The sequence below is a fragment of the Vulpes lagopus genome, chromosome 21, assembly GCF_018345385.1.
Source record: "Vulpes lagopus strain Blue_001 chromosome 21, ASM1834538v1, whole genome shotgun sequence".
Taxonomy (NCBI): domain Eukaryota; kingdom Metazoa; phylum Chordata; class Mammalia; order Carnivora; family Canidae; genus Vulpes; species Vulpes lagopus.
Genome location: NC_054844.1, coordinates 39,470,606 through 39,542,694, shown reverse-complemented (window position 1 = coordinate 39,542,694; position 72,089 = coordinate 39,470,606). Strand labels below are relative to the sequence as shown.

At 37.0% G+C, this 72,089-nt stretch overlaps 1 protein-coding gene across 1 annotated transcript; it reads left to right on the top strand.

Annotated features, from left to right (window-relative positions):
* The first annotated feature begins 32,957 nt into the window (after positions 1–32,957).
* LOC121479637 (olfactory receptor 8S1-like) lies at positions 32,958–33,875 on the top strand. The gene has a single exon (XM_041735329.1). It carries the CDS (start codon positions 32,958–32,960, stop codon positions 33,873–33,875), a length of 918 nt encoding a protein of 305 aa, XP_041591263.1.
* Positions 33,876–72,089: the final 38,214 nt, after the last annotated feature.

The following is a 72,089-nucleotide window of genomic DNA, read 5'->3' as shown; positions in this document are numbered from 1 at the left end:
AATCCACCTTTAACGTTGAATTTCAAAAGAGGGTCCAAAAAATTGGCTTTCAATTTCTTAAAAATTCAAAAAAAAATCTAGTATACTTAAAATACACTGATTTATATTAGTTTCAGGTGTACAGTATAGTGATTGAACAATTCTGTATATTATTCAGTGCTTATCAAGATAAACTCTTGATAAGCAAGAGAAAAGATAAGTGAAGAAGATTAAGTACTCTTAATCTTCACTTATTTTATCCTTCCCTCTGCCATTTCCCCTCAGGCAACCACTAGTTGTTCTCTGTGTTTAAGGTTTCACTCATACATGAAATATAAGAAATAGTGAAAGGGATTATAAGGGAAAGGAGGAGAGCTGAGTGGGAAAAATTAGAGAGGGAGATAAACCGTGAGAGACTCCTAACTCTGGGAAGCAAACAAAGGGTTGTAGAAGAGGAGTTAAGTGGGGAGATGGGGTAACTGGGTGATGGACACTGAGGAAGGCACTTGATGGGATAAACACTGGGTGTTATACTATATGTTGGCAAATTGAATTTAAATTTAAAAAATCTAAATAAAACGTGGGGTTTTTTTGTTTTTTTTTCTTGTTCATTTGTTTTATTTCTTAAATTACACATATGAGTGAAATCATATGGTGGTTGTCTTTCTCTGACTTATTTTGCATAGCATAATAACCTCTGGTTCCATCCAAATGGTTGTAAATGGCAAGATTTCATTCTTCTTTATGATTGAGTAATATTCCATTGTATATATGTATACACACCACCTCTTCTTTATCAATTTATATATCATTGGACATTTTTTAATAATAAATTTATTTTTATTGGTGTTCAACTTGCCAACATACAGAATAACACCCAGTGCTCATCCTGTCAAGTGCCCCCCCCCAGTGCCCGTCACCCATTCACCCCCATCCCCTGCCCTCCTCCCCTTCCACCCCCCCTAGTTCTTTCCCAGAGTTAGGAGAATTATATTTGCTGTGGGTTTTTCGTAGATGGCTTTTAAGATGTCGAGGAATGTTCCCTCTATCCCTACACTCTGAAGAGTTTTAAGCAGGAATGGATGCTGTATTTTGTCAAATGCTTTCTCTGCATCTATTGAGAGGATCATATGGTTCTTGGTTTTTCTCTTGCTGATATGATGGATCACATTGATTGTTTTACAAGTGTTCAACCAGCCTTGTGTCCCGGGAATAAATCCTACTTGGTCATGGTGAATAATTTTCTTAATGTATTGTTGGATCCTATTGGCTAGTATCTTGTGAGAATTTTTGCATCCATGTTCATCAGGGATATTGGTCTATAATTCTCCTTTTTGGTGGGGTCTTTGTCTGGTTTTGGAATTAAGGTGATGCTGGCCTCATAGAACGAATTTGGAAGTACTCCATCTCTTTCTATCTTTCCAAACAGTTTTAGTAGAATAGGTATGGTTTCTTTTTAAACGTTTGATAGAATTCCCCTGGGAAGCCATCTGGCCCTGGACTCTTGTGTCTTGGGAGGTTTTTGATGACTGATTCAATTTCCTCCCTGGTTATTGGCCTGTTCAGGTTTTCTATTTCTTTCTGTTCCAGTTTTGGTAGTTTGTGGATTTCCAGAAATGCGTCCATTTCTTCTAGATTGCCTAATTTATTGGCATATAGCTGTTCATAATATGTTTTTAAAATCGTTTGTATTTCCTTGGTGTTGGTAGTGATCTCTCCTTTCTCATTCATGATTTTATTAATTTGAGTCTTCTCTCTCTTCTTTTTAATAAGGCTGGCTAATGGTTTATCTATCTTATTAATTCTTTCAAAGAACCAACTCCTGGTTTTGTTGATCTGTTCCACAGTTCTTCTGGTCTCGATTTCATTGAGTTCTGCTCGAATCTTTATTAACTCTCTTCTTCTGCTGGGTGTAGGATCTCTTTGCTGTTTTTTCTCTAGCTCCTTTAGGTATAAGGTTAGCTTTTGTATTTGAATTCTTTCCAGTTTTTTGAGGGATGCTTGTATTGCGATGTATTTCCCCCTTAGGACTGCTTTTGCTGCATCCCAAAGATTTTGAACAGTTGTATCTTCATTTTCATTAGTTTCCATGAATCTTTTTAATTCTTCCTTAATTTGACCCTTTCATCTTTTAGCAGGATGGTCCTTAACTTCCACGTGTTTGAAGTCCTTACAAACTTCTTGTTGTGATTTAGTTCTAATTTCAAGGCATTATGGTCTGAGAATATGCAGGGGATGATCCCAATCTTTTGGTATCGGTTCAGACCCGACTTGTGACCCAGTATGTGGTCTATTCTGGAGAAAGTTCCATGTGCACTTGAGAAGAATGTGTATTCAGTTGAGTTTGGATGTAAAGTTCTGTAGGTATCTGTGAAATCCATCTGGTCCAGTGTATCATTTAAAGCTCTCGTTTCTTTGGAGGTGTTGTGTTTAGAAGACCTATCGAGTGTAGAAAGTGCTAGATTGAAGTCACCAAGTATAAGGGTATTATTATTTAAGTATGTCTTAACTTTGGTTATTAATTGATTGATATATTTGGCAGCTCCCACATTCGGGGCATATATATTGAGGATTGTTAAGTCCTCTTGTTGGATAGATCCTTTACGTATGATATAGTGTCCCTCTTCATCTCTCACTACAGTCTTCAGGGTAAATTTTAGTTTATCTGATATAAGGATGGCTACCCCTGCTTTCTTTTGAGGACCATTTGAATGGTCCCCTGCCCTCCTCCCAATATGTTTTAAAACTGTAACAACAGAGGCAACCAAAGACCTACTTCCTTCCTATAATTGAAACCCTAGAAGCAGCAGCCTCAGAGAAGATGCTGTGCCAATGTAGGGAGGTTATGGAAATCGTGTATGGTGTATTTAAGCAGATATGACCTAAGATGGTAATTTCCAGTTCCCTACAACCTGTCCAGGTGATTGTGGGAAAGATCAAAATTATCTGTATGATTCCTCATACAGAAATGTAGAGCAAAGAGGGAAAGTTCTGAACTCTGAAGAGGACTCACAGCATATTCACCTGTGGCAAAAGAACATGATAGGTGCGTAGATAAGCGTATGGACATTTGCTTACCTCTTCACCTGTCTTCAGCAGGGTTTAAGGGAAGACATACTACCCATCTCTGGTTTTGAAGGGAGATTTTAGAGTTCTGGGTGCTGCCAGTGAATCTACTATGGTCCCTTCCTGAACACTACCTCTGTTATGAACTCCTTAGATCAGTCACCATAGGAGGCTGTGTTTAGAGCTTCCCCAGGGCCAGTCCCATCATGACCTACCTCCCTATTTGCTTTAGTTCAACAAAAAGTCTAAACTCTTCCCTCCCCATCATCCCTAATCACATTTTTATCCCCCCCCCACACTTTTTTTTTTTGAGAGAGAGAGAGCACACTGGGGTTGGGGGAGAGAGCAGAGGGAGAGAGAAAATCTCAAGCAGGCTCTGCATCCAGCCTAGAGACCACACAGGGCTTCAGCCCTGGGATCATGACCTGAGCTGAAATTAAGAGTCAGTCACTTAAGTTACTGAGCCATCCAGATGCCCATTTTCATCCTTTTATGGCCAGATACATCCCATAATCCAACTTTAGTTCTGCCTCTCTCTAACCACCCTAATCTTTCACTATCCAAAATTAACTTCTTGATTCTACCCATCTTGAAAGTCTCTTCTTCTCCATCACATTAAATGGTGGCACCAGGTATCCACTTGCCTAGGTCAGAAAACTTGGAAACAATAAGTCTCTCTTTTTCTTAAAAAATCCTACTGGCTATACATATATTTTTAAAAAGATTTTTATTTATTTATTCATGAGAGAGAGAGAGGCAGAGACTCCGGCAGAGGGAGAAGCAGGCTCCATGCAGGAAGCCCGATGTGGGACTTGATCCAAGAATTCCAGGATCATGCCCTAGGCTGAAGGCAGCCACCAAACCGCTGAGCCACCCAGGGATCCCTGGCTACACCTGTACCTTGAATCTGATCATTTTTCATTCAGGCCAGTCCATATCATTTATCTCCTGGACTGTTGCCAAAACCTAATTGTTCCATTCTCATCTTCATGCAGTAGCCAAAGTGATCATTGAAAAATGCATATGGATTACATCACTTTTCTGTACCCTGTGTTCCCTTCGCTTCGTGCTTAGAACAAAGTACATAGTCTTTCCACGTCCAAGTGTATCCCTCAGACATTGTTCTCTATCCAGCTCCATCCTGATCATTCTGCTCTAGTTGCACTGTCTTTCTTGCCTTTTCCGAAGTGTGCCAAACATGCTTTTGTCCCAGGGTACTCTTCTAAACATTATTTGGCAACCTCAGCCACTTCCTGACTTCGTTCAAATAACATTTCCTAAGAGAAGTCTTTCTGTGTCACCTAAACCGAGGGCTGCCATCACTCTTATTAGCCCTTTATTTTGATTTATGTTTCTTTTAATCACCACTGGCCATTTTAATATAAATACCTGTTAGTTTTGTTTGTCTGTTTCATCTTACAGAATGTAAACTCCATGAGAGCTTTTGTCTTTATTCACTATACATTGTATTTACAGTGCCAAGAATTACGTCTGGAATATAGAAGGAACTCAGATGTACATTGAATGAGTAAGCCCATCAACAGTACAGATAATTCCCCCAAAGGCTTGGGTGGGAAGCCATTGTATTATTAGGCCAGGACAGTGATGAGGATATAAAGGACTTCTGGTATAGCAGAGGCACACCTACACTGCCATGATATCACTCCCCTACTGCAAAAAAGTCCCTTAGAGGGAGGAGAGAAAAATCTGTTGTCACACTAAGACTAAATTCATATGACAGTTTTTAAAATTTTATTGAGATCGTGTTTGGTAAGTTTGAGCATTTGTATACACCCATAAAATCATACATCAATGACACAAGATAACATATCTGTGACTCAAAATGTTTTCTTGTGAATTTTTATAAATTTTTATCTTGTTTTTCTCTGCCTATGTCACCTCCATCCTCAAGCAACCACATATGCTTTTAGTTATTATGGTATACATTTTCTAGAATTTCACATAAATGATATATACTTTTTTACATGAACTCTTGCTCAGAATCTTATTTTGAGATTAATTTATATTATTGTGTATTTCAACACTTCCTTCTTACTCAGTTGTAACAAGGGAATCCTGCCATTTGTGACAACATGCATGATCCTTGAGGGCATTATGCCACATGAAGTAAGTTAGAAAAAGAAATATATTGTATGATTTCACTTACATGTGGAATATAAAAAAGCCAAACTCATAGAAACACTAAAATGGTGGTTGCCGGGGGTGGGGTGGTGGTGGTGGTGGTGGTGGTGGTGGTGGTGGTGGTGGTGGTGGAAGGGGAGATGTTAGTCAGAGGGTGCAAAATTCAAGTTAGAAGATGAATAAGTTCTGGGGATCTAGTGTACAGCATAGTGGCTATAGTTAACAATACTGTATTGTATACTTGAAAATTGCTAAGAGTAGGTTTTGAATGTTAACTATGTGAGGTATATATACACAAAAAGTTAACTATGTGAGGCAAAGGTATGTTAACCTTATTGTGGTCTTCATCATTTCATAATATATATGTCTATCAAATCATCATGTCATACACCTTCAGCTTACACGATGTTTTCATTCAATGTTCTCAATGATGGAAAAAAATTGTTCATTTTTATTGCTGAGTAGTATTCCATCACGTGGTATATTAGTTTCTTAGGACTGCCCTAACAACTTACCACAAACTTTTAAAAAGATTTTATTTATTTATTCATGAGAGACACACAGAGAGAGGCAGAGACATAGACAGAGGGAGAAGCAGGCTCCCTGTAGGGAACCCGATGCGGGACTTAATCACAGGAACCTGGGATCACAACCTGGGATGATGGCAGATGCTCAACCGCTGAGCCACCGAGGTGTGCCAAATTACCACAGACTTAATGGCTTAAAACAACAGAATGTATTCTCTCACAGTTCTGGAGGCCAGAAGCCTGAAATCAGATCCGCCCTGGGGGCTCTAAGGGAGAATCAGTTTCATGCCTCTCTCAGCTTTTGGTGGCTTCCAGCAGTCCTTGGAGTTCCTGGGCTTATAGATGTATTACTTCAGTCTGCCTCCACCTTCACATCACTTTTCTCCTCTGATGTGTCTGTCTCTCCCTTTCTTTTCTCTTACAAGAATACTCGTCATTAGATTCAGGGCCCACCCCAATCTAGGATGATCTCATCCCAGGATCCTTAACCTAATTAATTACATCTGTAAAGACCATTTTCTTAACACGTTTATGGGTTCTGAGTGGACATATCTTTTGGAGGGCCACCATACAATCCACTAATACGGATATACCACAGATTGTCTATACAGTTTACTGGTTGGTGAACATTTGAGTTATTTTCAGTTTGGTTTTATTAATTTCCCTTTGTTTTCTGTTTCCATGATGACCACTATAATCTTTATTATTTCTTTCTCCTACTTACTTTCGATTTTCTTTGCTCTTTTTTATGTAGCTTCTTAAGCTGGAAGCTGATATCATTAATTTTAGGCCTTTTTCTTTTTTTTTCAAAAAAGATTTTATTTATTTATTCACGACAAACACAGAGAGTGAGAGGCAGAGACATAGGCAGAGGAGGCCCTCCACAAGGAGCCTGATGCGGGACTCAGTACCAGACCCTAGGATCATGTCCTGAGCCAAAGGCAGACACTCAACCGCTGAGCCACCCAGGTGTCCCTTTATTCTTATATAGACATTTAATGCTTTACATTTCCTTTTAATTACTGATTTAATTGTATCCCACAAATTTTGAAATATTGTTTCCATTTTCATGTAGTTAAAAAAAACTTTCTAATTTCTCTTTTCTTTTTTGACTTTTGTCAAAATGTGTGTTAGTTTGTCAGGTCTTTACAAATTTTGGAGCTGTTTCAGATATCTTTTTTTATTATTTATTTAGACACACACACATAAATATGTATATATATATTTTATTGAAGTTTGATTTGCCAACATATAGTATAATACCCAGTGCTCATCCTGTCAAGTGCCCTTCTTACTGCTTGTCACCCAGTCACTCCATCCCCCCTGCCCGCCTTCCCTTCCACTACCCCTTGTTTGTTTCCCAGAGTTAGGAGTCTCTCATGGTTTGTCACCCTCTCTAATTTTTCCCACTCATTTTCCTTCCTTTCTCTTATAATCCCTTTCACTATTTCTTATATTCCCTGTATGAGTGAAACCATATAATGATTGTCCTTCTGCAACTGACTTACTTCACTCAGCATAATACCCTCCAGTTCCATCCACGTCGAAGCAAATGGTAGGTATTCATTCTTTCAATGGCTGAGTAATATTCCATTGTCAGACTATCTTTTTTTTTGTCAGATTATCTTTTTGTCATTGATTTTTAATTTAATTCCATTATAGTCAGAAAATGCTTTTTCTTTTTTGAAGATTTTATTTATTTATTCATGAGAGACACACAGAGAGAGTTAAAGACATAGGCTGAGGGAGAAGCAGGCTTCCCAGAGGGAGCCTGATGCAGTACTTGATCTCAGTACCCCAGAACCACGACCTGAGCTGAAGGCAGATGCTCAACCGCTGAGCCACCCAGGTGCCCCAGAAAAATGCTTTTATGACTTAAACTTTTTGTTATATTTTTGTTTTTTTTCCAGTTTCATTGAAATATAATAGAAATACAATACTGTTTGAGTCTAAGGTTTACAGCATAAGGTTTACAATGATTTACATATATTGTGAAATGATTACCACTATGAGGTTAGTATCTATCACCTTATATAGATAAAATAAAAAAGAAAGCAAAAAAAAAGGAAAAATAATTTTTCCTTGGGATGAGAACTCCTAGGATTTACTTTAAAAAATATTTTCATATATATTATACAGCAGAGTTAACTATAGTAATCATGCTGTATATCACATCCATAGTATTTATTTATCTTATAACTGAGTGTTTGTACCTTTTACCACCTTTTCCCCATTCCCTTTTCCTCTCCCACCTTCCCATCTCTGGTAAACACAGATCTTTCATATGAGTTTGTCTTAGATTGCACATATCTTACATTATTTGTCTTTGACTTACTTTACTTAACATGATGTCCTCACAGTCCATCCATGTTGTTGCAAATGGCAGGATTTCCTCACATTTATGACTAAATAAGATTCCATTGGGTATATATACCACATTCTTTATCCATTCACCCACTGTTGGGCATGTATATTGTTTTCATGTCTTGGCTATTGTAAATAATATAAGTAATGTAGGTAAGCGATATTGTATTAGAACATGGGGATGCAGATATCTTTTTGAGTTAGTATTTTTATTTTCTTTGACTATATTCCTAGAAGTGGAATTTCTGAATCATATGATAGTTCTATTTTAATTATTTGAGGATCTTCCACACTGTTTTCCATAGTGGCTGTATCAGTTTACACTCCCACCAACAGTGCACAATAGTGCACAATAGTTCCCTTTTCTCCACATCATCACCAGCTTTGTTATCTCTTGTCTTTTTGATGGTGGCCATTCCACTAGGCATGCAGTGAGACCTCATTGGGTTTTATTTTGCATTTCCCTGATGATTAGTGATTTTGAGCATATTTCCATGTACCTGCTGGTCTTTTATTTGTTATCTTTGAGAAATGTCTATTCAAATCTTTTGCCCATTTTTAATTGGTTTATTTGGGTTTTTTTTTTTTTTTGGTTTTTTTGTTTTTGTTTTGTTTTTTTGCTTTTTTTAAGTCTGTTATAACGAATTTTATTTTTTATTTTTTGTTTCAACTTTTTATTTAAATTCTAGTTAGTTAACATATAGGGTAATATTGGTTTCAGATGTAGAGTGATTCATCACTTAATATAACACTCAGTGCTCATCACAAGTGCCCTCCCTAATCTCCATCTCCCAGTTAGCACATCCCCTGCTGCCTCCCTTCCAGCAATTCTCAGTTTATTCTCTATAGTTAAGAATCATTTGTGGTTTATTTCCCTCTCTTTTTTCCCCCCTTCCCTTATGTTCATCTGTTTTGTTTCTTAAATTCCACATGTGAGTGAAATCATATATTTCATATATTTGTGTTTCTCTGACTGATTTCACTTAGCATAGTATAGCCTAGCTCCATCCACGTCATAGAAAAATGGCCAGATTTTGTTCTTTCTGATGGCTGAGTAGTATTCCATTATATATACACCACATCTTTATTCATCAGTCGATGGACATTTGGTTTCTTTCCATAATTTGGCTATTGTTGATAATGCTGCTATAATAACATCAGGGTGCATGTGCTACTTTGAATCAGTGTTTTTGTGTCCATTGGGTAAATACCTAGTAGTGCAATTGCTGGATCAGAGGATAGTTCTATTTTTAATGTTTTGAGGAACCTCCATGCTGTGTTCCAGAGTGGCTGCACCAGTTTGTAATGCCACCAACAGTGTAAGAGGGTTCCCCTTTCTCCACATCCTTACCAATACCTGTTGTGTCTTGTCTTGGTAACTTTAGCCATTCTGGCAGGTGTGAGATACTATCTCATCATAATTTTGATTGTATTTACCTAATGATGAGTGATGTTGAGCATCTTTTCATGTGTCTGTTAGCCATTTGTATATCTTCTTTGGAGAAATGTCTGTTCATGTCTTCTGCCCATTTCTTTTTTTTTTTTTAATTTTTATTTATTTATGATAGTCACAGAGAGAGAGAGAGAGAGGCAGAGACACAGGCAGAGGGAGAAGCAGGCTCCATGCACCGGAAGCCCGACGTGGGATTCGATCCCGGGTCTCCAGGATCGCGCCCTGGGCCAAAGGCAGGCGCCAAACCGCTGCGCCACCCAGAGATCCCTCTTCTGCCCATTTCTTAACTGGATTATTTATCTTTTTCTTTTTTGGATTATTTATCTTTGAAATGTTGAGTTTGGTAAGTTTCTAACCCTTTATCAGATATGTAATTTGCAGGTATTATCTCCCATTGTAAAGGTTGCCTTGTAGTTTTGATTGTTCCCTTCACTGTGCAGAAACTTTTATCTTGATGAAGTCCCAAAGGTTCCATTTTTGCCTTTATTTCCCTTGCCTCCATAGATGCGTCTAGTAAGCAGTTGCTACAGCTGATGTCAAAGAGGTTGCTGCTTGTATTGTTCTCTAGGAGTTGTTTTGTTTTGTTTTTGGTGTTTTTCTTGCTGTTGAATTGTAGAAGTTCTTTATTATTTTCAATATTAACTCCTTATCAGATACCTTGTTTATAAATATTTTTTTCACATTTTATAAGTTGTCTTACCATTTTGTTGATTTCTTTTGCTGTGCAAAGGCTTTTTAATTTGATGTACCTCCACTTGTTTCTTTTTGATTTTGTGCATGTACTTTAGGTGTCATATCCCAAAAATCTTTACCATACAGGACTTGAATTTAAAAAAAAAATGTATTGAGACATGGCTTATAGCCCAGAGCGTAGACTCTTTTGGAAGAGGTTCCATGTGCACTTGAAAAGAATATGTATATTATACCATTACTGGGGCAGTGTATATAAATTAGTTGGGTCATGTTGAGTCATAGCATATTTCAAATCTTCTACATACTTACTGATTTTTAGTCTTCTTGTTCTACCAGTATTAAAAGAGGGTAAAGGGTATTTAAATCTCCAACTATAATTATAAATTTGTCTATTTCTCTGTAGTACTGTTTTTGTCATGTTATTTTGTAACATGCTCAGATATTTTATTTATGAATTAACCCGTTTATCATTATTAAATAACTTTCTTTAGCCCTAGTAATATTTTTTCTAGTAATATTCTTTTTTCCAAAATCTACTTTGTTTAATGTTAAAATGGATACTCCAAATTTTTTAAAAAAATTTTTATTGAAGTTTGATTTGCCAAATACAGTATAACACCCAGTGTTAACATCAAGTGCCCTTCTCAGTACCCATCACCCAGATACTCCATCTCCCTGCCCGCCTGCCCTTCTACTACCCTTTGTTCGTTTCCCAGAATTAGAAGGCTCTCATGTTTTGTTACCCTCTCTAATTTTCCCACTCATTTTCCCTCCTTTCCCTTATAATTCCTTTCAGTATTTCTTGTATTCCCCATATGATTGAAACCATATGATGATTGTCCTTCTCCGATGACTTACTTCACTCAGCACAATACCCTCCAGTTCCATCCATGTCAAAGCAAATGGTGGGTATTTGTCCTTTCTAATGGCTGAGTAGTATTCCATTATATATATAGACCACATCTTTATCCATTCATTTGTCGATAGATATCAAGGCTCCCTCCACAGTTTGGCTATTGTGGACATTGCTGCTATTAACATTGGGGTACAGGTGTCTTGGTTTCTCACTGCATCTGTATCTTTGGGGTAAATCCCCAGCAGTGCAATTGCTGGGTCATAGAGTAGCTCTATTTTTAACTTTTTGGGGAACCTCCACACAGTTTTCCAGAGTGGCTGTACCATCTGGAAACAGTGCAAGAGGGTTCCCTTTTCTCCACATCCTCTCTAACACTTGTTGTTTCCTGTCTTGTTAATTTTTGCCGTGTGAGGTTGTATCTCATTGTGGTTTTGATTTGTATTTCCCTGATGGCAAGTGATGTGGAGCATTTTCTCGTGCTTGTTGGCCATGTGTATGTCTTTGGTGAAATTTCTGTTCATGTCTTTTGCCCATTTCATGATTGGATTGTTTGTTTCTTTGCTGTTGAGTTTAATAACTTCTTTCTAGATCTTGGATACTAGCTCTTTCTCTGATATGTCATTTGCAAATATCTTCTCCCATTGTTGGTTGTAGGTTGTCTTTTAGTTTTGTTGACTATTTCTTTTGCTGTGCAGAAGCTTTTTATCCTGATTAAGTCCAGTAGTTCATTTTTGCTGTTGTTTCCTTTGCCTTCATAGCTGTATCTTATAAGAAGTTAACTGTGGCCAAGTTCAAAAACTATTGCTTATATTCTTCTCTAGGATTTTGATTGATTCTTGTCTGACATTTAGATCTTTCATCCTAAAACAGCTAACTCCAAATTGATTTTGACTCGTGCTAACATGGCACAGCACTTCCTTCACTTTTCTTTTTATATAGTTGTGTTTTTATATTTACAGTGGGATTCCAGGAGGCACGTAGTCAGATCTTGCTTTGTTCTTTAACTAAATTTGGTTATTTCTGCTGTTTAATTGAGAAATTTATTTTACAGTTGATGTGATTCTTTTGTTCATTTTTTAAAAAAGGTTTTATTTATTTATCATGGGAGAGGCAGAGAGATAGGCAGAGGGAGAAGCAGGCTCCCTGTAAGGAGCCCAATGCAGGACTTAATCCCAGGACCCTGGGATCATGACCTGAGCTAAAGGCAGACGCTCAATCATTGAGCCACCCAGGTACCCCTGTTTTGTTTTTTAAATTGACATATCATGTAGTATTAGTTTCAGGTGTACAATATAATGATTCAATACTCGTACAACACCTGGTGCTCATTATAACAAGTGTGCTCTTTAATCTCCACCACCTATTTATCCATTGCCCCACCTACCTCCCTTCTGGTAACCATCAATTTGTTCTCTGTAGTTAAGAGTCTGTTTCTTGGTGTGTCTCTCTCTTTTGTTTTTCACTTTGCTTGCTTATTTTGTTTTGCAAATTCCACATATGAATGAGATAATATGGTATTTACCTTTCTCTGATTTATTTTGCTTAGCATAATACTCTAGCTACATCCATGTTATTGTAAATGGCAAGATTTCATTCCTTTTTATGGCTGAGTCATTTTCCATTGTGTGTGGAATTTGTATATACATACCTACATATATATGTATATACATACCTGTACATATACATTACATATACATTATGTATATACATACCTACATATATATGTATAGATATACCACCTCTTCTTTATCCATTCATCAATTGATGGACACTTGGGGCTGTTTCCATAATTTGGCTATTGTTGATAATGCTGCTATAAATATCAGGGTGTGTGTTACCCTTTGAATTAGTTTTTTTGTTTTCTTTTAGTAAATACCTAGCAGTGTAATTCCTGGATCATATTTTTAACTTTTTGATGAACCTCCTTACTGCTTTCTAGAGTGGCTGTACCAGTTTGCATTCCCACCAACAGTGCAAGAGGGTTCCCCTTTTTCCACATCCTTGCCAACACCTGGTGTTTCTTGGGTTAAGGATTTTAGCTTTTCTGACAGGTGTGAGGTGATAGCACATTGTAATTTTGATTTACATTTCCCTGATGATGAGTGATAATGAACATTTTTTCATGTGTCTGTTAGACATCTGTATGTCTTCTTTGCAGAAGTGTCTGTTCATGTCTTCTGTCCATTTTTAAATTGTATTCATTTTTTGGGTGTTGAATGTTATGAGTTTTTTTTATATATATATATTTTGAATACTAACCCTTCATCAGGTATTCCATTTGCAGTTATCTTCTTCCATTCTGTAGGTTGCCATTTTGCCTTGTTTTCTTTGCTATGCAGAAGCTTTTAATCTTGATGAAGTCCCAATAGTTCATTTTTGCTTTTGTTTTCTTTGCCTCCAGGATGTGTCTAGTAAGAAGTTCCTACAGCTGAGATCAAAGAGATTGCTGCTTGTGTTCTCCTCTGGGATTTTTATAGTTTCAGGTTTCACATTTAGTTTCTTAATTCATTTTGAGTTTATTTTTGTATATTGTATAAGAAAATGGTCCAGTTTTATTCTTCTGCATCTTGCTGTCCTGTTTTCCATTTGATTTGATTTTTGATACATTTGATGTAAGTTTACCATCTTGTTCTTTGTTTCTATTTGTTCTAGCTATTCTTTGTTCCTTTGTTCCTCTTTTTCTGTGTCTTTGTGAATTGAGTATTTTAATGATTTTCTTTGATCTCCTTTGAATTATTAGCGATAGCTCTTTTTTTTCTAGTTTAGAAGCTGCTTTATAATTTATAGTTTATATCTTTAACAAATTAGTGTCTACTCTCAAGTGATATGATATCACTTTATGTAAAGAATCTTATAACAATATATGTTCATTTATCCCCTGATGCTTTTGTGCTATTGTCTTATGTTATAAATCTCCAAGTACATTATTTATTTTTTACTTTAAATAGTCAATTATTGTTAAAGTAGATGTAAAAAGAATAAACCATCTTTTAGAATTACCCATGTGAGTATCTAATTTCTTTATGTAGATGCAGATTATGTAGATACATATAATATCATTTCCTTCTCCCTGAAGGACTTTAAATTTCTTGCAGTGCAGATCTCCTGACAATGAATTCTTTAACTTTTGTACGTCTCAAAGTATTATTTCCAAGGTTTTATTTTACTAAGTATAAATGTTTAAATTATTCTACCTTTCTGTACAGCTCTGTTTGGACGTTTGTTCATTTTTTAGTGTAGCCAGTGTTTCAAAAGTGGAAATATTTGGATAATCAATAGAGGTGGTATGACCTGGCACATTAACTCCCTGGGCAAGAAAGAGTTAATTTGGCAGGCCTGGGTTTCTCACACCCTACATATTCCAAAGAAAGGCCTGTCTTTAGTACTCCTCTGTCTGGCTTCTGGGAGATTACCTCTGAACTCTTGGAATATTGTTCTTGACAAGAGTATTTTTGTAGCTTGAGGCTTTGAGCCATGTAGTATTAGTTTGACCAATAAGTTTATATTTATGGTAAATTGCCTATTTGTGATCTGAGGGGATTTGAGTCTGAGTAGCTGAGGCCGGGCACTGCATGTTACTGATCCCCAATAAAAACCCTGGATCTCATGGCTCAGGTGGGCTTTCCTGCTTGGCAACACTTTCCATGTATTGTCACATTTCATTACTGGAAATGTGCCCTCATGCAAATCCACTGGGAGGCAACAGCTGGAAGCTTGTGCTTGGTTTCTCCTGGATTTTGCCACATGTGCTTTTTCCCATTGCTGATTTTGATTTGTATCCTAACCCTATAGTAAACTGTAACCATAATTAGGACAGCTTCTGAGTCCTGTGCATCTTTCTGGTGAATCATTAAGCCTGAGGGTACTCTTGGGACTTCCAACATAACTCCCTAAATCTTAGCAGCTTAAAATTGGAAACTTGTCCTTTTTGGGGGGGCAGTGCTTAGGGGAAGGGCTCAGATCTGTATCATCCTCACTCAGGTAATCAAGCTGAGAGGGTTTCTTCATGTCTCAGCAATTTCTGATGTAGGTAAACAGAAACATTATGAATCATGCCTATTTTAAAAACACGTTCCTTAAACTGACACATAACTTTCACTCATATTTCATTAGCCCAAACAAGACATACAAGCACTCTTAGCTTTGAGATGGTTCAGGATTTTCTTCCCATGATGGGGTCAGACAGAGAACTGGAGTATTGGTGAATGGCATTGCTAATTACCTCAGTGTCTACAAGCTTTGAAAGTCCTGACTTGAGATACCTACCATTTAGAACAGGAACTATTATGCAGAGAAAAAAATTATAAGCAATATAAGGAGGGAGAAAGTACAGTTTCATAACATTCAAGGGACTATGGAAATCAAAGACAGGAGATAGTTAAGATTTGCCAAGAATAAGATTTTGGTGCACAAACTGTGAAATTCCTGAAGAGGACGACAGATGGAAGCCAGTTTACAGGGAAAGTGGAGTTTAAGAAAAGAATTAATGGATAGAAAGTAATGTCAGTATACCTGGACCTGGTGTTGAAAAGCACAGCAGCAGAAATAAGAGAAAAGATTTGGTAAGTTCTCCTAAACTAAAATCTATGTTTGAAAACTTAAGTAAAACTTTACATATTTTGGTGAAGACTAAAAATATAGTAGTCTGTTTATCCATGCTGAAACATCTCAATCTTCTTTCTAAAATCAAAAGAGAGGTATCATAGATCTTGGAAACTAGCCCTTTATCTGATACATCATTTGCAAATATCTTCTCCCATTCTGTAGGTTGTCTTTGAGTTTTGTTGACTAACCTTTGCTGTGCAAAAGCTTCTTATCTTGATGAAGTCCCAATAGTTCACTTTTGCTTTCCTTCCTGGATGTATCTTGCAAGAAGTTACTGTGGCCGAGTTCAAAAAGGATGTTGCCTGTGTTCTCCTCTAGGATTTTTTTAAATTTTTATTTATTTATGATAGTCACAGAGAGAGAGAGAGAGAGAGAGAGAGAGAGAGAGAGGCAAAGACACAGGCAGAGGGAGAAGCAGGCTCCATGCACCGGGAGCCGGACGTGGGATTTGATCCCGGGTCTCCAGGATCGCGCCCTGGGCCAAAGGCAGGCGCTAAACCGCTGCACCACCCAGGGATCCCCTCTCCTCTAGGATTTTGATGGAATCCTGTCTCACATTTAGATCTCTCATCCATTTTGAGTTTATCTTTGTGTATGGTGAAAGAGAGTGGTCTAGTTTCCTTCTTCTGCATGTGGATGTCCAGTTTTCCCAGCACCATTTATTGAAGAGACTGTCTTTCTTCCAATGGATAGTCTTTCCTCCTTTATCGAATATTAGTTGACCATAAAGTTGAGGGTCCACTTCTGGATTCTCTATTCTGTTCCATTGATCTATGTGTCTGTTTTTGTGCCAGTACCACACTGTTTTGATGACCACAGCTTTGTAGTACAACCTGAAATCTGGCATTATGATGCCCTCAGCTATGGTTTTCTTTTTAAAAATTCCCCACTTATTAAACTCAACACAAAAGAAACAAACAATCCAATCATGAAATGGGCAAAAGACATGAACAGAAATCTCACAGAGGAAGACATAGACATGGCCAACACACACATGAGAAAATGCTCTGCATCACTTGCCATCAGGGAAATACGAATCAAAACCACAATGAGATACCACCTCACACCAGTGAGAATGGGGAAAATTAGCAAGACAGGAAACCACAAATGTTGGAGAGGATGTGGAGAAAAGGGAACCCTCTTACACTGTTTGTGGGAATGTGAAATGGTGCAGCCACTCTGGAAGACTGTGTGGAGGTTCCTCAAAGAGTTAGAAATAGACCTGCCCTACGACCCAGCAATTGCACTGCTGGAGATTTACCCCAAAGATACAAATGCAGTGAAATGCGGGGACACCTGCACCCCAATGTTTCTAGCAGCAATGTCCACAATAGCCAAAGTGTGGAAGGAGCCTCAGTGTCCATTGAAAGGTGAATGGATAAGGAATATGTGGTTTATGTATACAATGGAATATTACTCAGCCACTAGAAATGACAAATGCCCACCATTTGCTTCAACGTGGATGGAACTGGAGGGTATTATGCTGAGTGAAGTAAGTCAGTCGGAGAAGGACAAACAGTGTATGTTCTCATTCATTTGGGGAATATAAATAGCAGTGAAAGGGAATAGAAGGGAAGGGAGAACAAATGGGCAGGAAATATCAGAAAGGGAGACAGAACATGAAGACTCCTAACTCTGGGAAATGAACTAGAGGGGGTGGAAGGGGAGGAGGGCGGGGGGTGGGGGTGAATGGGTGACGGACACTGAGGGGGGCACTTGACGGGATGAGCACTGGGTGTTATTCTGTATGTTGGCAAATTGAACACCAATAAAAAATAAATTTATTATTAAAAAAAAAGAGAGAGGTATCATCAGGATAGGGGTTTTGTAAAACAAACAAACAAACAAACAAACAATGAGGTATCCTCATGGAAAGGGTATTTCACGGATGTAATGAAGAGAGATCAGGAATTTGATGTTAACATTATTTTGTGAATGTTTATTAAGCACCTGCTGTGTCCTGAGAACTGGGATGGAAACGAAGTGAAATAGCTGGATGAGATGGTCCCAGTCTTTAAGTGGCCCTTTTGTAGTTAAGCAGTCATGTTTGGGTGGGGTCTGCAGTAATTGACGATGTTAATCAGGGAGGAGGTCAACAGAGGTCGCTCTTACAGTAACAAAGCAGTAGAAAAGATACCTGAATAATTATGGAAAAGGAGGAGTCTGTTCTGCCCAAACATCCCAATAATAAAATGCCATGAATGTTTAATTATTTGAGTTATGTGTTTTAAATGTGTGTAGTTCAGGATTTTAACTGGTGTCATCGTTCTCCTGTGGCAGTCAACAAATATTTTCTAAATCCAGCTAGCTTTTGAACAATCCCAGTAAGCGAGACTGAAGACAGTTTATGCTTGCAATAGGCTATAGCAGGTCAGGCTGGAGCTCACTAGGAAAGCCTCAAGAGTATCCCCTCTCTTTTTTGCATTCCTGTTACTTTTGCTAAGAAGCTGAAGACAAAGTGGGCGCCTGGCTAATTTCTTCGGAAGTCTTTAGATGAGGGAGACTAAAGTCCTTGCTCAAGCAGTTTTTCCTGAGGTTGGACACTGGGGACCTTCTTCCACAAATTTTCCTCAACTAAGCTTCCTGTGATCTGTCAGAGGAGGCAGAAGAAGCTGCTTGAGCCTAAAGAGACCAGTGTAGTTTGCAGTAACAAGACCCCAAGATACCTTGCAGAATCTCACTTCCCATTTATTTCACCCTGTGGCTAATAATGCTCAATGGGATGACAGTTGCTTTTCCCCAGGATAATATTTTAATGTCATTGTGGATGTAGATAATGCCAAACAAAAAGAAGAGCCAAAATCAGAGAAGGCAGCTTACTGGAGAGGCTCACAGGCTTCTGGGCATTGAGGCCAACTTACCCAACCCACTTAAGAAAAAGTCAGATGAGTCAAGGGCCCTTCAGAATAATTGTCCCTGCCTGAGGCTCTGGAGGCTCAATTTCCTCAACCTTTAGTCATTCTCAAAGTGTAGCCTTCAGACCAGATGTATCAGTACTGGCCTACAAAATTTAACAAGTGCTTGGGCTCCACCCCTGAACCTACTGAATCAGAAGCTTTTGGGGGCCAGGCAGCAATCAGGGTTTAAAAACGATTCACATGCACTCTAAATAAAGTTTGGTAACCACTGATATAGTTGGGTTCTTTGTTTTGATTTTTTTTTTTTTTTTGGTGAGATTACCAAGCACATAATGGGAGGAGGTAAGCTATCATCTATCAGCTATTAGATTCAGGCAAAAACTGCGTGTTTTTGCATTTATTTTGTACTGCTCTTATGGCTTATGCCTTTGAGTTCTAGAATGAGATCCTGATGATCACCTCTCACAGGATGGTCAGGTTCCATTTAATTCTGTATTCTTTGGAATGTCCACTCTTTGCTGAGGACATGTTAGAGACCATATGAGACAGAAAGTTAACATTAACATAATTTGCAGTTTAAGAACTACAAACAAAATACCTAGAAGTCACCAAGAAGGGAAGGGTTTTAACAATAGGCTCACATCTGAACATTGAAGATAGTATTAAAGATTCTTTGCAGGTCGATTGTCATAATTATGATAATGTATCTTCCTTGATTGAAAGATGCATATTTTTCATATTTTAGTGTTCCTGGAATTCAAATACATCTTTAACATGATTTATCTACTTGACAAAAATATTAGCAATTAATAAGTGGTTTACCTTTTTCAGCAAATGACAACTTAGAGGCCAATATATTAATAACTTGGCACTGTTGGGCTAGAGAGTGTGCTAAATGTTATGTGCACATCTCATTTAATTCTCACAACCAAGCTATGAGAGCACACAATTGTCAAATCCATTTTTTAAGCAAGGAAACAGGAGAAAGAAATATCCTGCCCAGAGTCACAAGTAGCTGGGATTTGAGTTCATCTGTGTTATTCCTCCTTCTTGACTGAGGTATAGAGAAAGCTTTTACAGACTTCTAAAATATTAAAATATCATTTATGAGGACACATTGCTGACACAGTATTAGCTAAGAGATTTACATACTTTATAAATGTCTTGAGAAGAGATAAGATAAAGTAAAGCATTTAAAATAGCCTGTGGCATGTGGTGAAGACTCAATCATTTTTTTTATTACCATTTTTTAAAAATTTTTATTTATTTATGATAGTCACACACAGAGAGAGGCAGAGACACAGGCAGAGGGAGAAGCAGGCTCCATGTACCGGGAGCCCAACGTGGGATTCGATCCTGGGTCTCCAGCATCTCGCCCTGGGCCAAAGGCAGGCGCTAAACCGCTGCACCACCCAGGGATCCCTGTTATTACCATTTTTAACTGCAAAACTCTTAAACTGAGTTACAGAATCTCGCTGGAATAGTTAACTGTGATTGTCACTATAGATAAGTAAACTAATAGAGGATTAAGTAACTTATTCACAGACAAATATACAATAAATGACATATTTTGAACCTGAGTCTTTCTGTATTTATAAAGAAAGACCCAAGTTTTATATATGTATATGTCTTTTCATAATTTTACATAACACATAAAAGAGCAATGCCTGTACTGTAGACTTGATTTCAGTGTCTGTTTTTCTGTACAATCGTGCTCTGGCTGCATGCTATTCTGGAGCTGCTCAACTCCAGGTTTTCTTATTACTCAAGTCTTTTTTAATGTCTCTACTCTCCTGGGAGATCTGAAAGAAAAACAAAGATAACTTTCTCTGGTTATGTCTCTGTTCAGAATTGTTATCCTTCTCATGTCTCTTTGGGACCTTTAACAACTCTATCTCTACTCCAAGCCATGGCTTCTGTGACATTCATTGACTGTCAAAGCTGATTTGAAAACAAACAAAAACTTCCAATAATCATAACTTATCATCCTGGAATTTTGCCACAAGGAGGCAGTGATGTGTTATTAGGTCTGAACTAGCTGACTTATTTACTCATGCCTCCACAGATTTATAAGCTGAGCTTTGCATATGTCATTTACAAAAAAATGTAAATCTATTGCAATAGACACCATTTAAAAATATATTTGGAATCAATGCTAAAAAGGAATAATTTAGATGTTAAAAAGGAAAATTTTGAACTTTTAACTCAGCTTATTCTAGTTAACTTTAATTTTAGGTTTTATTAAAAGAAGAATGAAAGAGGAAAAAGGGTAGGAAGAGAAAAAGTAGTTCACAGGCTTTATTCTCAGCCATCAGACTTGCTCAGCAAAACTCCACATCTCCTACACCTTCCTAACGTGCCTACAGTTTGTGATCATCTCTGTCTTGTTTTGATCTCAGGTAAAAATGGCTATGCCACCTGTAGGGTCTGATTAATTTAATTAAAGGAATTGTCTTAATTTTGTTTCCTATAACTTGGAACCCCTGCTTTATTTCTCAGCAATAACAGGAGTTGTCTGACCTGAGGAATGGAGAAATTAACTGAAGCCATTATGCTTCAGGGTTACAGGAGCTTCTAATTCCAATTTACCTAAATCAAAATAAGGGATTTCTCTTTTTCAGTTTGGTGGAGGAGTGAAATATCACCTTCCCTTTTTTCCCCCCAAGGACAGAGCAAATGAGCTACAAATGATATGTGTGTGTGTGTGTGTGTGTGTGTGTGTGTGTGTGTGTGTGTAGATACAAAGATAGATGAGAGAAAGATGGATAGAGAGGTATATGATATTTATATATTTCATATATAATGGTGTGTGTGTTTGAAACAGGCAACATGAAACGTATTTTAGATTTAAATAAACTTTAATCCTTGTTTTCACTACCTTTAAATGTCTAATTGCAAGGTTTGGGCAAATTAATTTATTTGAATCTTGGAATATAAATATATTTAGAAGGAATTGTTTCTTCTCCATTCCTCTAACTTTAAAGTGGTTGGATTTATACCATAAATGGAAAATTTTCTGATTCAAGCTTTAAAAAATATTTTATTTAAATTCACTAAGTGAAATTTAAAATGAAAAAATAGCGCTATTTCCACAGATGCAAAAAGACATTCAATCTCTTTGTGTCTTCCCCAATTTCTCTCGTAAGTGTTCTGTAGTTTTTTTTTGTTTATTTGTTTGTTTTTTTTATTTATGATAGTTGCACAGAGAGAGAGAGAGAGAGGCAGAGACACAGGCAGAGGGAGAAGCAGGCTCCATGCACCGGGAGCCTGACGTGGGATTCGATCCTGGGTCTCCAGGATCGCGCCCTGGGCCAAAGGCAGGCGCTAAACCGCTGCGCCACCCAGGGATCCCTATTCTGTAGTTTTTAAAGTACAGATCCTTTATCTCTTTGGTTGGATTTATGCCTAGAATAGGCATAGAAAATGCCTAGAAAATCTTATGTTTTTTTTGTGCAATTGTAAACAGGACCTTCTCTTCTATTTTACTGTTACTGTATAGAAACGCAACTGATTTCTGTGCATTGATTTTTGTATCCTGCCACATTGCTGAGTTGCTATGTGAATTTTAGCAATTTTTGGTTGGAGTGTTTTGGATTTTCCATATACAGCATCATATCATCTGTGAAGAGTGAGAGTTTGACTACTTCTTTGCCAATCTGAATGCCTTTTATTGCTGAGGTAGGACTTCTAGTACCATGTTGAACAACAGTGGTTAAGTGTGAGTATGTATCCCTGTCATGTTCCTGACCTCGGGGGAAAAGCTCTCAGTTTTTCCTCATTGAGGATGATATTCACTGTGGGCTCTTTGTAGGTGGTTTTTATGTTATTGAGGTATGTTCCCTCTATCCCTGCACTTTGAAGACTTTTAATCAAATAAAGAATGTTATATTTTGTCAAATGTTTTTTTCTGTGTTGAGAGGATCATATGGTTCTTGTCTTTTATTAATGTGATCTGTCACGTTGATGGATTTGTGAATGTTGAATCACTCTTGCATTCCAGGAATAAATCTCACTTGGTGGTGTGAATAATACTTAAAAAAATTTTTTTTATTGGAGTTCAGTTTGCCAAATAATAGCATAACACCCAGTGTTCATCCCACCAAGTGCCCCCCCTCAGTGCCCATCACCCAGTCAGCCCAACCCCCTGCCCACCTCCCTTTCCACTACCCCTTGTTCATTTCCCAGAGTTAGGTGTCTCTCATGTTTTGTCACCCTCACTGATATTTTCGCTCATTATCTCTCCTTTCCCTTTATTCCCTTTCACTAATTCTTATATTCCCCAAATGTATGAGACCATATGATGATTGTCCTTCTCCGATTGACTTATTTCACTCAGCATAATACCCTCCAGTTCCATCCACATCGAAGCAAATGGTGGGTATTTGTCATTTCTAATGGCTGAGTAATATTCCATTGTTTACATAAACCACTGTGAATAATACTTTTAATGTACTGTTGGATTCTTTTGGCTGGTATCTTGGTGAGTATTTTGACATTCATGTTCATTAGAGATATTGGTCTGTAATTCTTTTTAACAGGGTCTTAATCTGCTTTTGGGATCTTGATCCCATTGGGTAATGCTGGCCTCATAGAATGAGTATGGAAGTTTTCCTTCCATTTCTATTTTTGAAGAGGCTTCAGTAGAATAGGTATAAATTCTTCTTTAAATGTTTGGTAGAGGGATGCCTCAGTGGCTCAGCAGTTGAGGTGCCTGCCTTTGGCCCAGGGTGTGATCCTGGAGTCCTGGGATCGAGTCCTGCATTGGGCTCCCTGCATGGAGGGTGTTTCTCCCTCTGCCTGTGTCTCTGCTTCCCTCTCTCTCTCTCTCTCTCTCTCTCTCTGATGAATAAAAAAATAAAATCTTTAAAAAATATGTTTGGTATAATTCCCCTGGGAAGCCATCCAGCTCTAGACTTTTGTTTTTTGGAAAATTCTTGGTTACTGCTTCATTTTCCTTGGTGGCAATTGTTCTGCTCAGGCTTTCTATTTCTTCCTGTTTTAGTTTTGGTAGTTTATAAGTTTCCAGGAATGTACCCATTTCTTCCAAATTGCCTAATTTGTTGGCATATAGTTACTCATAATATATCTTAAAATTGTATTTCCTTGGTGTTAGTCATGATCTCTCCCCTTTCATTCATGGTTTTATTAATTTGGGTCATTTATCTTTTCTTCTTGAGAAGTCTGGTCATAGGTTGAAAGAACAAATATTGTTAAAATGTCTATGTTATCCAGAGCAATCTATACATTCAATGTAATCCTGTTAAATATACCATCAAGATTTTTCACAGAGTTGAAACAAATAATTCTAGGATTTGTATGGAACTGTAGAAGACCCCGAATAGCAAGAGTAATGTTGGAAAAAAACCTCAAAGCTGGGGCTATCACAATGCCTGACTTCAACCTATATTACAAAGCTGTGATCATTAAGACAGCATAGTACAGGCACAAAAACAAGCACATGGATCAGTGGAGCAGGATAGAGAACCCAGAAATGGACCTTAAACTCTACAGTCAACTAATCTTCAACAAAGCAGGAAAGAATGTCCAGTGGAAAAAGGACAGTCTCTTCAATAAATGGTGCTGGGAAAATTAGACAGCCATATGCAGAAGAATAAAACTAGACCATTCTCTTACATCATACACAAAGATAAAACTCAAAATGGATGAAAAACTTAAATGTGAGACTGGAATCCATCAAAATCCTAGAGAACACAGGCAGCAACCTTTTTGAACTCAGCCTCAGCAACTTCTTGCAAGATACATCTCTAAAGGCAAGGGAAACAAAAGCAAAAATGAACTATTTTTAGATAAAAAGCTTCTGCATGCAAAGGAAATAGCGAACAAAATTAAAATACAACCTACAGAATGGGAGAAGATATTTGCAAATGACATATCAGATAAAGGGCTAGTTTCCAAAAATCTATAAAGAACTTATCAAGCTCAACGCCCAAAAAACAAATAATCCAGTCAAGAAATGGGCAGAAGACATGAACAGACAGTTCTCCAAAGAAGACATGCAAATGGCCGAAAGACTCATGAAAAATTGCTCCACATCACTTGTCACCAAGGAAATACGAATCAGAACCACAATGAGATACCACTTTACACCAGTTAGAATAGCTAAAATTAATAAGACAGAAAACAACAAATGTTGGCAAGGATGTGGAGAAAGGGGGACCCTCTTTCACTGTAGGTGGGAATGCAAGCTGGTACAGCCACCCTGGAAAACAGTATGAAGGTTCCTCAAGAAGTTAAAAATAGAGCTACCCACAACCCAGCAAATGTATTCCTAGGTATTTTTTTTTCCTCCTGGGTATTTACCCCAAACATAGAGATGTAGTGAAATGAAGGGGCACCTGCATCCCAGTGTTTATAGCAGCAGTGTTCACAATAGCCAAACTGTGGAAGGGGCTGAGATGCCTTCAACAGATGAATGGATAAAGACGTGGTACATATATACAATGGAACTTTACTCAGTCATCAGAAAGGATGAATATCTACCATTTACTTCAGTATGGATGGAACTGGAGGGTATTATGCTAAGTGAAATAAGTCAGTTGGAGAAAGACAGCTATCATATGGGTTCACTCCTATGCAGAATATAAGAAATAGTGCAAGAGACCATAAGTGAAGGAGGGGAAACTGAATGGGGAAAAAAATCAGGAAGATAAACCATGAGACACTCTTAACTCTAGGAAACAAACTGAGTGTTGCTGACGGGGTGCTGGGTGGGGGGATGGAGTAACTGGGTGACAAGCATTAAGGAGGCCACATGATAGAATAAACACTGGGTGTTATATGCAACTGATGAATTATTAACTACATCTGAAACTAATGACATACATACTAATGGAAAATGGAATTTAAATACAAAAGTAAATACAAAAAAAAAACCAAAAAAAAAACAAAAAGACATTCAATAAAATTCATCACTTACTCATTTTTATAAAGGTCTTTGCAAACTGAGGATAATAGGGATCTTTCTAACAGTTCATAGCATCTACCAAACTGAAGGAAGGAGTAAAAACAGTTGGATAAAGAGGTATCTAGTCACAGGTGGGGAAATCAGTGAAAATGTTCTTATATATTGGCTACCAAAAAAATGTACACAATGAAATATCTAAGTTCATAATCTTTAGCAAAGAGCAAGGTAAGGATATCACTGAGATCGCTGGCATACTACAGCAAAGACATTCAAAATTAGGAAGGAGAGAAACATGCCATATGGGTAGACACTGTTGCTTATCTATTCTATTGTTATTTTTACCTTTTTACTTACTAAGAACTCTAATTTTAGTTAGATACCCAGCACCAGGGGACGATTGATTATTGTCTAAACCACACATGAAATTCCAACTCTCCTTGGCTGGACACTTAGTTTTCCAGTCTTCCTTGCCACTAAGGGTAGCCATGTGATACAGAATTAGGCAGTGAGTCTAAAGGGAATATTTAGGTGGAATAGTCTTTTCTCTCTAATTTAGACATGATGTCTGAGAATGTGATGCTAGAAGCTACAGAAACTGTAATGAGACTGTGAGGGAAAGGGAAAAAAATTACAGTCACATTTAACCAGCAATTGGATTGCTCATGGAAATGCTGAACCAAACTCAAAATCTCATATCCTCCTTAGACTTCTTGAGTAACATTAAACATTCTTATGATTTGAACAATGGCTTTTTAGATTATCCTTTATTTTCATCCAAATGCATCCTGATACCCAATGCAAAGATAGGAGAAGGAATCTGGGATAAAAATAAGTTAAAGAATCTCAAATTCTTTGCATATTGTTCTGCTGATAGTAATATGTAATAAGAACATTCATTTCCTTAAAAAAGGTAGGGAGCGAATGATAAAAATTGGGGTTAGAGGAAAAGGTAGACAGAAGAGTAAGTAAATCAAAGGACTAAAAAAAAAAGTATTATAAAATATGTAAATTAGCAATACCAAATAATAATAATAGAATATGCATGGACTAAAAATTATCACAGACTTCCACTCTGGTAACTACTAACTAGATGACTTAGACTAACATATTTCCAAAACAAAAAAGCTGAAGAACATATTTTTAAATTTTTTACTGTTTTTTTAAAATTTGGGTATAGTTAATATATATTATAATATTACCTTAATTTCAGGTGTACAACTTAGTGATTTTATAAGTTTATACATTATGCTATGTTCACTACAAATTACCTATTATTTGCCATGTTGCATTGCTATTACAATATCATTGACTGTATTCCTCATGCTGTGCCTTTTATTCCCATCACTTATTCATTCTATAACTGGAAGCTTATATCTTCCTCTTTCCTTAATCCATTTTATCTGACCTCCCACACCTCTCCCTTCTGGTAACCATTAGCTTGTTTTCTGTGTTTATAGGTCTGATTCTGCTTTTTGTTCGTTTATTCATTTTTTTAAAGATTGCACTTATGTGTGGACCCATATGTTATTTGTCTTTCTCAGTCTTATTTCATGTAGCATAATACTCTATAGGTCCATCCATATTGTCTCAAATGGCACGATCTCATCCTTTTTTACGGCTGTGTAATATTTCATTATCTGTGTGTATACACACACACACAGCATCTACTCGATCCATTTGTCTATAGATGGACATTTAGGTTGCTTCCATATCTTGGCTATTGTAAATAATACTGCAATAAACATAGGGTACATATATCTTTTTGAATTAGTGTTTTGTTTTTGTTTTCTTTGGGTAGAACCCAGTAATAGAATTATTGGAGCCTATGGTATTTCTATTTTTAAGTTTTTTACGGAAACTCCATACTGTTTTTCCATAGCAGCTATACCAATTTACATTCCTACCAACAGTGTAAGAAGGTTCCTTTTTCTCCACATCCTGGCCAACACTTGTTATTTCTTATGTTTTTTATTTTAGCTATTCTGACAGGTATAAGGTGGTATCTCATTGTGGTTTTGATTTGGACTTCCCTGGTAATTAGTTATGTTGAGCATCTTTTCATATATCTGTTGGCCATCTGTATGTTTTCTTTGGAAAAATGTCTATTCAGATGCTCTGCCCATTTTTTGAATTGAATGGTTTGTTTTTTTTAGTGTTGAGTTGTGTAAGTCCTTTATATATTAACCACTTATCATATTCACATAATTTTCAAATATCTTCTCCAAGTTAGTAGACTGTATTTTTGTTTTGTTGATAGTTTGCTGTGCAAAAGCTTTTTATATTGGTGGAGTCCAATAGTTTATTTTTGCTTTTGTTTACCTTGTCTTGCAAGATATATCTATAAAGTTGTTGCTATAGCCAATGTCAGAGAAATTACTGCCTCTGCTGTCTTTTGGGATTTGTAAGCTGGTTTCAGGTCTCACATTTAGATCTTTAATCCATTTTGAATTTATTTTTGTGTATGGTGTAAGAAAGTAGTTCAGTTTCATTCTTTTGGAGGTAGCTGTCCAGTGTTTCTAGCACCATTTATTAAAGAGACTTTTTCCTGTTACATATTCTTGCCTCCTTATTCATAGATTAGTTGACCATATAAGTATGGTTTTATTTCTGGGATCTTTATTTGAAGGGCATATTTTTAATGTATGCTTTGAAGATATTTTATTTTATTTTTTTTTGAAGATATTTTAAAGCAAAGAAACCAGTGAAGAATTTTGGAGCCATCCTCCCAAAGAAAAGAAAATCTAGAAAAGCAAGCTCAGCATTTGGGGATCTGTTTTTCCCATAAGGGCATCTTGAAGAGGTGGTTGAGAATGTGAAATGTTATTTTGACAGAGTCCTAAAGTAAGGGTGAAAAATGGAATTCAGAGATCACCAAGGGGGAGTTGGAGCCTTAAAGGGCAGTACCCTGAAATAAAAGTAGATTGGAAGCATACCAACTTCATAAGGATTGAGTCCCAGCTTCATTTCAGTCCCTGGAATTACATGAGAATGATCCAGGACTGTGAATGCCCATGGCTGTCTGACAGAAGCTAGTGGAAATTTTCTCTAGAGGAAGAGAATACAAGCCAGAGCTGTAAATTATTTCCATAATTTTTATAATAACATACTGTTCTCAATAGGAAAAAAATGAAATAATATGGAGAGATAAAAGCTAGAGACAGTAGAAACAGATGCAGACACATCACTTTAAAATAAAATATTTATGGAGATTAAAGACAAGATTGAGAATTTTGGCATAATATTTCTGGAAACTATAAAAAATGTTAAGTGAACATTTTAGAAAACTCGGTGGCCAAAACTAAGATCTTAATGGATAAGTTTGAAGGAGGTTAGACAGTATTGAGAAGTATACTAATTACTTATAAGGTAGGTAAGAAGAAAATATATTCAGAAAGGCACAGAGTAAAGAAAAAAAGTATGAAATAATCCATAGAATGAGAAGGATAAGGTACATGTACATGGAGTTACAGAGAAAGAGAGAATGAGGTAATATATGAGAAAATAGGGCAATGTGTAAGGTAATGGATGAAAATGTTCCAAACTAAAAAGTATATTAACTACAAATGCTAGAAGTCCTATAAATAAATCCCAAGTATGATAAAAAAGAAGTCACACTTTGTCACAAAGTTACTAAAAATCAAAAGAGAAAATATTAAAAGCAGTTAGAGAGAGGGAAAAGAAAGATGGATTAACTCCAGATAATACAGTTAGATTAACAACTGACTTCTCAAGAGAAGCATTAGACTAACAAGAAGATGGAAGACACTGAGATAATATCTTTAAAGTACTGGATAAAAAATAACTTCCCCATTAGGGTTCTGTGTCCAGTAAAACATCATTTAAGAATGAAGGTGACATAAATACGTCACTAGAAGACAGGCATTAAATGAAAAATAAAAGGAGTTCTAGGAGAAAGAAAACACTCACAGGTGGAAGTTTTTATTTTCTTCTGTCCTATCTTCTGATTCACTAATATCTCTTCAGCATTGTTTAATTTGTGTTAAACTCATTCATTGAAATCTTAGCTATTGAGCTTTTCAATTCTAGCTGTAGAAAGAAATTGAATAAATAAAGTCAAATATCTAGGTAAATTTAAATTACCATTGGCTAGGTGGTAGTAGTAGTAAAGATGTCATCTATAATAATTATTAAGTACATGACAACATTAAGGAAGATGATCTAAAAGTAAGCTGTGAATCACTTAACTTTAATGGGAATTCCCAGAGGGATCATTCAGTAACCATTTTTAGCTAATGAGTCAAAGCTTCAGGCTAAGCTTCCCAGCAATCAGGACTGACCCATAATGTCCCTTGGGCTCTCAGGTTGTCATAGTTTGCAATCTCATTGGCCACCTTAACCCACAATCCCTTCTTAATGGCTAGATCTGGGCCTCCTTTGTCAGAATGGTACTCATAGCAATATATGAATAGTCATACAAAGGGATATGTGCAGAAATGATGGAATTATGCTAGGGGAAATATGAAAGAAGTTGTTTTATTGTTAGAAATTTGAAGTTTTCAAGTTTTCCTTTGTCATTTTCTGGAGTCATTAAGGGATAAGTGTAAAATACTGTTAAAGTTTAGAAGCATTTTCTGATGTCTTCGGTAGCAGAGGCTTTTGAAGACAGAGCTTACGTATTTCTCTTTATGCACAAAAAGTCTTTTAAATAGAAAAAGCAATGTCAGTTCACATGATTGGACACTTGTGACACATTTTCTCTCCAGGATATATTCTGCACCAGGGAAACCTAGAAATATGGTAACATTTTTCTTCTATTCTCTAATGGGTTTCTCTGTTCCTGTGCTTCCTGTGTAGGATCCTTTCTTTCTCAATTCCTGCCACTTCCCGTTATTCCCTCATCAGGCACTTGCTTTCTCTTTCAGTTCTCTCATCTTATCTCTGTTCCCCTGGGTTAGATTTTATGGATTCCCTGTTTCTCTCTGACATGGCATTCATTTATTGACCTGAAATGTTTGGGTCTACTCCTCAAAATCACCTCTCTTCCTCCTTTTGGGAAAATTAAATACTTGCATTGGGTATGAAGAAAAGAGAATCAGAATTCAGGATTCTTAAGTCTTTACAACTTTTCAAGGTAATTATTTTAGCGTTTGTTTTACATATGGGATAACAGGGACAAGATCTTTTCTATATCTCGCTATATTCAGTGTTTGTGGTGCTGAAAGACCACATTATACCAGAAACCTGGAAGTCCAGGAAAGCTAATACCCGAGAGCTGTCTGTAAGACGTGAGAGAGGATAGGACATGAGTGATAGACTTTGGATATCCTGTCATTCAAAAATACTCTCTTCAAGCACTCCAAATGTATAGGGTCCAGAAACTGATTACATCTTTAATTATAGGCGTTCTCTACAATTATGTATCCTGAGATACGTGGAAGTTCAGAACAGGGCATGAGACACTGCATTTGGGCAAAATTTGGCAAAATTTTTCGGTACCCCTTATACATCTGCTTTCATGCAAGCACCAAGTGTTCAATTCAAATCCCTTACTGGTTCCTAATCAGATCTGTTCCCTGTGACTAGTAAGCCCTAGGCTACTATTCTCCTGAGTTTCATTCATTCACTTACTCATTCACTCATTCATGTATTTATTTTCATTTGTAAATAATACCTTTTGAACAATTCCTTTGGGCAAGTTGTAATGTTAAGTACTCTTATGTGTCTCTCATCTTAAAAGAAGTTCCTCTTGGGCAGCTTTTCTTTGGATATTATCTAGTCAGCCAACTCCATCTAATTGTGATAATGACTGAAAAATAGTGGTAATGTTTTCAGAGCTATTTTTATTCTAGATTTGGACTCACAGCCTGAACAAACGGAGCATTGAGAATAATGAAATTGCAGCACCGGGTAAAAATGTAAGTGATTTTATTTATGTGACCCCTCAACTCTAATACAGTAAACCTATACCTTTGAGGAAGTATGGCTCCTGATAGAGTACAGTCTCCAGGTTTGTCTTTCATGAAAATGTCCTTTTATTTCTAAGAGAGAAAATTTCCCCAAAGTTTAAAGAATTCCTAGTGTTAGTAAGTGGGGACTCCATTTGAAGAGGAGGGACCTTTCTTTTTGCTGCCCTCAAAAATTAAAATGCGTGGTTCTCTGTCTGCATTTTATGGTTTGATTCCTTGCTTTTCCAGTATCTGCTGCCAATGATACTATATTCTCAGGATGAATCCAGATTGCTATAGCTAGAGCTACAGTGGTGAACAAAACAAAAAAAAATGTACTAGCATAGAAAATATCCCTACATGACTAGAAGTATTTAGGTTTTTAGAAATAATGCACACAATTTAGCCTTTTCTTTCCTCTTTTAGAAATCAAGGGAGAGGTCTGTATCCAACAAATTTTCAAACTCTACCTTAACACTGAATTCTAACTCTGACACTCAAACTTGTCTTCTGGATAATTGGATTTGACATTTTTCTTCAATTCTATGCTAGTTATTGCTCAGCTAGTTGAGAAGGACAGGTAATGTGGACTTGCTTCCTAAGAATAGCTTTAATTCTGGTTGTTGTTTGGATTAATAATGGGAGAGAAATTGTAAGTACTTTGAGAAATTGAATGTGCCAGTCTTGCAGTATGAATGCAAGAGATAGAGGAGGACATGCAGGGTCAAGATGGTATAGTCATTGGTGTTGAAGAGTTATTCTGAGTATATGGTTATAATCTGGGTTGTCAGCCCAAAGTAGGAACAAAGGGCTAAACTTTGGAAAGTTAGTAGGCAGTCTTTATTTGCAAATGGCATAAGGACACAGACAGGAGCTGAATCTGAATAGATAACACTGACTGGGGATAGAGATGATGACCAGCATATGTTCCCATACTGGTCCACAATTTCTTTTGATCAGTTATATAGCATCTGGGATATCTCTATGCTGCCTTTTTTCTAACTCATTTCCTTTCTCCTTATTCTGCAAATGTCTAGCCACGACTCCTCTTCAGTTTCCGTTAATGACCCATTTAAATATTTATTGAAAAAATATGAGCCATTAGATGGGAACTGCTTCCTTCCCAACATCACATCTGTGCGTGTTTGATGGATGAAGTAAACCTGCTCCCATGTAAGGGCATGCTCTGCTTTTGCTCTGCAACCCAGCTGCTCTCAGAGACACTATTTCTGCAGTTATCTCTTCCTCCTGCAGTTTCTCCCTCTCTACTGGATTATTATCAAGAGTTTACAAAACATCCCCCAGTTGCTTTAATAATAAAACAACAACAAAAAATAAATTTGAAGCCATTAAAGAAAGAACAATAAAAGTGGACAGGGAGTTGATTTAAAGTTGTAATTATGTAGAAAAAATTATTGCAGATTTTAGGAAATCTAGAAACTCAGGGAAGTTTATCATTTTCAGAACATAAATTTTTGAGTAGGCATGAAACTGAATGGAGAAGAACATTGAAACCCTTGAATGACATAAGAAGAGGATTTAACTGATTTATTTCTTATATTCCAAAGAAAATATTGAAGGCAATGAGAAACCACAGTGTTGTTTCTGAGTTTATTCTCCTTGGGCTGTCTGCTGACCCCCAGATCCAGGCTCTGCTCTTTATGCTGTTCCTTGTTATTTACCTCCTGACCCTGATGGGGAACCTGCTACTGCTGCTGGTGATTAGAGCTGATTCTCACCTTCACAGCCCCATGTACTTCTTCCTGGGACAGTTGTCCTTCCTGGATCTCTGCCACTCCTCTGTCACTGTGCCCAAGCTATTGGAGAACCTTCTGTCTGAGAAGAAAACCATCTCAGTAGAGGGCTGCCTCGCTCAGGTCTTCTTTGTGTTTGCCACTGGGGGCACTGAATCCTGCCTACTTGCTGTCATGGCCTATGACCGCTATGTTGCCATCAGCTCCCCTCTGCTCTATGGCCAGATGATGAACAGACCGCTGTGTATGGGGCTGGTTTGGGGCTCATGGAGCTTAGCTTTTCTGGATGCTCTTATCAATATCCTTGTAGCTCTCAATTTAGACTTCTGTGAGGCTCAGAATATACACCACTTCAGCTGTGAGCTGCCATCTCTCTACCCTTTGTCTTGCTCTGATGTGTCTGCAAGTTTTACTGCCCTGCTCTGCTCCAGCCTCCTGCATTTCTTTGGAAATTTCCTCCTGATATTTTTCTCCTATGTTCGCATTTTATCCACCATCCTGAGCATCAGTTCTACCACAGGCAGAAGCAAGGCCTTCTCCACCTGCTCCTCCCACCTCACTGCAGTGATCTTCTTTTATGGCTCAGGGTTACTCCGTTATCTCATGCCAAATTCAGGATCCACTCAAGAGTTAATCTTTTCCTTGCAGTATAGCGTGGTCACTCCCATGCTGAATCCTCTCATCTATAGCCTGAAGAACAAAGAGGTGAAGGCAGCTGTGAGAAGAATTTTGAGAAAATGTGTCTAGTATTATAATTAATAGACTACAAAATCAGAATGATGAGGGGAGAAACTGAATAGAACTGCAATAAGTAGTGCCTGAATATTAAGGAGAATTTTCTGATATCAGGACCTGCAAGATATCTTACATTTTTTCTTTAAAATGGTTAAGAAAATGTGGAGTTATTTTCCTGGTGTGATAGTAGGTCTGTCCTAGCCAGAGGAAAATGGATGGATGAACCTCTTGTCTTAGAGTTTTTCTTACAAAAATCTTTAATTTATTACAGTATGGTAAACAGAATGGTAAACTTTGTTATTGCCTGCTTACGTTATCTTTACCATTCTTCCAGTAATTAAATTCCATGTGTTCAGTATAGTTCCAGAGAGACTGTTAAGCATGGTGTCCCTAAATCCTCTTCCCATCCCCACTCATTATTTGCTCATTCTTCCTGGCACAGTGGCTGATATAGGAATGAGCATATGGTCAGTGCTAGACTATCCACTCCCTTAGGAATTTTAATCTTCAGAATAGATTCAGAGAGGCAGAGGTAAGTCTTTCTGTTTGCAGCACTCTGATAGCCTATCCCAGTGCCCCTGCTGATAAGACCACTACTGTTATCCTAGATTCTACACTTTTAAGGCAGATTGATAAACATGAATTATATTAAAAGCACATGATTAGATATTTGCATCATGTCAGGCACTGTGTTAAGAATTTTACATGCATTATCCCATTTAAATATCACAACAAATGCTTTAGGTAAATACTTAAGTTATCCTTGTTTCAGAGAAGAGGAGGTGGATTCAGAGAGGTAAGTGGTGGGGATGGAATTTGGAACCAAACAGACTCATCCCAAAACCTGTTTTCTTTACCATCTTGACACACTGACTATCCCTTTGGTGCTGTTAGCTACCCCAGACCCAGTTCATGAATTGTCGCTTTAATGCTTTATTATTGTTGTTTTGTTTTATTTCACTTAAGTAAGTCAGAATTAGATTCTGTCATTTGCAAGGAAAAGACCTAAAAGATACACACACACACACACACACACACACAGACAGACATATACTGCAATTGAATTACAGGTATAGACCTCCAAGAACAACTGGGATATTTGAAATTGTTTATTGGACCTAGGTATGTCCAATAGAGACTATATAACATTTGTTTATTTAGCTTCAAACCATTTACCTAATGGTCAATTAGGTAAGACCTAATTGTGAGAGAAAGACCCTGCTTGACAAGTAGCTCTGCCACTCAGCCCTAATAGTGCTACAGAAATGGTGGAATGTGAGAGAGTAAATGCTGCACAGTGCCTATAACAAACTCTAGAAAGAAACCAACAGAATTTCAACAAAGGCGCCTTAGATCTTGAAACGCAACTATAGAATTACTGGGAAGGAGATTTGGGAGATTAAAACTATCATGTCAAAAATTAATTATTATTTCTTTCTCAAATTACCTTTTAGTTTTTACTTACCCTTCACTTTTTACTCCTCAATAGCAGCAAATATAAACTCAAAGAGATTAAGGGCATTTTTTGGCAATCTTTGCTACTTTTTCAAGGATGTAAAATAGTTTCAAACATGCATGTTACACAGTAAATGTATTTTGATTGTGTAAATTATGGGCAGAGAAACAAAATATATAGGATGAATTTTCACCAGAGGGATTCCACTGCCAAAGCAGTTTGAAATAATTATGAATAGAATAGGCTACCATGTGAATGCCAGTCTTTTCCTTCCTGGTGAGCCTAGTTCTGGCCCACAAATTTGCTAACAGTGTGGCCATGGCTGGGCATGGTGGCTATGCAAAGGTTCGGCAATACTTTGATTCACAAAAACTATTCTCCTGTTGCCATTGGCGAAACTTATTTTGATAAAGGTCACACACAAATTTTCTTAGATACATTATCAGATACCTTCTATTTTTTTTGTTTTTATTATGAACTAAAAATTCAATTACATTTACTACTTGGTTATTTCTAGTACATATGAATTTTGTGATATGTTCTATACTAAGCTTGTATTTGTTGACTTTGTTGAACTTTCTAGTTCTAATGGCTTGTTTATAGACATTATTAGATTTTTAAATTACATTTATTAAAATTACATTTTATTTATTTTATCTCAAATAAAAGCAAATAATTTATTTCTTTTACCATTTTCTATTTCTAATTTTTATGTATTTCATTTTTATTTTTATTATTTTTAAATTAAAAATTTTCTTTTTGTATATAGGTGACACAGAATGCTATATTAGTTTCAGGTGTACAACACAGTGATTTAACTTCTTTATGTGTTATGCTATGCTCTTCACAAGTTTAGCTGCCATCTGTCACCATACAGCGCTATTACAATAACACTGACATATTCCCTATACTGTGCCATTTATTCCCAGAATGTATTCCTTCCATAATTGGAAGTCCATTTGTATCTTCCCCTCTCTCTCATTTTGCCCATCCCCTGGGCCTCCTTCCCTCTGGCAACCACAGTTTCTTCTCTGTATTTATAGGTCTGATTCTGCTTTTTGTAATTTGCTTTTTTCTTTTTAGATTCTACTCATGAGTAAATCTAGTGTTTGTTTTTCTCAGTGTGGTCCGTTTCACTTAGCATAATACCCACTGGTTTCGTCCATGTTGTCCCAAATGAAATGATTTCATCCTTTTTATGGCTGTAACATTTGTATACACACAACACACACACACACACATCATCATCATCATCATCATCTTTATCCACTCATCTGTTGATGAACACTTAGGTTGCTTGACTATTATTATAAATAATGCTGTAATAAATATAGGGGTACATATATCTTTTTGAATCAGTGTTTTCATTTTCCTTGGGTGGATACTCAGTAGTGGAATTATTGAGTCATATGGTATCTCTATTTTTAATTTTTTGGAGGAAACTCTATCCTCCAAAAAGTTTTCCATAGTGGCTGTACCAGTTTATATTCCTACTAACAGTGTGCATGCGTTCCTTTTTCTCCACATCCTGACAATACTCGTTATTTCTTGTGTTTTTTATTTTAGTCATTCTGACAGGTATAAAGTAGTTATCTATCTGCTTGTGGTTTTGATTTGCGTTTCACTGATAATTAGTGATTTTTAGCATCTTTTCATGTGTCTGTTGGCCATCTGTATGTCTTATTTAGAAAAATGTCTATTCAGGTCCTCTGCCCATTTTTAATCGGTTTGTTTTTTTGGTGCTGAGTTGTATATATATTTCATTTTTAAAGTTAATTCAGTGGCCAGAATCTCTCCTACAAACATCTTTTTATTGGGATCAGTGAGAAAACTTATGTTTGTTCTGTTTTTGATCAATACCTTTAACTTAATTCTTTTCTATCTATTTTGCTAGGAATTGGTGTAAAATTTTATCAAATGCTTTTTCTGTTTCCATTGAAGACTAGGACTCTTTTGTTTATTTACTAATATATAATGTCTGTCATATAAGGCATGCAGTAAATACATATTGAATAAAAAATAAATTCATTGCAATAGCCATATGGTTTTATTTTTTTTAAGTTTTTATTTAAGTTCCAGTTAATTAACATTGTGTAATATTAGTTTCAGGTGTAAAATTTAGTGATTGAACACTTACAAACAACACTTAGTGCTCCTTACAACTTAATCCCCAACAACTATTTCATCCATCTCCCTATCTCCATCCCCACTCTTCTGCTTACCATCAGTTTGTTCTGTTAAGAATCTGTTTCTTGGTTTGCCTCTCTTTTTTCTTTCTTCTTTGCTCATTTGTTTTTTTTCTTAAACCCTGCATATGAGTGAAATCATATAACATTTGTGTTTCTCTGGTTGACTTATTTTGCTTGGCATTATACTCTCTAGCTCCATCCATTATGTTGCAAATGACAAGATTTAATTTTATATGGGTGAATAATATTCCATTGTATGTATGTACCATATCTTCTTTATCCATTCATCTGTCACTTGAGCTGCTTCCATAGTTTGACTATTAGAAATAATGCTGCAATAAACATAGGGGTGCATGTTTCCCTTTGAATTAGTGTTTTTGTATTTTTTGGGTAAATATCCAGTAGTGTGATTACTAGATTGTAGGGGATATCCACTGTCATCACTTATATTCAACATAGCACTAAAAGTCCTAGCCACAGCAATTAGACAACAAAAAGAAAAAAGAAGGGAAACCCTGGTGGCTTAGCGGTTTAGCGCCGCTTGCAGCCCGGGGTGTGATCCTGGAGACCCGGGATCAAGTCCCAGTCGGGCTCCCTTCATGGAGCCTGCTTCTCCCTCTGCCTGTGTCTCTGCCTCTCTCTGTCTCTCTCTGTCTCTCTCTCTCTCTCTCTCTCTCTCTGTCTCTATGAATAAATAAATAAAATCTTTTTTTAAAAAAAAGAAGACATCTAAGTTGGAAAGGAAGAAGTTAACTTTTACTATTTGCAGATGACATGGTACTCTATATAGAAAACCCAAAAGACTCCACTCCAAAATTGCTAGAACTGATAATACAAATTCAGTGAAGTTGCAGGGTACAAAATCAATGTACAAAAATTTGTTGCCTTTCTATACACTTCTATACAAATCTGTATATTTTCTATACACTATTAAGAAGCAGAAAGAGAAGTCAAGGAATCAATCTCATTTACCATTGCGTCAAAAACCATAAGATACCTAGGAAAAAACTTAACCAAAGAGATAAAAGATCTGTACTCTGAAAACTATAAAACATTCATGAAACAAATTGAAGATAGCACAAAGGATAGAAAAACATTCCATGCTCATGGATTGGAAAAATAAATATTGTTAAAATGTTTGTAGTGCCTGAAGTAATCTACACATTTAATGCAATCCCAATCAAAATACCACAGCATTTTTCATAGAGCTAGAACAAACAATCCTAAATTTTATGTTTTTTTAAAATACTAAATTGTATAAGTAGGTGTTCTGGTATTGAAGAATTATTTTTGCATTACTGAAATCTCCCTATTTAGGTGGAATTGTAAAGACTGAATTAGCTTTTGCCAATATTTAACTTAGGAATCTCCCATTTATGGTCATAAATGAGATAGTATAATTTTTTTCTTACATTCATCTGATCTTGTCTTTTCAGTAGCTTTATTGAGATTATGTTTCACACGTCACAAGGTTACCTATTCAAAGCATACTATTCAGGTTACAGTAGTGGGGTATGGGCCAAGTCCCCTACCTCATCCCAGTCATCAGGGGCACCCTCAGGGAAAGGCTGCTGTCAGAGAAGCTCAGGCACTACTGCTGATTTGGAAACTCAAACCTGTTTGCTGAGGAGCAGGGCTCTGCTGAGGAGCTGCAGCAGTAGAAGGCTGCTGAGCCCCTAGTGGGGCAGGTGCTAACCCATAGGTGAGGTGGGTTTGCCTTGGAACTTCAAGCCATTGCCCAAACCCCAGCAAGACTTGGACAGAGCCAGCAGACTCTGTCAAGCAGACCCACACCCAAGCAGACTACTTCATATCATTTCCAGTAAAGCATTACCCACACCCAAGCAGACTACTTCATATCATTTCCAGTCAACTCTTGTTCCCCACTTGTTAATGACTGAACTGCTTTTTCCACTATAGATTAGTCTTGCCTTTACAAAACATCATATAAATAGAATCATACAGTGTGATCACTGTATGAAATTATTTGTCTTTCTGTCTCTGACTTATTTCACTTAGCATAATGCCCTCAAGGTGCATCCATGTCACCGGTGACACACAAATGACATGACCTTAGATGACACATTAGGCCAGAAATGCATAATCATATCCACAATGAGATATCATCTCCTACCTGTTGGAATGACTAGTATCAAAAAGACAAGAGGGACATGTAGCTGGCTTAGTTGGTAGAGTATGCAACTGTTGATCTTGGGGATTGTGAGTTCAAGTCCTACTTGAAAATAAAATAAAATAAATAAGTGTTGTCAAGGATGTGGAGAAAAGGGAACCCTTATGCACTGGAGTGTAAAAAAAAAATAGTGCAGTCACTATGGCAGATAGTGTGGATGGCAATTGCTCAAAAGAATTAAACAGTTATCATGATTCAGCAATCCTACTTCTGATTATATACCCCAAAGAATTGAAAGTAAGTGCTTGAACAGATATTTTTACACCCATGTACATGGCAGCATTATTCATAATAGCCAAAAGTTCGAAGCATCCCAATTATTTGTCCATAAATGAATAAATAAAATCTGGATGTAGGTAAAATTGAAAATTCTTCAGCCTTGAAAAGGAAGGAAATTCTGACACATCCAGCAACATGAATGTACCTTGAGGACTTTATGCTCAGTGAGATAAACCAGTACATATAAGGTACCTAGAAAAGTCAAATTCATAGGGACAAATGGGATAATGTTAGTTGCCAGAGACAGGGAGAGGGGAGAATCAGGAATTATTGTTTAATGGTTGTACAGTTCCAGTTTGGTAAGATGAAAAAGTTCTGGAGATGAGTGGTGATGATGGTTGCACAACTATGTGAATGTACTTAATGTCACTGAACCATACTTTTAAAAATGACTACAGTGTTAAAAAAAAAAAAAAACCTTTGATTTCAGAGTCACCAGAATATGCTTTGCTAGAAATTTATATTTATTTATCCTGCTTGGTGTTAATAATACACTTTACAATGAATAGAATATGTCCTTATGGAAAATTCTCCAGTTATTCAAATATTTATTCTCTATCATTCATTTGCCTTTTGGAATTTTTGGACAGCTCATTAGGGCTCTATAATATAAGCAATTTCTCAAACTATTTTTTGTCTCTTAAATGCTCTCTTTTTTATGTTTTATTTTTCTGTGTTATGTTCTGAGGGAATTTCATAGTTCTATCTTCAAAATCACCCATTAATTAATTTATTTATTTTTTTAAATTAATTTTTATTGGTGTTCAATTTACCAACATACAGAAAAACACCCAGTGCTCATCCCGTCAAGTGTCCATTAATTTATAACCAAAGTAGTATACAGATTATTCCATCCATTATAGTTTTAATTTTAATGAGAACAATTTTAAAAATACCTAATAATTTATTTTAATAGCTGTGTGATTTTGTTTCATTTTGCCTTAATTTTTCAGAATTCTTTTTTTTAATACTAAATTTATTTTTTATTGGTGTTCAGTTTGCCAACATACAGAATAACACCCAGTGCTCATCCCGTCAAGTGCCGCCCTCAGTGCCCGCCAACCAGTCACCCCCACCCCTCGCCCTCCTCCCCTTCCACCACCCCTAGTTCGTTTCCCAGAGTTAGGAGTCATTCATTTGGGGAATATAAATAATAGTGAAAGGGAATAGAGGGGAAAGGAGAAGAAATGGGTAGGAAATTTTTCAGAATTCTAATATTTAAACTATTATTCATTTATCCCTTTTTAGTATACTAAAAACATGTATGCTAAAGTCTATGTGATAGGGTTACAAATAGTGAATTGATTTTGTTGGCTAGATTTTTAGCACTAGCTTTTCTCATAGGTTTTGTAATTTTGGTGGGCAGTTTCATGTAATAAGCAGGATTTGATTCTTTTCTTGTCTTGTCATCTGTGCAGTCTCCTCCTTATCAATTTGTGTCTCCTTACCTCTACCCCAACCAGTTCACAAACAGCCTTCATATCCTTTTGGGGCTCTTGGTTGGTCATGATATTAGGTGATGATTAATTGAAACTCCTTCTTGTCAGTGAGTCAGCAAGCAAATTGTCTTAGTGCCTCCTAATGAGGTTTTGTTTGTGATTTCTTGACATGCTTGTTCCAGAAACTCCTATAAAGTTATTGACTAGAAAGTTGGCAAGTTTCATTGGTTCTTAGCTTTTTCTCAAGAATAAATTAACCCCACCTCATACACTCACTTAAAGCTTGGCTAAATCTCTTGTCCTCCATCTCATACAGAGCACATTTATTTCCCAGTATCCTGGGTGATGTTAACCAGAGCTATACCTAGAGATTGGAAGATGTATTGTTTCAGTGCTGTGCAACATTTTGCATTTCTGTTCCATTTGTATTTCAAGGATATTCTCATTATGTTTTTATTAGACTATGCCATTTTACCTGCCAGATACTGTATTGGAAGCAGGATAGGCCCATCAAGTCCAAAATTATGGCCTACGTAATTTAAGGTCCTTCTCCAGGAGCAGACCTTGAGATGAGGAATCCAAAGGATTCTACAGAGGTACCCCTGAAGCGTATTCATTATACCACTCATATTTATATACTTCTTACACTAATTTAATTCCATCATGCCAAAACCCTTTAAAAATTCTTTGGGTCAGGGCAGCCCTGGTGGCACGGCGGTTTGGCGCCGCCTGCAGCCTGGGGTGTGATCCTGGAGACTCAGGATCGAGTCCCACGTCGGGTTCCCTGCATGGAGCCTGCTTCTCCCTCTGCCTGTGTCTCTGCCTCTCTCTCTCTGTGTCTATGAATGAATAAATTTTAAAAATCTTTAAAAAAAAGAATTATTTGGGTCATAATTTCTTGGGAGAAAACTTCTATCACAATTTGAGTTCTCTGGAAGCTAATGCGTTAGAGTTTGAGGGGCAAGGTAGTTTATTGGAGTAAGTCACAATGCCTGTGAAAGTTAGAGGGTAAGCATGACTGGGCAGAAGGAGGAATTAAACTGTGATACAAGTCTGATGAAGGTTTAGACAATCCACAGGAAGCCTGGGAGTATTAACCATCAAATTTGTCCCACATTAGGCCAGGACAGCCAGTCATATGCTACCGGCTCACTCAAAGTGGTATATCTTGTCCCTGGAAGGACATGACCTTGGGCAAGGTGGTTCACCCCTGCCCTGCAAGGTGTGTGCTAACTACACTCCTTGAATCTGCACAGTAGGTTTTGTTGAAATGGAATCTGGACAGTTTATCTCTGTGTCTGCCACAATCTACAAGGATAAGGCTAGTGGGAATTACAGCTCTTGCTGCTGTGCTTAGTCCCTAGACCATAACATATTCATCATTTCCTTTCTCTAACACCCATTAGGGGTTCCTTTCATTGGCTTACATTTCTGCAGAGTGAACCAGAACTTCATCCCTAGGCATATCCTTTGTTTGGCATATCCTTATCCTTGATACAGAAACAAAGAATTTCTATATCCTTATCAAGATGTAGCTCCTATAACTGCAGTGTCAAGAGGCATCCTAGAGGATCAGCTCAGTGCCATATATTTTCTCCATTATTATTATGTGGAAACAACTCTACTTCATAATGGTCATTGATAATCATTGTACCATTCCTTCTTGCATCTTACATTTTTCACCTGGGGTTAGTTCCCTATTGCTCCATGCATACTTTTTAGATAGGATCTTTAGTGAGAAACTAGATTTTAGGTTCTCTCTCTTTTTTTTAATTTGTCAGAAATTACCTTTATTTAACTCATTTGAAAGACAGTTGCATTGAGTATAGAATTCTAGATTTTTTTAAAAATATTTTATTTATTCAAGAGAGACATAGAGAGGCAGAGACATAGGCAGAGAGAGAAGCAGGTTCCATGCAGGAAGCCCAATGTGGAACTCAGTCCCTGAACTCTGAGATCATGTCCTGAGCCAAAGGCAGACGCTCAACGGCTGAGCCACCCAGGGGTCCCAGAATTCTAGATGTTTAATTTCTCTCAGCTCACCATGGCTTTTGCTGTTGTTATAGAGAATGCAAGCTCTAATTTAATTACCGTTCTTATGTAGATAATTGGTCATTTATTTTCTGGTTGCTTTGTTGTACTCCATGCATTTTTGTTCTGCAGTTTTATTATTATATGATTAGATTTATTTTTTCTCTCTCTTTTAAACAAATGTTTATTTAAATTCAGTTAACATATATGTGTATTGTTAGCTTCATGGGTAACATTTAGTAATTCATCAGTTGCATATAACACCCAGTGCTTATTACATCAAGTTCCCAACACCCAGTTACCTCAACCCCCCATCTACCTATCCTCCAGTAACCATCTGTTTTTCATTGTTAACAGACTATTTCTTGACTTGCCTCTCTTTTTTCCCACCTATGTTTATCTGTTTGTTTCTTAAATTCCACACGAGTGAAATCATATGGTATTTGTCTTTCTCTGACCAATTTATTTTGCTTAGCATAATACTGTCTAGTTCTGTCCACTTCATTGCAAATGGTAAGATTTCATTTTTTATAGGTGAATAATATTTCTCTGTGTGTGTGTGTGTGTGTGTGTGTATCACATCTTTGTCCATTCATTTATCCAAAGGATACAAAAATAGTGATTTGAAGGGGCACCTGCACCCCAATGTTTATAGCAGCAATGTCCATAATACCCAAACTATCGAAAGAACTCAGATGTCCATTGACAGACGGATGGATATTATATGACTAGATTTACATTTTATTTTTATTAATCTGTTGATATTACTTCCTGGAAGAGATTTTAAGATATTCCTTCTTCTTCAGCCCCTTGTGAACTTATGCGACTCTGATCTAGGCATATTTTATCTTCTCTATCATTCATGTCTCTTACCCGAATATTTTTAACTTATTTGTTCTTAGAACTACAATCTGGACAATTGATTTGATTTAATAATAAAATTTATCAATTTTCTCTAAAACTGGATTAAACAACTGCTTACTCCATTGCTGAAATTCTGAAGGGGTGTGTTTGTTTGTATGTGACATTACTGCAATTTTTTTCTTTCTCAAATTTATTTTATTGTCCTCTATAAGTCTTACTCTGTTATTACATTGCCAACTTCTCTTATTTCTAAAATGTGTTTAATCCATCTATTTTATATTCTGTGACTAATAATTCCAGTATCAAATATCTTGGTATTTCTGATTCTTGATCTTTACTTATAGTGAAATCTCATGCTTGATTTTTTAATATCTGTGGCTCATTTTTCTTAGAAATTTATCTGGGAGAATACTTTGAAACTTGAAGTTGTATTCCTCTACTCAATTTGCATTTGTCTTTGCCACTAATCCCAGAGCACAGCCAACCTAGAGCTATTTTATTTTATTTATTTATTTTAATTTAATTTTTTATTTTATTTTTTTAAAGATTTATTCTTATTTATTTATGATAGACGTAGAGAGAGAGAGAGAGAGAGACAAGCAGAGGGAGAAGCAGGCTCCATGCCGGGAGCCCAACGTGGGACTCGACCGCAGGACTCCAGGATCGCACCCTCGGCCAAAGGCAGGTGCTAAACAGCTGAGCCACCCAGGGATTCCCCCTTATTTTATTTTATTTATTTTTATTTTTATTTATTTTTTTTTTTACTAGAGTTCAGTTTGCCAACATATAGCGTAACACCCAGTGCTCATCCCATCAAGTGCCCCCCTCAGTCCCCATCACCCAGTCACCCGCACCCCCCATGCACCTCCCTTTCCACCACCCCTTGTTCATTTTCCAGAGTTAGGAGTCTCTCATGTTCTGTCTCCCTTTCTGATATTTCCCACTCATTAGTTTATTTTAATTTTTAAAAAATTGTGTTTCATTTCAGATTTTTATTTAACATCCAGTTAGTTAACATAGAGTATAATATTAGTTAAGTTTCAGAAGTAGAATTTTGAGGTTCATCATTTACATGTAATATCTAATGCTTATCACAATAAGTACCTTCCTTAATACCCAACTCCCATTTAACTCATTCCCTTGCCCACCTCCCCTCCAGCAACCCTCAATTTATACTCTATAGTTAAGAGTGTGCTTTATAGTTTGCCTCTCTCTTTTTGCCCCCACTATGTTTATCTGTTTTGTTACTTAAATTTCACATGAGTGAAATCATACAGTATTTGTCTATTTTGCTTAGCATAATATAATCTAACTCCATCCATGTCATTTTAAATGGCAAGATTTCATTATTTTTTATGGGTAATATTCCATCACACACACACACACACACACACACACACACACACCACCTCTTTATCCATTCATTAGTTGATGGGAAATTGAGCTCTTCCCATTATTTGGCTATTGTTGATAATGCTGCTATATACATCAGGGTGCATATGTCCTTTCAAATTAGTATTTTTGTATCCTTTGGTAAATACCTAGTAGTGTGATTGCTGGATCATAGGGTATTCTATTTTTAACTTTTTGAGGAACCTTCAAACTTTTCTGGAGTGACTGCACCAGTTTGCATTCCCACCATCAGTGCAAGCAAGAGGGTTCCTCTCTCCCCAAATCCTTGCCAACATCCTTGCTTTCTATGTTGTTAATATTAGCTATTCTGACAGGTGTGAGGTCATAGCTCATTGCAGTTTTGATTTACATTTCCCTGATGATGAGTGATGTTGAGCATCTTTTCATGTGTTTGTTGGCTACCTGCATGTCTTTGGAAAAAAATGTCTTTTCATGTCTTCTAGCCTTTTCAGTTGGATTATTCACTTTTGGAATGTTGAGTTTGATAGGTTCTTTATACATTTTGGATACTAACCCTTTATCAGATCTGTCATTTGTCATTTTCTTATCCCATTGCAAAGGTTGTGTTTTAGTTTTATTGATTGTTTCCTTCACTGGGCAGAGGCTCTCTACCTTGATGAAGCCCCATAGTTCATTTTTGCTTTTGTTTCCCTTGCCTTCATAGATGTACCTTGCAAGAAGCTGCTGTGGCCAAGTTCAAAAAGGGTGTTGCCTGTGTTCTCTAGGATTTTGATGGATTCTTGTCTCACATATAGATCTTTCATCCATTTTGAGTTTATCTTTATGTATGGTGTAAGAGAGTGGTCTAGTTTCATTCTTCTACATGTGAATGTCCAATTTTCCCAGCACCATTTATTGAAGAGACTGTCCTTTTTCCAGTGGATCGATTTTCCTGCTTTGTCGAATATTCGTTGGCCATAGAGTTGAGGGCCCATTTCTGGGTTCTCTATTCTGTTCCATTGATCTGTGTGTCTGTTTTTGTGCCAGTACCACACTGTCTTGATCACAGCTTTGTAGTACAACTAGAAATCTGGCATTGTGATGCCCACAGCTTTGGTTTCTTTTTCAATATTCCCCTGGATATTCAGGATCTTTTTTGATTCCACACAAATCTTAAAGATTATTTGTTCCAAGTCTCTGAAGAAAGCCCATGGCATTTTGATAGGGATTGCATTAAATATGTAGATTGCATAGACATTTTCACAATATTAATTCTTGCAATCCATGAGCATGGAATATTATTCCATCTCTTTGTGTCTTCCTCAATTTCTTTCAGAAGTGTTCTGTAGTTTTTAGGGTATAGATCCTTTACCTCTTTGGTTAGGTTTATTCCTAGGTATCTTATGCTTTTGGGTGCAATTATAAATGGGATTAACACCTTAATTTCTCTGTCTTCAGTCTCATTGTATAGCAATGCCGCTGATTTCTGGGCATTGGTTTTGTATCTTTTGAGAAGGTCATATGATTCTTATCCTTTCTTTTCTTTTCTTTTTTAAAAGATTTTTATTTATTTATTCATGAGAGACAGAGAGAGACAAAGACACAGGCAGAGGGAGAAGCAGGCTCCAAGCAGGGAACTCGAGGACGTGGGACTTAATCCCGGAGACCAAGGATCATGCCCTGGGCTGAAGGTGGCGCTAAACCGCTGAGCCATCCAGGCGTCCCATGAATAATCCTTTTAATGTACTGTTGGATTCAATTTGCTAGTATTTAGTTGAGAATTTTTGCATCCATGTTCATCGAGCATATTGGCCTATAGTTCTCTTTTTTATAGTGAGGTCCTTGTCTGTTTTGGAATCAAAGTAGTATGGCCTCATAAAATGAGTTTGAAAGTTTTCCTTCCATTTCTATTTTCTGAAACAGTTGAGAAGAATAGGTATTACTTCTCTAAATGTTGGTAGAATTCCCCTGGGAAGCCATCTGGCCCTGGACGTTTGTTTGTTGAGAAATTTTTGATTACTGCTTCAATTTCTTTGCCGGTTATCAGTCTGTTAAAGTTTCCTATTTTTTCCTGTTTCAGTTTTCGTAGTTTATATGTTTCTAGGAATGCATCCATTTCTTCTAGATTGCCCAATTTATTGACATATAATTTTTTATAATATTCTTTTATAATTGTTTATATTTCTGCTCTGTTGGTTGTGATCTCTCCTTTCTTATTTGTGATTTTTTTTTTAATTCTTTCTCTTTTCTTTTTGATAAGTCTGGCTAGGAGGTTATCAATTTTATTCATTCTTTCAAAGAACCAGCTTCCTGTTTCATTGATCTATTCTACTGGTTTTTTGGTTTTGCTTCTATGTCATTTTTCTGCTCTAATCTTTATTATTTCCCTTCTGGTGCCTTTACGTGTCAATTGTTCTTTTTCTGGCTCCTTTAGGTGTAAGGCTAGGTTGTGTATTTGAGATTTTTCTTGTTTCTTGAGGTAGGCCTACATTGCTGTATATTACCTTCCTAGGACCACTTTTGCTGTATCTGAAAGGCAGTTTAAATTTTTAACAGCTTTATTGAGGCATAATTTGTATACAAGAGCTATATAATTTAATAAGCTTTGACATATATATGATTGTGTGTGTGTGTGTGTGTGTGCACGCGTGCGCCACCACAATACAAATGTTTCTTTCCTGCTTTGTGATCCTTAACCTCTCACACTTGGCCAACATTCCAATAATCTACAAATTCCATTTCTAGGTCAGCTTCGACTGACTGATTTTTTTTTTTTTTACTTACTATGTGTTGTACTTTCCTTTTTCTTTACATGCCTAAGAGTTTTTTATTGTGATATTATGATATCAGATATTAAGAATTTACTCTTCCAGGTTCTTGATATTTTTTGAATTCCTAAAAGTATTATTGAGCTTCATTCTAGAAACAGTTAGGTTACTTTCAGCTCTTGTTTTAAATTTTGTTAAGTAAAACCAGAGTAGTGTTTAATCAAGTTTCAATTTTCCCTGCCTTTGAGACAATACCCTACTGAGTACTCTAACTGATTGGGCAAAAAGTCACAAAGGTCTATATGAAGGCAGTTGAGAAATAGAGAACAGCATAAAGAAATAGAGAAAAGGGGAGGGGGAGCAAAACAAAGTAACAAAAGCCAAATTCACATTAGTCTGTGACAGAAATCTGTTGCATTTCTATACATTAATAATGAAACAGCAGAAAGAGAAATTAAGAGAAACAATCCCATATACAGTTGCACCAAAATTAATTAAATGCCTAGGAATAAACATAATCAAAGTTCTGTACTCTGAAAACTATAAAACATTGATGAAACAAGTTGAAGATGACCCAAAGAAAGGAAATGCATTGCTCTCCCGTAGTCTGGGAGAGCAAATATTGTTAAAATGTTTATACTACCTCAAATAATCTACAGATTTAAAGCCATTAGAAATGACGAATACCCACCATTTGCTTCAATGTGGATGGAACTGGAGGGTATTATGCTGAGTGAAGTAAGTCAATCAGAGAAGGACAAACATTATATGGTTTCATTCATACAGGGAATATAAAAAATAGTGAAAGGGATAAAGGGGAAAGGAGAGAAAATGAGTGGGAAATATAAGAGAGGAAGACAGAACATGAGAGACTCCTCACTCTGGAAAATGAACAAGGGGTATTGGAAGGGGAAGTGGGCGGGGGGACGGGGTGACTGGGTGACAGGCACTGAGGGGGGGCACTTGACAGGATGAGCACTGGGTGTTATACTATATGTTGGCAAATCGAACTCTAATAAAAAAATAAAATAAAAATAAAGCAACCTTTACCAAAATGCCAATGGAATTATTCACAGAACTAGAAAAAAGAATCCTAAAATTTGTATGAAACCACAAAAGGACATGAATGACCGAAGAAACCTTGAGAAAGAAAAAAACTGGAGGTATCACAATTCCATATTTCAAGTTATATTACAAAGCTATAGTAATCAACCCAGTGTGATATTGGCACAAAAAGAGACACACAGATCAATGGAACATAATAGAAAATCTAGACATAAAACCACAATTATATAATCAATCTTTCCCAAAGGAGTAAGTAATAAACAATGGAAGAAATAGAGTCTCCTCAATAAATGGTGTTGGAAAATTGAGCAGCTACATGCAAAAGAATGAAACTGGACCAATTTGTTATGTCATACACAAAAGCAAGCTCCAAATGGATTAAAGACTTATGTGTGAGACCTGAAGCCATAAAAATCCTTGAAGAGATCATAGGTAGTAATTTCTTTTACATTGGTGGGGCAAAATCTTTGTAGATTTGTCTCCTGAGGAAAGGCAAACAAAAGTAAAAATAAACTATTGGAACTACATTAGAATAAAATCTTCTGCATAGTGAAAGAAAAAACAAAACTAAAAGACAGGCTATTGAATGGGAGAAGATATTTGCAAATGACAGATAGAGGGCTAGTATTCAAAATATATAAATAATTTATCAAACTCAACACCCAAAAACCAAATAGTCCAACTAAAAAATTGGCAGAAGACATGAACAACCATTTCTTAAAAGAAGACCTACAAATGGCTAACAGACACATGAAAAAATGCTCAACATTACTTGGCATCAGGGAAATACAATTCAAAATCACAATGAGATACCATCTCACACCAGTCAGAATGGCTAAAATTAAGTCAGGAAACAACAGATGTTGAGGATGTGAGAAAAGGAACCCTCCTACATTGTTGGTAGAAATGCAAACTGGTGCAGCCACTCTGGAAAACAGTATGGAATTTCCTCAAGAAGTTAAAAATAGAGCTACCCTATGAAACAGCAATTACACTGTTAGGTATTTACTCCAAAGACACAAATGTAATTATCCAAGGAGGCACCTGCACCCCAATGTTTATAGCAACATTATCCACAATAGCCAAACTATGGAAAGAGCCCAGATGTCTATTCACAGATGAATGGATAAAGAAGATGTAGTGTATGCATACACCAATGGAATATTACTTAGCCATCAGAAAGGATGAAATACTACCATTTGTATTGATGTGATGGAACCAGGGGTATTATGAATGAAATAAGTCAATCATAGAAAGACCATTATATGGTTTCACTCATATGAGGAATATAAAAAACAGCATAGAGGATCATAAGGGAAGGGAGGAAGAACTGAATGAGAAGTAATCAGGGAGACTATGAGAGACTGTTAACTATAGGAAACAAATTGAAGGTTGCTACAGTGGAGGGATAGGGTAATTGGATGATGGGCATTAAGAAGGGCACATGATGTGATGAACACTGGGTGTTATATGCAACTGATGAATTAATGAACTCTACATCTGAAACTAATAATGTACCATATGTTGGCTAATTGAATTTAAATAAAAAAAAATAAAGTGAAATGGTGGATGACTGATGATGAAGAGAGAAATTCCCATTACAGGCCAGAGATGGAGAGCTGGAAAGAGAACCACTGCTATCACTGTAACAAGAAGATAGCTGGACACACTGTGGATTAACAACTGCAGTGCTTGAAACTATAAGCAGGTTATAGGGCAAACACTTGCATGAGTAACAAGGTTTAACTACGATAGATACTATGAAAAATACTAAACTGGTATAAAGAATAAACACAACATTTTAAATGAATTCCTAAAGGGTGAGTGTGGGCTAGTGTGAGAATATGAGGTCTCTGGAGGCTCTGGAGTAGTTCATACTCTCTTACAGGCTTCTCTTCTGAGAAATGTAATGAAATAGAGTACCCTGAAAAAGCCTCCCTGTGTTAGGGGTAGGGGAGCAACAGTCATTGCAAAAACTCCACCTGAACCCTTCTCCTTTATTTCCATTATGGAACCAAAACTTTAATTTGCACAGAGTATATCATTAAAACCTTTAATTTGAGGGCACTGGTAAACTTTCTTTGCACCTTGAGGAAAGGAAAAGAGGGGGAAAATGGAGTACTACCCATGGGAAAAAGAGCAGGATTTTGTGCTAGACAGAGAAAACATGTGTTACCTAGAGAGGTACAAATATAAGAGGTACAGTATAAGAATATATATATTATATTATATTATATTATATTATATTATATTATATTATATTATAGCAGAATTCCCATTAAAACCATGCAACCAAGAAGACAGTAGAGTGAAATCTTTAAAATGCTGCAAGAAAGAAATAGTCAACTGAGAACTGTATACCCAGCAAAGATAATCTTCAAAACTAAAAAATAAATAAAGGCTTTTTTTTAAGGCAAACAATACATGAGAGAATATATTTCCAGAAGACCTACTTTATTAAAAAGATAAATGAAGTTTCTCAGGTACATGGAATATTATATAAGCTAAGATTTTGGGCTTACAAAAAGAAATGGAGAGCATAGAAAGAACAAATGAAGGGAAAATACAATCTTTTACAAAAATTTAACTGCTCTAAAATTATTTTTAAAGGAAAAATAGTAACGATGTGTTTGTTCTGTTTTATATAATAACAACACATTGTGTGTTTACAGGTAAAATGCATGACAACAGTGGCATAAGGGAGAGAAAGGAGGAATGAGAAATTGTTATAAGGTGCTATACTTATTTGAAGGTAGACTCAGATTATTTAAGTATGTGTATGATAGCAACCTAGGGTGACCACTAATAATAATTTTAAATGTGAATGAACCACTAAGCAAATGGGCTTAAACACAGATATTATTATATTGCACTCTAACGCAAGTATATGCTGTCTATAAGAAATAAAATTTAAGAATACAATAGTATATAAAACAAAAATGGATGGAGAAAGACATTATCATGAAAGACTATGAAGAGAACTCTGAGAACTCCATTTATACTAATTTTTCAAAGTACTTTAGAATAAATAAGATTATCAGGGACAAAAAGAGATGTTACATAATAAAAGAATAAAATCTCCCCCAAAGAATAATCTCCTAAATGTTTATTGATCTAAAAACAGAGCTTCAAAAATATATGAGGCAAGAGAAGTGATATTTGCAAGATGGAGGGCGAGGAGTTTCGCACACTCTCTCCGCCCCCCAAAACCCGCAAAACAATAAATAGACAAAATATCTCAGAGGAAGTTCTGGACTGTAATGAAGAAGCAGAAAGAAACTCTGCTGAGCTCAAAAATTGGAGATGGCCACATAGAAAAGCATAGGAAGCATTTTACTTGTGTCATCCTATTCTCTGGTCCAGAGCAACTCAGTTCCAGGAAAGATCTCCTCAGAGGATGGGGATCTCCTCATACCACGGGGAAAAGGAGAGCAGGAGAACCCCAGAAAACCTCCCTGCTGTGCATATTTGCAGGCTTTGCTACTGAGGACTCCCATAGTTTTTACCAGCGCTTATTCCAGCTGATGGAGCTGCCTGGAGTCTCCACCACTGCATCTCCTCCCTGGGGCTGGAGATGTTGCTGTGGTGAGACTTGCCCCTGTGGTCCCCAGTCACTGCTGTGCCCCACTTTCTGGGATCAGGATGCTATAGTACCTTGCCATATATGGGACCAGAGCTGCTGCTTCTCTGCACCTTGCCCCCAGTCCCAGATCATAGCTTTGTCCTACCATTACCAGGACATCCACTGCTTCTCTGAGATGTACCCCTTGGGTCCCAAATCATTCTTTGACTGCCATTATTGGGGTCATGCTGCCACTGTTCTGAGCCCTGCCCCAGATAACAGGTTGTGGCTTTGACTTGCCATTATTGGGACTCAGCCACCACTGCTCTGCAGCCTACCTGGGTCCTAACATGCAGCTTTAATGGACTACCACTGGAAACATGCTCCTGTTGTTCTGTCTTTGCCCCCTGGGGCCAGAGTTGGGACTTTGACCCATCATCCATGGGCTATGCTGCTACTACACCCTGCCTCCTTGGCCCAAGCCACTGCTGTGTCCTATAATTCTGAGCCTGATGCTGCTACTTCTTCCTTCTCAAGTCACTATGGCAGCTCTAGAGCCCTAGACCCTGGTTCCATGGGAGATTTGCACATTTTCACACCTTAGACACCAGTACCAGTGCAGTAGGAACTACATTTGTGTCCCAGGACACAGATAGTGCTACACATACCTAGTACTAGGACCCGAGCTCTGCTACCACTTTGAGTGCCAGCATGCCACAACAGGCACCAAGAGGGATCTCTTTGATTTCCTCCCATGGGTAAAAGAATGCAACAAGAAGACCCCAGCAGGTTTCCTTTGAGAATAGCAATTGCTATAGCCAACACTGCCATCCACAGGAACTCTACAGTCTTGGCCATGGAAGACTCTCACAGTCTGTGCCAATGTTGGCCTCAGATGATGGAGCTGCACAGAGACTGTACTGCCCTATCCTCCCAGAATCAAAGACACTGCATCCCACCTGACCAGTGCCATTGCAGTGACCTTCAGATGAAGATATTCCCCATGAAGTCAGTCCAAAAAGGATGGAAGAGGTGATTGCTTCCTCAGATACATAGAGATCAATGCAAACTCATCAGAAACATGAAAAAAAAAAAAAGGAAAGATGATACCATTAAAAGAACATAATAGTTTTCCAGTAACTGATCCTCTAAAAATGGAGATCTGTAAGTTATCAGAAAAAGAATTCAAAATAATTATTTTAAGGAAATTGAGACTTAACACAGACAACAGTCTCCTGAAAACAATGCATGAACAAAATGGTAAGTTAATAAGTGATTAGAGTCATAGAAAAAAAACCAAACAGAAATTCTGGAGCTGAAGAATACAATGCTTCAACAACAGCCTCAGACAGAAGAAAGTCTGTAAACTGGAATACAGAGCTCTTGATATTATCCAATCAGAGAAGAAAAAGAAATTAGAATGAAAAAAATGAAGAAAGCCTATGTGAATTATGGGCAACTATCACAAAGAAAAATATTTGCATTATGGGAGTCCCAGAGGAGAAAAGGGACAAAAATCTTATTTGAAGAAATAATGGCTGAAACTCCCCAAATCTTGGGAGAGATATGACCAACAAGGTACACAAAGCTCAAAGATCCCCAAAGGATTCAACCCAAGGAGGTCTTAACTGATAGACATTATAATCAAGTTCTCTAAAATCAAATACAAAGGGGGAATTTTAAAGGCAGCAATAGAAAAAACACTCATCACATGCAAAGTAATCCCAATAAGATCAACAGATTTCTCAGCAGTAAACTTCTACCCAGGAGAGAGGGGAATGATACATTCAAAATGCTCAAAACAAAAAAACCAAAAAAACCTGTCAACAAAAAACACTTTACCCAGTAAAGTAAGTTGCTATTCGGAAATGAAGAAGGGATAAAGACTCCTAGAGAGAAAAAAAAAGGCTGAGGAAATTTTATCACACTAGACATGGCTTGCAAATGAATGCTAAAGGGAAATCAAAATTCTGAGACAAAGAAAAATGGAAACACAACATACCATAACTTATGCGATGCAGCCAAAGCAGTTCTGAGAGGCAAATTTATAAGCATCTATATTGAGAAAAAAAGAAAAATCCCTAACTTAAACTTACCTGTCAGGGAAATAGAAAAGAAAGAACAAAATGGATCAGAAATAAATGAAATAAAGACTAGGAAGATAATAGAAAAAATAAAACTAAGTGTTGGTTTTTGAAGCGACAACATTGACAAACTTTCGCTAGACTTAAAGAACTGACTCATAAATGAAAAAGAAAGCATTACAACTAATATGACAGAAATATAAGAATCATGAGAAACTATGTGAATAATTATGTGCTAGCTTATTAGATAATTTAGAAGAAATGGATAAATTCCTAGAAACAGGCAAGTTACCAAGACTGAATTACCTGTGAAGTAATAGAAAATCTGAAAAGACTAATAATGAGGAAAGATTGAATCAGTAATCAAAAATCTCCCAACAAATAAAATCCCAGGACCAGATAGCTTTACAGGTGAATTCTATCAACTTTTAAAAAACTAATAGCAATTCTTCTCAAACTCAACCAAGAAATTGAAGAGGAAGGAACACTTTCACATGCATTTTTATGAGGGGAGCATTACCCTATACTAAAGCTAGACAAGGACGATTCAAGAAAGAAAATTACAGGTTCATATCCCTGGTGGACATAGGTGCAAAAATCCTCCAAAAAAACTAACAAACTGAATTCAAGAGCACGCTAAAAAGATCATATGCCATGATCAAGTGGAATTCATCCTTGGGATGAAAAAATGGTTTAACATCTGAAAATGGATCAACATGATACACCATAACAACACAATGAAGAATAAAAATCTTATTTCACTACATGTAGGAAAAGCATTTGACAAAATACATTCTTTCATTATTAACAAAAAAAACCCTCAATAAACTTGATACTAAAGAAATGTTCCGGGAGGAGGGGCAAGATGGCAGAAGAGTAGGATCCCCAAATCACCTGTCCCCACCAAATTACCTAGATAACCCTCAAATCATCCTGAAAATCTACGAATTTGGCCTGAGATTTGAAGAGAGAACAGCTGAAACGCTACGGTGAGAAGAGTTCGCGCTTCTATCAAGGTAGGAAGACGGGGAAAAAGAAATAAACAAAAGGCCTCCAAGGGGGAGGAGCCCCGCGAGGAGCCGGGCTGAGGCCGGGGCGAGTGTCCCCAGGACAGGAGAGCCCCGACCCGGAGAAGCAGGAGCTGCACCAATCTCCCCGGGGCAGAAAGGGGCCCGCATGGAGTTAGAGCAGGACCCAGGAGGGCGGGGATGCCCTCGGGCTCCCTGGGACACTAACAGGCACCTGCCGCCCACGCAGGAGAGTGCGCCGAGCTCCCTAAGGGCTGCAGTGCGCACACATTGACCCGGGAGCAGCTCGGAGGGGCTCGGGCGGCCGCTCCGCGGAGGGGGCTACGCAGCCGGGAGCGCGAATCCAACAGCGCAGGCCGGGAGCACAGGGCGCCCGGACACAGCCCAGGATCCGGCCACCCCCCGGGACAGGCAGAGGCCGGGAGGTCCCAGGACAGCAAGGACGGTCCTGCCCCAAGCTGAGATCAGCAGCCCCGCCCCGGAGCCTCCAGGGCCTGCAGACTGAGAGCTCCGTAGTTCCTGCGGGGGCTGAATCCAGGTTTCCAGAGCTGCTGCAGCCACTGGAGTTTTTCCTTCTGGGGCCTCACAGGTTAAACAACCCCCACTGAGCCCTGCACCAGGCAGGGAGCAGAGCAGCTCTCCCAAGTGTGAACACCTGAAAATCAGCACAATAGGCCCCTCCCCCAGAAGACCAGCGGGGCGGACAAGTTCCAGGCCCCTCCCCCAGAAGACCAGCTGGACGGACAAGTTCCAGGGGAAGTCAAGGGAGTTAAAGTATACAGAATCAGAAGATACTCCCCTGTGTTTTTGTTTTTGTTTTTATTTTTGGTTGGTTTTTCTTTTTTCTTTTTGATTTGTTTGCTTCCCCCAACCCTTTTTCTTTCTTTTTTCTTTCTTTTTTTCTTCTCTTTTTCCCTTTTTTTCTTCCTTTTTTTTTTCTTTTTCTCTTTTCTTTTCTTTCTCTCTCTCTCTCTCTCATTCTCCTTTTCCCAATACAACTTGTTTTTGGCCACTCTGCATTGAGAAAAATGACTAGAAGGAAAACCTCACCTCAAAAGAAAGAATCAGAAACAGCCCTCTCTCCCACAGAGTCACAAAATCTGGATTACAATTCAATGTCAGAAAGCCAATTCAGAAGCACTATTATACAACTACTGGTGGCTCTAGAAAAAAGCATAAAGGACTCAAGAGACTTCATGACTGCAGAATTTAGATCCAATCAGGCAGAAATTAAAAATCAATTGAATGAGATGCAATCCAAACTAGAAATCCTAACGACAAGGGTTAATGAGGTGGAAGAACAAGTGAGTGACATAGAAGACAAGTTGATGGCAAAGAGGGAAACTGAGGAAAAAAGAGACAAACAACTAAAAGACCATGAAGATAGATTAAGGGAAATAAATGACAGCCTGAGGAAGAAAAACCTACGTTTAATTGGGATTCCTGAGGGCGCCGAAAGGGCCAGAGGGCCAGAGAGGACCAGAATATGTATTTGAACAAATCCTAGCTGAAAACTTTCCTAATGTCAGAAGGGAAACAGGCATTCAGATCCAGGAAATAGAGAGATCCCCCCCCTAAAATCAATAAAAACCATTCAACACCTCGACATTTAATAGTGAAGCTTGCAAATTCCAAAGATAAAGAGAAGATCCTTAAATCAGCAAGAGACAAGAAATCCCTGACTTTTATGGGGAGGAGTATTAGGGTAACAGCAGACCTCTCCACAGAGACCTGGCAGGCCAGAAAGAGCTGGCAGGATATATTCAGGGTCCTAAATGAGAAGAACATGCAATCAAGAATACTTTATCCAGCAAGGCTCTCATTCAAAATGGAAGGAGAGAAAAAGAGCTTCCAAGACAAGCAGGAACTGAAAGAATATGTGACCTCCAAAGCAGCTCTGCAAGAAATTTTAAGGGGGACTCTTAAAATTCCCCTTTAAGAAGAAGTTCAGTGGAACAATCCACAAAAACAAGGACTGAATAGGTATCATAATGACCCTAAACTCATACCTTTCAATAGTAACTCTGAACGTGAGCGGGCTTAATGACCCCATCAAAAGGTGCAGGGTTTCAGACTGGATAAAAAAGCAGGACCCATCTAGTTGCTGTCTACAAAAGACTCATTTTAGACAGAAGGACACCTACAGCCTGAAAATAAAAGGTTGGAGAACCATTCACCATTTAAATGGTCCTCAAAAGAAAGCAGGGGTAGCCATCCTTATATCAGATAAACTAAAATTTACCTCGAAGACTGTAGTGAGAGATGAAGAGGGACACTATATCATACTTAAAGGATCTATCCAACAAGAGGACTTCACAATCCTCAATACATATGCCCCGAATGTGGGAACCGCCAAATATTTAAATCAATTAATAACCAAAGTGAAGAAATACTTTGATAACAATACACTTATACTTGGTGACTTCAATCTAGCTCTTTCTATACTCGATAGGTTTTCTAAGCACAACATCTCTAAAGAAACGAGAGCCTTAAATGATACACTGGACCAGATGGATTTCACAGATATCTACAGAACTTTACATCCAAACTCAACTGAATACACATTCTTCTCAAGTGCACATGGAACTTTCTCCAGAATAGACCACATACTGGGTAACAAATCGGGTCTGAACTGATACCAAAAGATTGGGATCGTCCCCTGCATATTCTCAGACCATAATGCCTTGAAATTAGAACTAAATCACAACAAGAAGTTTGGAAGGACCTCAAACACATGGAGGTTAAGGACCATCCTGCTAAAAGATGAAAGGGTCAACTAGGAAATTAAGGAAGAATTAAAAAGATTCATTGCAACTAATGAGAATGAAGATACAACTGTTCAAAATCTTTGGGATGCAGCAAAAGCAGTCCTAAGGAGAAATACATCACAATACAAGCATCCATTCAAAAACTGGAAAGAACTCAAATACAGAAGCTAGCCTTACACCTAAAGGAGCTAGAGAAAAAACAGCAAATAGATCCTACACCCAGCAGAAGAAGAGAGTTAATAAAGCTTCGAGCAGAACTCAATGAAATTGAGACCAGAAGAACTGTGGAACAGATCAACAGAACCAGGATTTGGTTCTTTGAAAGAATAAGATAGATAAACCATTAGCCAACCTTATTCAAAAGAAGAGAGAGAAGACTCAAATTAATAAAATCATGAATGAGAAAGGAGAGATTACTACCAACACCAAGGAAATACAAACGATTTTAAAAACATATTATGAAGAACTATACGCTAATAAATTAGGCAATCTAGAAGAAATGGATGCATTCCTGGAAAGCCACAAACTACCAAAACTGGAACAGGAAGAAAGAGAAAACCTGTACAGGCCAATAACCAGGGAGGAAATTGAAGCAGTCATCAAAAACCTCCCAAGACACAAAAGTCCAGGGCCAGATGGCTTCCCAGGGGAATTCTATCAAACGTTTAAAGAAACCATACCTATTCTACTAAAACTGTAAAGATAGAAAGAGATGGAGTACTTCCAAACTTGTTCTATGAGGCCAGCATCACCTTAATTCCAAAACCAGACAAAGACCCCACCAAAAAGGAGAATTACAGACCAATATCCCTGATGAACATGGATGCAAAAATTCTCAACAGGATACTAGCCAATAGGATCCAACAATACATTAAGAAAATTATTCACCATGACCCAGTAGGATTTATTTCCGGGACACAAGGCTGGTTCAACACTTGTAAAACAATCAATGTGATCCATCATATCAGCAAGAGAAAAACCAAGAACCATATGATCCTCTCATTAGATGCAGAGAAAGCATTTGACAAAATACAGCATCCATTCCTGCTCAAAACTCTTCAGAGTGTAGGGATAGAGGGAACATTCCTCAACATCTTAAAAGCCATCTATGAAAAGCTCACAGCAAATATCATTCTCAATGGGGAAGCACTGGGAGCCTTTCCCCTAAGATCAGGAACAAGACAGGGATGTCCACGCTCACCACTGCTATTCAACACAGTACTGGAAGTCCTAGCCTCAGCAATCAGACAACAAAAAGATATAAAAGGCATTCAAATTGGCAAAGAAGAAGTCAAACTCTCCCTCTTCGCCGATGACATGATACTCCACGTAGAAAACCCAAAAGCCTCCACCCCATGATTGCTAGAACTCATACAGCAATTTGGTAGCGTGGAAGGATACAAAATCAATGCCCAGATATCAGTAGCATTTCTATACACTAACAATGAGACTGAAGAAAGAGAAATTAAGGAGTCAATCCCATTTACAATTGCACCCAAAATCATTAGATACCTAGGAATAAACCTAACCAAAGAGGTAAAGGATCTATACCCTAGAAACTATAGAACACTTCTGAAAGAAATTGAGGAAGACAGAAAGAGATGGAAAAATTTCCATGCTCATGGATTGGCAGAATTAATATTGTGAAAATGTCAGTGTTACCCAGGGCAATTTACACGTTTAATGCAATCCCCATCAAAATACCATGGACTCTCTTCAGAGAGTTAGAACAAATTATTTTGAGATTTGTGTGGAATCAGAAAAGACCCCGAATAGCCAGGGGAATTTTGAAAAAGAAAACCATAGCTGGGGCATCACAATGCCAGATTTCAGGTTGTACTACAAAGCTGTGGTCATCAAAACAGTGTGGTACTGGCACAAAAACAGACACATAGATCAATGGAACAGAATAGAGAACCCAGAACTGGACCCTCAACTTTATGGTCAACTAATATTTGATGAAGGAGGAAAGACTATCCACTGGAAGAAAGACAGCCTCTTCAATAAATGGTGCTGGGAAAATTGGACATCCACATGCAGAAGAAGGAAACTAGACCACTCTCTTGCATCATACACAAAGATAAACTCAAAATGGATGAAAGATCTAAATGTGAGACAAGATTCCATCAAAATCCTAGAGGAGAACACAGGTAACACCCTTTTTGAAGTCAGCCATGGTAACTTCTTGCAAGATACATCCATGAAGGCAAAAGACACAAAAACAAAAATGAACTATTGGGACTTCATCAAGATAAGAAGCTTTTGCACAGCAAAGGATACAGTCAACAAAACTAAAAGACAACCTACAGAATGGGAGAAGATATTTGCAAATGACGTATCAGATAAAGGGCTTGTTTCCAAGATCTATAAAGAACTTCTTAAACTCAACACCAAAGACACAAACAATCCAATCATGAAATGGGCAAAAGACATGAAGAGAAATCTCACAGAGGAAGACATGGACATGGCCAACATGCACATGAGAAAATGCTCTGCATCACTTGCCATCAGGGAAATACAAATCAAAACCACAATGAGATACCACCTCAAACCAGTGAGGATGGGGACAATTAACAAGGCAGGAAACAACAAATGTTGGAGAGGATGCAGAGAAAAGGGAACCTTCTTACACTGTTGGTGGGAATGTGAACTGGTGCAGCCACTCTGGAAAACTGTGTGGAGGTTCCTCAAAGAGTTAAAAATAGACCTGCCCTACGACCCAGCAATTGCACTGTTGGGGACTTACCCCAAAGATACAGATGCCATGAAACGCTGGCACACCTGCACCCCGATGTTTCTAGCAGCAATGTCCACAATAGCTAAACTGTGGAAGGAGCCTCGGTGTCCATTGAAAGATGAATGGATAAAGAAGATGTGGTTTATGTATACAATGGAATATTACTCAGCCATTAGTAACGACAAATACCACCATTTGCTTCGATGTGGATGAAATGGAGGGTATTATGCTGAGTGAAATGAGTCAGTCGGAGAAGGACAAACATTATATGTTCTCATTCATTTGGTGAATATAAATAATAGTGAAAGGGAATATAAGGGAAGGGAGAAGAAATGTGTGGGAAATATCAGAAAGGGAGACAGAACATAAAGACTCCTAACTCTGGGAAACGAACTAGGGGTGGTGGAAGGGGAGGAGGGGGCAGGGGCTGAATGGGTGTCGGACACTGAGGGAGGCATTTGACGGGCTGAGCACTGGGTATTATTCTGTATGTTGGTAAATTGAACACCAATAAAAAATAAATTTATTTAAAAAAAAAACAAAATGAAAACAACAAAAAAAATGTTCCCCAACATAAGAGTCCATTTAACCAAGGAAGTGAAAAACCTGTAAATTAAAAATTATAAGGTTCTGATGAATAAATTGAAGAAAACATAAGTAAATGGAAAGATAAGCTATGTGGTTGGATTGGAAGAATTAATATTGTTAAAATGTCCAAATTACAAAGCAATCAGATGCAATGCGATCCTCATCGAAATTCCAATGGCATTTTTCAATGAAAAAGAACTATCTTAAAATGTCTGTGGAACCACAAAGGGCCCCAAATAGGCAATGCAGTCTTGAGAAGGAAGAAAAAAATTGGAGGCTTCACACTTCCTGATTTCAAATTGTACTACAACGCTGTAGTAATCAAAGCACCATGGTACTGTCATTGAAACAGGGACAAAAATCAGTGGAACAGAATGGAAAGCCCAGAGTAATCCCACATGTATATGGTAAACTAATATTTGGCAAGAGTGGCAAGAACACACAACAGCAGAAAGCATTATTTCTTCAATAAATGGTGCAAAAGAATGAAACTGGACCCCTATCTTATGTCACTAACAAATTAATTTGGAATGGATCAAAAACTTAAATGTAAGACATGAAACCATAAAACTCATCAAAGAAAACATAGGGATAAAAGATCCTTGATATTGGTATTGAAGATTAACTTTTTAAATTTTTATTTAAATTTCAGTTAGTTAACATACAGTGTAATATTAGTTTCAGGTGTACAATTTAGTAATTCAATGCATATAACACCTGATGCTCATTATAAGTGCACTCCTGAATCACCATCACCTATTTAACCCAGCCTCCCCATCCACTTCCCCTCTGGTAACTATCAGTTTTTTTCTCTATAGTTAAGAGTCTGTTCCTTGGTTTGCCCCTCTCTCTGTCTCTCTCTCTTTTTGCCCTATGTTCATTTGTTTTATTTCTTAAATTCCAAATATGAGTGAAACTACACAGTATTTGTCTTTCTCTGACTTATTTCACTTAGCATTTATACTCTCTGTCTACACCCATATCATTGCAATGTCAAGATTTCATTCTCTTTAAAGGCTGAATAGTCTATATAAATGGGGGGAGGTGGTGTGTGTCTGTGTATAAATACATAATATATATATGTAGGGGTGTGTGTGTGTGTACATATATATGTATATATACATATATATGTATATGTATATCCCTATACAGTGGACACTTGGGCCAGTTTATAGTTTGATTAATAAGATACTGCTGCTGTAAACTACAGGGTGCATGTATGTGTCCTTTAAATAATTATTTTTGTATTCTTTGGGTAAATACCTTGTAGTGCAATTGCTGGATCATAAAGTAGTTCTATTTTTCTTTTTTGAGGAACTTCCATACTGTTTTCCATAGGGAAGCATCAGTTTGCATTCCCACCAACAGCATAAGAGGGTTCCCTTTTTCCACATTCTGGCCAACATCTTTGTTGCTCGTGTTGTTGATTTTAGCCATTCTGACAGGAATGAGGTGATAGCTCATTGTAGTTTTGGTTTGCATTTTTCTAATGAAAAAAAAAAGAAATTGAATTCTTGAATAAAATATCAAGAACACAGACAACAAAAGCTAAAATAAACAAGTGGGACTACATCAGACTAAAGCATAGCAAAAGAAACAATCTATAAAATGCAAAGGCAACTACAGAATGGGAAAAAATATTTGCAAACCACATATTTGATAAGAGGTTCCTATCCAAAATATATAAGGAACTCATACAACTGTATAGCAAAAAAAACAAATAATCCAATTAAAATGCGCTTAAAATCTGGTTTGTCTGATAGAAGGATGGCTATTCCAGCTTTCTTTTCATGTCTACTAGTATGACAAATGGTTCTTCCCATCACTTTCAATCTGGAGGTGTCTGATCTAAAATGAGTTTCTTGGGTCTTGTCTTTTTAAAATCCATTCTGAAACCTGCATCTTTTTATTGGAGCATTTAGTCCATTTACATTTAGAGTAATTATTATAAGGTATGAATTTAGTGCCATTTTATTACCTATAAAATCACTGTTCCTATAGATTTTCTCTGTTCCATTCTGTTATTTGTTGCTTTTGGTCTCTCTTTCTGTTCAGAGTACCCTTTAATATTTCTTGTAGGGCTCATTTAGTGTTCATAAATTTCTTTAGTTTTGTTTCTCTTGGAAATTCTTTATCTCTCCTATTCTGAATGACAGTCTTGCTGGGTAAAGTATTCTTAGCTTCATGTTTTGCCCATTTAGCACCTTGAATATGTCATGCCACTTGTTTCTGGCCTACAAGGTCTCTGTGGACAGGCCAGCTGCTGGCCTTATGTGTCTACCCTTGTAAGCTAAGGACCTCTTGTCCTGAGCTGATTTCAGGATTTTCTCTATTTTTGTAATTTTCAAGTTTCACATAATATGTCAAGGTGTTGACCTACTTTTGTTGATTTTGAGGAGAGTTCTCTGTGCCTCTTGGAATTGAATGCCTGTTTCCTTCCACAGATTAGGGAAATTCTAAACTATAATTCGTTCAAATAAACCTTCTGCTCCTTGTTCCCACTCTTCTTATTCTGAGACCTCTATTATCTGAGTGTTATTTCACTTTATGGAATTGCTAAGTTCCTAAATCTATTTGTGATCTAATAATTTTCTTTCCCTCTTCTTTTCAGCTTTCTTGTTTTCCATAATGTTATCTTTGATATCACTTATTTGCTCCTCTGCTTCATGACCTTCACTTGAGATTGCATCTCAGTAATAGCATTTTTAACTACAGCTTGACTTTATCTCTACAGTAAGGCTTCTCTAGTGTCTTCTATGCTTTTTTCAACATTTTAAACCAAAGACTGTAATAAGAGATGAAGAAAGACACTATATTGCAATAAAGGGGTATATCCAATAAGAAGATCTAACAATTATAAATATTTATGCTTCTAACTCGGGAACAACCAAATATATAAATAAATTAATAACAAAATTAAGGAAACTCATTGATAATAACACCATAATAGTAGGGGACTTTAACACTCCACTCACAGCAATGGACAGATCATCTAAGGAGAAGATCAACAAGGAAATAAGGGCTTTGAATGACTCAGTGGACCAGATGGACTTAACAGATATATTCAGAGCACTTCATCCTAAAGCAAGAGAATATACATTCTTTTCAAATGCACATGAAACATTCTCCAGAACAGATCACATAATGGTTCACAAATCAGGTCTCAGCTGGTACAAAAAGATTGAGATCATACCATGCATATTTCAGGCCACAATGCTATGAAACTTGAAGTCAACCACAAGAAAAAAATTGGAAAGACCACAAATACATGGAGGTTAACCAACATCCTACAAAGAATGAATGGGTCAACCAGGAAATTAAAGAAAAATTTAAAAGACACATGGAAACAAATGAAAATGAAAACACAAGAGTTCAAAACCTTTGGGATGCAGCAAAATCAATCCTAAAAGGGGAAGTATATAGCAATATAAGACTTTCTCAGGAAACAAGAAGTCTTGAATACACAACCTAACCTTACAGCTAAAAGAGCTGGAAAAAGAACAGCAAATAAAGTCTAAATCCACCATGAAAAGGGAAACAATAGATTAGATTAGAATAGATCTAGATATCTATATCTATAGATAACAATATATTATATATATTGTTAATATATATTAGAGCAGATAACAATATATTATATATATTAATACATATGTTAGAGCAGAAATAAAGATATAAAAATTTAAAAAGACAGTAGAACAGATCAGCAAAATTAGGCGCTTTTCTCTGAGTTAACAAGATTGATAAACTGCTAGCCAGACTTATCAAAAAGAAAAAAGACCCAAACAAATAAAATCGTGAGTGAAAGAGGAGAGTTCACAGCCAACACTACAGAAATACAAACAATTATGAGAGAATATTATGAGAAATTAAATGCCAACTGATTAGGAATCTGGAAGGAATGGATGCATTCCTAAAAACATATAAACTACCAAAACTGAAATAGGAAGAAATAGAAAATCTGAACAGACCCATAACCCTCAAAGAAATTGAAGCAGTAATCAAAAATCTTTCAACAAACAGGAGTCCAGGCCGAATGGCCTCCTAGCAGAATTCTACCAAACATTTAAAGAAGAATTAATACCTATTTTTCTGAAACTGTTCCAAAAAATAGAAGTGGAAGGTAAGCTTCCAAACTCACTCTATGAGGCTAGCATTAACTTGATCCCAAAACCAGACAAAGACCCCACTAAAAAGGAGAATTACAGACCAATATCCTTGGTGAACATGGATGCAAAAATTCTCACCAAGATACTAATAGGATCCAACAGTACATTAAAAGGCTTATTCACCACAACCAAGTGGAATTTATTCCTGGGCTGCAAGCATGGTTCAATACCCACAAATCAATAGATGTGTTACACCACATTAATAAAAGAAAGGACAATAACTATATGATCCTCTTAATTGACACATAAAAAGCATTTGATGAAACACAGGATCTTTTCTTGATAAAAACTCTCTGCAGTGGAGTGATAGAGGGAACACACTTCAATATAATAAAAGCTGCATACAGAAAACCCACAGAAAATATCATCCATAATGGGGAAAAACTGGGAGTTTTTTCCTTGAGGTTAGGAACATGACAGGGATGTCCAGTCTTACCACTGTTGTTCAACATAGTACTGGATGTCCTAGCCTCAGCAATCAGACAACAAAAAGAAACAAAATGTATCCAAATTGGCAAAGAAGAAGTCAAACTTTCATTCTTTGCTGTTGACATAATAGTCTATGTGGAAAACCCAAAAGACTCTACCCCAAAATTGCTAGATCTGATACAGGAATTCAGCAAAGTCACAGGATATTAAATCAATGCACAGAAGTCAGTTACATTTCTGTACACTAACACTGAGGCAGAAGAAAGAGAAATCAAGGAATTGATCCTGTTTGCAATTGAACCTAAAACCATGAGATGCCTAGGCATAAATCTAACCAAAGAGGTAAAGGATCTGTACTCTGAAAACTATAGAACATTTATGAAACAAATTGAGGAAGACACAAAGAAATGGAAAACCATTCCATGCTCATGAATTGGAAGAACAAAAAATTGTTAAAATATCTATGCTACCCAAAGCAATCTACACATGCAATGCAATTTCTATCAAAATACCACCAACATTTTTCACAGAGCTGGAATAAATAATCTGAAAATTTGTATGGAACCAGAAAATACCCTGAATACCACAGGATTGTTGAAAAAGAAAACCAAAGCTAGAGGCATCACAATTCCAGACTTCAAGCTGTATTACAAAGTTGTAATCATCAAGACATTATGGTTTTGGAAAAAAAAAACCCAGACACATAGATCAGTGGAACAGAATAGAATAGACCTCAGTTATAAGGTCAACTAATCTTTGACAAAGCAGGAAAGAATATCCAATGGGAAAAGGTCTCTTCAACAAATAGTATTGGGAAAATTGGGCAGCTACATACACATACACCATACACAAAGGTAAACTCAAAATGGATGAAAGACCTAACATGAAACAGGAATCCATCAACATCTAGAGGAGAACACAGGCAGTAACCTCTTTGATCTTGGCTATAGCAACTTCTTGCTAGACATGTCTCCAAGGCAAGGCAAAGAAAAGTGAAAATGAACCATTGAGATTTCACCAGTATAAAAATCAAAGGAAACAATTAAATTAACTGAAAGGCAATCTTTTGAATGGGAAAAGATATTCTCAAATGACATAACAGATAAAGGACTACTATCCAAAATCTATAAAGATTTATCAAACTCAACAACCAAAAAAATAAAAAATCCAGTCAAGAAATGGGCAGATGACATGAACAGACATTTTTCCAAATAAGGCACACAAACGTCTGACAGATATATGAAAAAATGCTCAACATCACTTGGTATCAAGGAAATACAAATCAAAACCATGATGAGATACCACATCACACCAGTCAGATTAGCTAAAATGGACAACTCAGGAAACTACAGTTGCTGGCGAGGATGGGGAGAGAAGGGAATCCTCTTACACTGTTGGTGGGAATGTAAACTGGTATAGCCCCTCTGGAAAACGGAATGGAGGCTCCCCAAAAAGTTAAAAATAGAGCTACTCTATGACCCAGCAATTGCACTACTAAGTATTTATCCAAAGGATGCAAACATTGTGATTTGAGGGGCATATGAACCCCAGTGTTTATGGCAGCAATGTCCATAATAGCCAAAATATGGAAAGAGCCCAGATGTCCATCAACAAATGGATAAAGAAGTAGTGTGTGTATATATATATATGCATATATATGTACAATGTGTATATAGTGTGTATATATACATACACATACACAGTGGAATATTACTCATCCATCAAAAAGAATGAAATCTTGCCATTTGCAACCATGTGGGTGGAACTAGAGGGTGTTATGCTAAGCCAAATAAGTCAGTCAGAGAAAGTCAAATATGATTTCACTCATATGTGGGATTTAAAAAACAAAATGGTTGAATGTAGGAGAAGGGAAAGGATAATAAAATAAGATGATGGGGATTCCCAGGTGGCCTATAAACATATAGAAGGGTCCCCAACACGATTGGTAAAATGAAATTAAACCACAATGATTTTCTACTTCACATGAATCTGATTTGCTAAAATTAAGAAAAAAAACTAACAATACAAAATATTGACAAGAATGTGAAGCAACTGAAACCCTTATAACATTGGTACTGAGCATGCAGTGTTACACTTTGGATATTAGTTTGCCAGTTTCTAAGACTAAACATATAGTTAGCAGCAATTCCTCTAATATTCAAGGAAAATTAGTATGTATATCTACATAAAAGATTTTTTATAAGATTTTTCATACCAACTTTATGCATATTAGCCAAAAAGTGGAAACAATTCAAATACCAGTCAACGGAACAATGGATAAAATGTGAAATGTTCATAAAATAGAATACCGAAAGATCAGATTTCAGATAAGTGGTAAATTCCTTTTGTACTTTACCTGTCATTGCTATATGTTTTCAATAGAACAGCTTGCTTGGTCTTCTTTGGAAATCTTCACTGCAATTGAAGTTGATCTGTGCCAGCAGTAGTTACGAAAATTAATTATGATGACAAAAATACAAAAATTATTATGACTTTCTTTTCCTGTCATTGTACTAATTTAAATTTATTGGCTTTAGATTATATGTCTTCTCAAAGTGATATTTTACTGAAACTGTAGACACATAAAATTTTCCTGTTCTCCCCTAGAGATGAAGTAGTCTCCTTTGAGAGGTTGAATGACTTACATGCATGGCTCTGATCTTGTTTATTCTCACATGTTATTCTTAACATGTTAAGGGGAATGTGAGAATAAACAACTATGTGAGCTTATCTCTCTACTCAATGAGTCTACATAGTCAAATGGATAACCTCACGTAGTCAATACACAACAGTAAGTTGGTATAACAGAATTGGAATATGTAAACTATCAAACCAGATTTCAAACATATCTATTTGATACTGATGCAGCAATTGCAATATAGCATTCTAGACGACAAAGTAACTAGCACACATACCCAAGACATAGACACAATAAGTTTTTGCTTAGTATAGCACTAATTACAATAGAGTTGACTTGGAATCAGCTTGAATAGTCATCAATGGGAGAATGACTAAATTATGGCAGATCTGTGTTAAGAATATCACATAGGCATAAAGAGGAAAAAGATGGATATTACATGTGGACATGAAAAGACCTTCAAAGTATATAATTAAATGATGAAAACAAGCTGGAGCAAACCTATGGATCTCATATATGTATAGAAAATGCCTCTGAGCATTTTCTGCTAAATCATTGTATCTAGGTAAGGTGGTATAGTGCCTAATGATAATTTCTTACATAATGTTTCATAATTTCTTACATAATGAAAGACTAATGAAAGCAAGTTTGTCTTGTTTTTACTCATTTGATTATCCTGATATTTAGCTCACTTGTATTTACAAACCTATTTCATATACACATGGGAAGATGATCAGGAGATAAATTCAGTCACTTCTCAGTTTCCATAGTAAATCCCAGGAGGGTTCATCCACCTTGTATTTGGCCTGTGGGAAAATCTTGGCTTCCTACACAGAGACCAAATTTTCTTTTATTTTCTTTTCCCTCCCTGTTCCTATGGAACTCTCATCAGAATGGCAGGACTTGTCATTCAGTAGTCCAAAGTGATTGCTTCAACACAGAAATTCCAAAGATATTGCATAATAAAGTCCCTTGTTGCACTCCCAGAAGTTGTTCCTTTTAGTTAATGAGTCCAAAGTCAAACTTCTAGTGTGACTCTAGGGACTGCCTGACATTAGCCAGCTGCCTCTTAGACTCCTCATTCTATCCTACAACCCATCAACCGACAATATCCAGCTGCCTGCCTCTGATTGGTTACATAGGAGGATCCATTATTTGGATAGTGCAAACAGCAATCTATTTATCATAAAGGAAGTTAAGTGGACAAATGATTGTGTTATCAGGATTAAGAAAGATGAAATAATTATTTGGATGACATGATTCTCAAGCAGAAATTAGAAAAAGTTTCTGAAGATTTATCTACAGGGTCTTTTGGAGCTTGGGTAAACATACTTCTTTTTTCATAATCAGCTTCTTAGACTGAAAAGTATGCCTAGTCGCACAGTAATTGTGGTACATTCTCTCTATGGGAATCATCTGAGCAAGGATGGCTTCACTGATTAACTCTGACCTCAGAATACAAGCCAAGAGCATAATAATGTCCTTCCTAAATTGTCTGATGTTTTTGTTCCTTCTTCTTTTTTTTGTATATATATTTTTTATTGGAGTTTGATATGCCAACATATAGCATAACACCCAGTGCTCATCCCATCAAGTGGCCCCCTCAGTGCCCATCACCCAGTCTGACCAGTTCCATGAGCTACTTTCTTCTCCCTTCTCTCCTGCTTTCCTTCTCTTACGGCTTTCTAAGACACTTATTTTTTATTCCTTTCATCTAAGCTTCTTTTTTTTTTACTGTCTAGAGCTCTTTTGCAATGTTATTTCCTCCAGGATGACTATTTTTTATCTGTTCCCTAAGATGTTCTAGTCAGTTTCTCAGGTGTCCTTTTCCTCATCCTTTGAAATATTAAACATTTAAAATAAATTGAAAACTGAGTTTCTTTAAAGCTTTTATTTAATGTAAATTATCCAATTAAATTACTATAACATTGAGTATTATTAGCCCCACTGTGCAGATGGGAAACATGAAATTAAAAGATGAAATTTCTTTTTTAAGCTCACATATCTAGAAAATAGAAGATCTGGGATAGGGCCCTACAAATGTCTGCCTCCAAGGAGATCTGCTATGCCTCTGCTGCTTTTCCTTAGCTTTTGGCATAGAACTTGCATTTTATCAGGGTTTGGAAAGGTTGGGCCACTGACATTACCTGAGCAGGTAAGAATATCAAGCACATTATTTCTAGTATTTGTAGATTAAAATCTTTTTTATGCCCTGAATTCCAGGAAGTTGCATTTTTGCAGTTAAAAAATAAATCACGGGGGTGCTTGGGTGGCTCAGTGATTGAGTGTCTGCCTTTGGCTCAGGTCATGATCCCGGGGTCTTGGAATCGAGTCCCACATCAGGCTCCTGTGAGGAGCCTGCTTCTCCCTCTGCCATTGTCTCTGCCTCTCACTTTGCCTCTTTCATGAATAAATAAATAAAATCTTTTTAAAAATCACAGAATTTGTATCAGGTAAGTTATAGATTTATTTTATGTAATTTTATGAGTTGTCAGCATTTCCTTAAATATCAGTACTATAAAGTAATATCTTTAAGAAATGCATACATTACAACAATAAGTATATTTGGTGGGTCTTGCTTTCTTAAG

Excerpts from the sequence above, each read along its gene's own strand:
- LOC121479637 (XM_041735329.1), top strand. The coding sequence starts at position 32,958 with ATGAGAAACCACAGTGTTGTTTCTGAGTTTATTCTCCTTGGGCTGTCT.